Source organism: Scyliorhinus canicula, chromosome 2 (assembly GCF_902713615.1).
Source record: "Scyliorhinus canicula chromosome 2, sScyCan1.1, whole genome shotgun sequence".
In the NCBI taxonomy this organism is placed as follows: Eukaryota; Metazoa; Chordata; class Chondrichthyes; order Carcharhiniformes; family Scyliorhinidae; genus Scyliorhinus; species Scyliorhinus canicula.
The window spans coordinates 102,259,366-102,331,454 of record NC_052147.1 but is presented as its reverse complement, the minus strand read 5'-3'; the positions used below and the strand labels follow the sequence as shown (position 1 = coordinate 102,331,454).

At 48.8% G+C, this 72,089-nt stretch overlaps 1 long non-coding RNA gene across 2 annotated transcripts; it reads right to left on the bottom strand.

Moving 5' to 3' along the window:
- Window positions 1-18,421: 18,421 nt before the first annotated feature.
- Window positions 18,422-49,508, bottom strand: LOC119962396. 2 transcript variants are annotated; one of them, XR_005459857.1, is made up of 3 exons: window positions 49,395-49,508; window positions 19,157-19,225; window positions 18,422-18,572 (listed from the first exon to the last, which is right to left on the bottom strand). It is a non-coding gene; the product is annotated as an uncharacterized LOC119962396 (long non-coding RNA). The 2 variants fall into 2 exon arrangements; XR_005459858.1 differs by lacking the exon at window positions 49,395-49,508 and adding an exon at window positions 23,400-23,542.
- Between the last annotated feature and the right edge of the window lie 22,581 nt (window positions 49,509-72,089).

Below are 72,089 nucleotides of genomic sequence, written 5' to 3'. Positions count from 1 at the left end.
AATGCAAGCAGAAGGGGGGGGGGAGGGGGGGCATGGGCATCCCTGCATCGTTCCACGGTGCAACAAAAAATACCCTGAATTCATATCATTCGTGAGCAAGCTTGCCATCGGCTCCTGAGACAGCAACTTCACCCATGTCACAAACTTAGGCCCAATCCCAAACTTTTCCAACACTTCAATCAGATAATTCCACTCCACTCAATCAAATGCCTTCTCAGCATCGAATGCCACCACCACCTTCAACTCCCTTCCCTCTGCTGGAGAAAGCACCACATTCAGCAGCCGCCTCACATTCGATGACAACTGTCCGCCCTTAACGAACCCCGTCTGAACCTCCCCAGTCACCTTCGGAAGGCACACCTCCAATCTTAACAGCAGCACCTTTGCCAATATCTTAGCGTCTACATTCAGCAGAGGTATGGGCAGTACGACCCACATTCCACCGGGTCCTTATCCTTCTTTTAGCAGCAATGAGATGGACTCCTGTTCCATCGTTTCCGGCAAAACCCTTCCTCAACGCATCCTCAAACCTTTCCACCAACAACGGCGTCAGCTTATCCTTACATTTCTTGTAAAATTCCACCAGGAACCCATTCGGCCACACCGCCTTCCCCTTCTGCATCTCTACCCCACCGCCTCCTCCAGGCATGCCCTCTCCATTTCACCCACCTTCGGGCACCCTAACGTCCCCCAAATCTCCTTCATCTCCTGCTCATCGTCTGGTGGTTCCGATATACACAGGTCCCTATAAAACTCCTCAAACACCTTATTAATCTGCTCCAGGGCCACCACCAGCTCGCCTGCCATATCCCTAACTCGAACTATCTCCCTTGCTTCCGCTTGCCTGCCGAGCTTAACTACCAACATATGACCCGCCTTCTCCCCATACTCACATACAGCCCCCTTCGCCCTCCTCAGCTGATGCACCACTTTCCCTGTGGACAGCAGATCAAACCTCGCCTGCAATTCCTTCCTCTTCACCAGGAGTCCCGGGTCTGGATCCTCCCATCCACTTCCAAGATGTCTTCTATCTACCCTTGGCGTTTCTCCCTAGGCCCCCTCTACACCTTATCCAGCTTAGCCTCAAACAAAATCACCACTGCTTTCGGAGCTTCCCAAACCACCGACGCCGAGGTCTCCCCAGTACAGTTAAACCCCACATACCACTCAATCACCTTCCCCATCCTATCACAGAAACTAGGTCCACCAACAACCCCACATTCAGCCTCCACCCCAGCTTCTGAGATCACCCCTTCTCCAGGACCATGCCCATCCAATCTGGAGCATGATCCAAAATCACAACTGCCGAATACTCAGCCCTCTTAATTCCAGCTAACAGTGCCCTCCCCCACCACAAAAAAATCAATCCTCGAGAACACCTTGTGCACTGGGGAAAACAATGAATCCTTCGATCTCTCGGGTGTAAAACCTCCATGGGTCAACCTTTGCCCATCTCCCTCATGAGCCCAGCCAACGCCTATGCCCCCCCCGACAGGGTCAGTGAATGCGGCTGGGACCTTACACCCTTGGCTCCAGCACTGTGTTCCAATGCCACACCCCTCTCCCAAAATCAACTGATGGGACTCCAGGTTCGGAATGGCAGGCAGCGTTTTCTTCATGAACCCTGCGTCATCCCAATTGGGGGAATATACGCTAACAATACCACCAACCTTCCCTCCAGGTCACCTGTTACAATCATGTACCTACCCCCCTTAATCCGCCACTACCTTCTTCATCTGAAACCTCATCCGCTTACACACCAAAATCGCCACCCCTCGGGCTCTACTATCAAACTCCAAATGAAACACTTGGCTCACCCAGCCCTTCCTAAGCCTCATTCGGTCATTCACCCTCACATGGGTCTCTTGCAGCATCACCACATCAACTTTCTAACTCTTCAAGTGCAAGAAATCTCTCGCCCACTTCACCAGTCCCCCCAATCCTCTCATGCTCGATGTCACCATTCTGACCGGGGATCGCTCCCCGCCACATCCCCGCCCCTTCTATCCACCATCACCGCTACCCCAGGCCCGCCCATCCGGCAAAACCCACCCCATCCTTTAGTCACTGTCAACCCGCCCTTCCCAGAATCCCCAAATCATTTCCTCACCTCACCCAGTATCAATCCCCTCCCCCCACCAGTCCCACCTCCCAGATCCATCGAAACCTGCCCAGCCAGGCTCCAACAATCATGGCCCCTCCCCCCACCACACTCCCGTTCACTTGCCAACCTTCATTTGCTAGCGTGGTGACCCCTGCTAGAGTCCCCTCCTCCTCCCAAACACACCCTCAGCAACGTGGCCCCCCATGCCCAGGAGCCTACAACTCCCCTCCCCCACCCTACACTCCCACCAAAAGCAAGCTTCAACCTCCCAGCCACGCAGTCAGAGTGAGGAGAATACATCCACAGACCAAAACACGGGCAGCACTGTAGCATTGAGGATAGCACAATTGCTTCATAGCGCAAGGGTCCCAGGTTCGATTCCGGCTTGGGTCACTGTCTGTGCGGAGTCTGCACATTCTCCCCGTGTGTGTGCGTGGGTTTCCTCCGGGTGCTCCAGTTTCCTCCCACAGTCCAAAGATGTGCAGGTTAGGTGGATTGGCCATGCTAAATTGCGCTTAGTGTCCAAAATTGGCCTTAGTGTTGGGTGGGGTTACTAGGTTATAGGGATAGGGTGGAGGTGTTAACCTTGGGTAAGGTGCTCTTTCCAAGAGACGGTGCAGACTCGATGGGCCGAATGGCCTCCTTCTATGAAAAAAGAAAAAACACATTAAAAAAACAAGTGGAAAAAAATCAAAGCAAAAGATCCCGAGTCTACATCATCCAAGTCCAAGTCCCAAACTCATCTCAGGCCGAGTCCTTCAGCCTCATCAACACCTCCGCCTCCTCCGCCGTCTCAAAATAGAAGTCCTTCGAGTTGTTAGTCACTCTCAGCTTCTTTGGGTAGACCATGCCAAACCTCACACCGCTGCTGTATGGTGCCGCCTCCACACGACCAAAGGCAGCCCACCTTCTCGCCAACTCCACCATAAGATCTTGGCATATACGTATACCCACTCCTTCCCACTTTGCCTCCTGCTTCTGCTTCGCCCAACTCAAAACCTTCTCCACAACATGGGAGCTGTGGAAGCAGAATAGAACCGCACTCGGTGGCTCATTCGTTTTAGGCTTTGGCCAGAGGGAGCATTGGGCTCTCTCCAACTCATAAAAGGAGAGCGCTTCCCCCTCCCCCATCAACTTGGCAAATATGTCCACACAGTACTCAGTTGGCCTCCAGCCCTCCACCCCCTCGGGCAAGTCCACGATCCTCAAATTCTGCCTCCTTGTCCAGTTCTCCAGGTCCTCCAATTTGGCTCTAAGCCCTTTATTGACCTATGCAGCTCCTCACCCATCAAGGTGAACTGGTCGCTATGCTGTGACAGAGCGTCCTCCACCCTCTTCATCTTCTCTCCTTGCTCCCGCACCCCCATTGACGCCTTCGTCAACGTAACCTTTATCGGGGTAAGGGTCTCCTCCACCAACTCTTTGAGCAAGGTCATCATCTCTCTCCGATGCATCTCTAAATGTTTGGCGAACAGCCTTTCAAACTCCCCTGACACCACCTCGGTCAAAGCCTCAATCATAATGGGAGCGGCCCCACCCAGCAGACCAGCACCCGCCATCTTCCCTCCTGTTGGATTCACAACAGCACTCACCAGCAGACTTTCGCTAGACCCCCTTCTCTCACCTTTCTTCTGGAACTTTGGCATTCCACTGATTTCTTAGAACTTCCCACACCAGCTCATCATAAAAATGCCCTTGAGCCTGGGCATAAAGATTTAAAAATCAAAGACTCCAGCAGGAGACACCTAACGTGCGACCTCCACCTAAAGGCATTTTAATTTGAGTTTTTAAGTTTCCTTTAATTTTTTTTATTACAATCGATTACGGGGTGTGGACGTCGCTGGTTAAGTCAGCATTTATTGCCCATCCCTAGTTACCCTGGTGAGTTGCCTTCTTGAACCGCTGCAGTCCTTCAGGTGTAGGTACATCCACTGTGCTGTTAGGGATTTTGTCCCAGGGACAGCTGAGGAACGGCGATATTTTTCCAAGTCAGGATGGTGAGTGACTTGGTGGTGGGGTTCTCAGATATCTGCTGTTCTTGTCCGTCTAGATGGTAGTGGTCGTGGGTTTATTTTTCGTAGCATTTACAGTGCAGAAGGAGGCCATTCGGTCCATTGAGTCTGCACGGGCTCTTTGAAAGAGCACCTAATCCAAGCCCACACCTCCACCCTATACCCATTATCCAGTAACCCCACCCAACACAAAGGGCAATTTTGGACACTAAGGGCAATTTAGCATGGCCAATCCACCTAACCTGCACATCTTTGGACTGTGGGAGGGAGCACCTGGAGGAAACCCACGCAGACATGGGGAGAATGTGCAGACTCCGCACAGACAGTGACCCAAGCCGAGAATCGAACCTGGGACCCTGGGGCTGTGAAGCAATTGTGCTAACCACCATGCTACCGTGCTGTCTAAGGAACTTTGATGGGTTACTGCAGTGCATCTTGTAGATGGTACACACGGCTGCCACTGTTCGTCGGTGGTGCAGGGTTTGAATGTTTGTGGAAAGAGGAGCAATCAAGTGGGCTGCTTTGTCCTGGATGATGCCGAGCTCCTTGAGTGTTGTTGGAGATGCACTCATCCAGGCAAGTGGGCAGTATTCCATTACACATTTGACTTGTGCCTTGTAGATGGTGGACAGGCTTTAGGGAGTCAGGAAGTGAGTTACTTGCTGTAGGATTCCTCACCTTTGATCTGCCCTGGCCACAGTATTAATGTGGCTGGTTCAGTTTCTGATCAATGGTAATCCCCAGAATGTTGATTGTGGGGGATTCAGCGATGGTAATGCCATTAAATATCAATGGGCAACAGTTAGATCCTCTCTTGTATGAGATGGTCATTGCCTGACAATTGTGTGGCGCAAATGTTACTAATAATGGGGGCACTTCATATTTACAGGTTCTTCAAAAGAGGTATAAACAGGGACAGCCAATAATTGTGGGTTTTGGGTTAGGAGGTGTGTGCTTCTTATGCATATCAGTGTAAATAGATGCTGATTAAAAAGTGTGTAAAGAGCAGTTCCATTACTGTCCTCACCACCTGGCCTTCTGGAGGTAAGACCTATGAGCTTAGGACAGGTGGCCACTAATGGAGCATCCGCACTGAAGATTCAATGAGACTTTAGGTCTATTTTTAGCTTGTTGTCTGTTCTCATTTGACCAACCAAGGCCCCTCCCTAACCACACTCTCCACAATCCCCTGCTATGAGACACGAACACCACTGCCACGTTTTGGGGTACTACCAAGGCCACAGGCACAGTAAATCACAATGGGGCCAGCTGAGAACATTCACTTTTCACCTCATTAACATTGAAAAAATGACCTGCTCCACCCTTTGGGGAAGCCAAATGCTGCCTCAATGCGCAAGAGTTGAAGACTGAGCAATACTGTTCTCTTTCACCCTCCTCCCCACTTTTAAAATAAAAAAAACACCTTTAATTTTTACAGTGCCCCTCACAATGGCGGGATGTTCCAAAGTGCTTTACAACTCGGGGAGACATTTTTGAAGTGTAGTCACTGTTCTATTGTAGGAAAAGAGGATGTATAGCAAGATCCCACAAACAGAAATGTGATAACGATCAGAGAATCTATTTAAGTATTGTTGGCTGAGGGATAAATATTGGTCAGAACATCGGGGAGAACTCCTCCACACTTCTTTAGACCTGAGAGGACAGGATAAATGTTGCACCATAAGATGGCACCTCCAGCATTGCAGCTTTCCCTCAGTATGGCACAGAAAATGTCAGCCTAAGTATTGGTTCAGATCTTTCAGTCAAAAGCGAATGAACGACAGTTACTCTCCCTTACACTTCCAGCTTAGCCATAGCCTTTATGTGGATTTTTGAGTGGCAATTTAAGGTGACTTGGAGTCTGATGCAGAGTGGCATCCCCTACAGGGGTTCTGGGGCCTGTGTGAACAGATCTATTATATTACTATTTCTGCTAGTAATGTGCTGCCTTGTGCAATATCAGTTACTCACTTGTTTCTTCCAGAATGATCCTTAACTCGAAGTTGAATAAGACTCGTAGTCTTCCAATTGGAGCAAATGATTTATTGAGTAACGTTGATGAATTAACTGTGAGTTTGTTCTCTCTCCAATTCTTAAACTAGATGTTACATGAACAAGATTAACTAAGAAGTACTTATGATTATTTACACCTGTGGTGAGCTGTCTACCTGTGTCTGGTCATGACAGGTCATGTGCAGAGTTGTACCATGTTGTACAGGTCATTGTTTCATTGTTGTTGTTTTTGTTGTTTCTGTCATTGTCTTTGTTGTTCTTGTTGTTATTTTTGTTGTGCTTGGTGTTTCTGTTGTTTTTGTTGTTCTTGTTGTGCTTCTTGCTGTTTTTGTTGTTCTTGTTGTTGTTTTTGTTGTGCTTCTTGTTCCTTTGAAGAGAGTGATCCTGGCTTCCGTCTACTTATTTATACTTCTCTAGTGCTGCCCTCTAGTAATTGCTTAGTTGTAGTGTCTTTGCATTAACTCCTTGTGTGCATACAGATATGCAGATCACTACATCCCCTTTTTTCTTTTTACATATTTTCTGTACTGCGTTAAATAAAATTGTACAAAACAGGTAGATAAAAGATGATATGTATATCTGTACATGTTGTGATGATATTAATACTCATACAAAGCCAATTAATATTTATGAGTCCGTTCTTTATAAAAAATATTTTTTGAGTCCAAATTTGATAAATTATTTGGTTGAGTTTCTTTCTTCTTCTGTTGTTGAAGTGGTGATGTTGATATTTTAAATGTCAGTGTTCTTGTGTTTGAGTAACCAACAAGTCATCATGAGGTGTTCGTATGGTCGAATCACTTTTGTTGCCTGACCTGGACTTTTTTCTGTGCTTGTGGTAACGATTCTGTATGTCATCTTTGTTGTCTGACCTGGACTTTTTCCTGTTCTTGTGGTATCAATTCTGCATGTCATCTGTCTTGAAAACTGGTTTGCTTGTTTGTTTTGGAGCTAATATGAATTTGTGAGATTTGTTGTCATGCCATGTTATGTTTGTACTCTTGCCATTGTTTTGCACTGTGCTGTTATATTGCCCTTCATGTGCAGAGTTGTACCATGTTGTACAGGTCATTGTTTCATTGTTGTTGCTTTTGTTGTTTCTGTCATTGTCTTTGTTGTTTTTGTTGTGCTTGGTGTTTCTGGTGTTGTCTTTGTTGTTGTTTTTGTTGTTCTTGTTGTGCTTCTTGTTGTTTTGTTGTGCTTCTTGTTGTTTTTGTTGTTGTTCTTGTTGTGCACAATGACTGTTCCTTGTGGATAATTTGAGTCATTCTCAAAGTTATTGGTATCGGTGTCCTTTGTGGTATCTGATGATTCATTGAGCGTTTCAACTTGAGGTTTGTGTGAATGATATTGCATTGATCTTGGTGACATCAGTCATTTGAGGTTGATTTGATTCCTCTTTGCTTCCTTGGTGCTCCTCTTCGAGACATTTCTGGTTTATTTTCTTCATCTTTGATCTCTTGGTGCTCCTCTTCTGGAGTCAACGTCGTCAAGATTTCAGTTCCTTGTAGGTTGCCAAGAGTGGATGAGATTTTAATTGATGCGGTCTCACTGGACTCAAGAGTAGTTTTACTTTGATTGTTGAGTGCTTCTGTACAGACGAGCTGCAATCTGTCAGTCTCGCTGTGACCTTGCACATCGTTTATGCTGATTGTGATCACTGTGCCACTATTCGTACATACAGTGTTTAGACATTCATTGTCTTCTTGTTGTTCATCAAATAAGGTAAATAGACTTTCATAGTTGTCTTTTTGTTGTTCAAGTGAGCTGGGTCGACTTTCATAGTCTGCTTCTGGTTGCTCAGATAAGGTGGATAGACCTTCATTGTCTTCCTGTTGTTGCTTTAATGAGCTGGGTAGATTTTCTTCTCGCTGTTGAAATAAGATGGATAGACCTTCATAGTCTTCTTCTTGCGTGGTTGTCACTCTGTAGTCCTTAATTACTTCAATTCTGGAGTCTGTCAACAATCTCTCTGTGGAGTCTTTCATTGCTCTCTGGGTGGAATTGTACAGTGTTCTCTCTGTGGAGTTGATCAGAGCTCTTTCAACCGAGTTGGTCAGTACTCTCTGTGTGGCGTTGTTTTCTTCTTGGCTATTTGACAGGTTGCTGTCATCCAATGTATCAACGATCTGCCATTGCATCACGGTGTTGGATTCATCTACCATGAGTAGAGTCGTATTGAGCTTTGCAACCGTGTTGCTGATGCTATGATCGTCATATCCAAATAACTCAGCCATGTCTGAGTAGTATCATTTGATAAACAAATCATCTTCTGTGGATTTGGATTTGATTTTGTGCTCTTCACTTTTAATTAACAAATCATCTTCTTCAGTTTTGGATTTGTTAATGTGCTCTTCACTTTGGATGCTGCAAACTGCTTGTTCCAGGGTGCTGCAAAAGTTATTTTCAACTGCTGGTTCAAGTTCAGGCAATTTTGAGGTAATAAATGTGGTTGTTGGACCTTAAAGAGTCTTGTTTGTGATTTGCGGGCATTTTCCCTTTAAGTGGGCAGGGTCTTCGTCTTCTGACGTCATGACACTTGTGACATCATTTTTTTTTTATAAATGTTTTTTTATTGAGTTTTCATATTTTATATATGACAAATTACAAGTTATTAGAGAGAGAGAAAAAAAAAAAGGAAAACACAAAAATTTAACATGAATATTTACAGGTAAGCATCTTCATAACAATATTGTGTCCGCCCCCTTTAGCCAGCATACATATTTTACATTCCCCAATATGGCCGAGGCACATGTTTATAGGCATTTATTTATAGTTTGGTTTTGGGCCTTGGCTTGCCATCAAACCCCCATACCGAGCCCGTAGCCCCCCCCCCCCCCCCCTCCCCCCGGCTACCTTCCCCCGATTCCCGTCCATTTTCCCCTGGTTCTTGGCCACCCGACTATTCTTCCTCATGTACGTTGGCCACAAACAGGTCCCGGAACAGTTGCATGAATGGCTCCCACGTTCTGTGGAAGCCGTCGTCCGACCCTCGGATGGCGAATTTGATTTTCTCCATTTGGAGAGATTCCGAGAGGTCGGACAGCCAGTCTGCAGCTCTGGGTGGTGCTGCTGACCGCCAGCCAAACAGGATTCTACGGCGGGCAATCAGGGAGGCAAAGGCAAGGGCGTCCGCCCTCCTCCCCAGGAATAGATCTGGCTGGTCTGAAACCCCGAAGACCGCCACTATCGGGCATGGCTCCACCCTCACCCCCACCACTTTGGACATAGCCTCGAAGAAGGCTGTCCAGTACTCCACAAGTCTGGGGCAAGACCAGAACATGTGGGCGTGGTTGGCCGGGCCTCTCTGGCACCGCTCACATTTGTCCTCCACCTCCGGGAAGAACCTACTCATACGGTTTCTCGTCAAGTGGGCTCTATGTACCACTTTTAGTTGCGTCAGGCTGAGCCTTGCGCACGTGGAGGTGGAGTTGACCCTATGCAGTGCTTCGCTCCAGAGTCCCCACCCTATCTCCATCCCCAGGTCGTCCTCCCATTTCCTTCTTGTTGCGTCCAATACGGTGTCGTCCCTATCTACCAGTCGGTCATACATGTCACTACAGTTCCCTTTCTTTAGGATACTTGCGTCCAGTAGGTCTTCCAATAGTGTCTGTCGTGGCGGTTGTGGGTACGTCCTTGTCTCCTTTCGTAGGAAGTTTTTGAGCTGCAGGTACCGTAGCTCGTTCCCCCCAGCTAGCTGAAATTTCTCTGTCAGTTCGTCCAGTGTTGCGATCCTGTCGTCCGTGTCTAGGTCCCTGACTGTCAGTGTCCCCCCGTCCTGCCTCCACCTTTTGAAGGTGGCGTCGGTCAGTGCTGGTTTGAACCTATGGTTGTTGCAGATGGGAGCCTTGTCCGACATTTTGTACAGGCCAAATTGCTGCCGCAGTTGGTTCCAGGATTGGAGGGTGGCTGTCACCACTGGGCTGGTGGAGTGTTTTTTGGGTGGGGATGGGAGTGCTGCCGTGGCGAGGGCCCGGAGGGAGGTTCCCATGCAGGAGGCCTCCTCCGCACGCACCCACTCGGCTTCTGGCTCCTGGATCCATCCCCTTACTCGCTCGGCTGTTGCCGCCCAGTGGTAGAATTGTAGATTCGGGAGGGCTAGCCCCCCCCTGGATTTTGTTTTTTGTATGACCTTCTTTGGGATCCTAGCATTTTTACCCCCCCATACGAACGCCATGATATGTTTGTCCAGCGCTTTGAAAAAGGCCTTGGGGATGTAGATCGGAATGGATCTAAACAGGAAAAGGAACCTGGGCAGTACGTTCATTTTGATCGTCTGGACTCTCCCCGCGAGGGAGAGCGGGAGTGTGTTCCATCTTTGCAGGTCCTTTTTAACTTCCTCCGTCAGGCTGGTGAGGTTCCATTTGTGGATCCCTTTCCAGTCATGGGCTATTTGGATCCCCAGGTAGCGGAATTTATTTCGGGCTTGTTTGAACGGCAGCTCCTTTAGTGCTGCCCCCCCCCCCCCCCCCCCCCCCCTTGCGGGTGTACTGGGAAGATCTCACTTTTGCTCATGTTGAGTTTGTAGCCCGAGAAGGCTCCAAACTCTTTCAGGAGCGCTATGATTCCGTCCATGCTGCTTTGTGGGTCCGAGATATAGAGGAGCAGATCATCCGCATAGAGTGAGACTCTGTGCTCTCTACCTCCCCTTCGGATCCCCCTCCAATTTTTTGCTGCCCTGAGCGCGATTGCTAGCGGTTCGATTGCTAGTGCGAACAGCAGCGGGGACAGTGGGCATCCTTGTCTGGTGCCCCTGTGCAGCTGGAAGTATTGGGAGTTGGTATTGTTGGTCCGTACACTCGCCATGGGAGCGTTGTATAGGAGCTTTACCCAAGCGGTGAACCCTGTTCCAAGCCCGAACCGCTCCAGTACCTCTATGAGGTATTTCCATTCGACTCTGTCGAAGGCCTTTCACTTGTGACATCATGTGTAATAGTCGTTTGCGCATGCGTAATTCGATCATCGGACATTGTGCGATTTTTTTCTAACTGCGCTTGCGCGTAATCGTGCCCATGTGCAAATCCATTTTCTATTCGAGTGCGATTTTTAAACTGCACATGCGTAGCTTCTTGCGCATCGGTCTTTGGACTGGTTGCGGTCTTTTCTCAAACAGGCATGCGCAGCTTCTTGCGCATGCGCAAAGCGATCTTCGACCAGCGTTTTTTTCTCAACTGTGCGTGCACGGCTTCGGCTTCCTGCGCATGTGCAGAACGGAATTTTGCTGGTTTGCGTCTTTTGTGGGTGTGCACACTGCCCCCGGTTAAGATGAATGCCGTTTAAAATGTGCTGCGGCACGATTTTGACTTTCTCAGCCCCTTGGAGAACCTTTTCAGCGTTCTTTCTTTGTGAAAACTCTAGGCACTGATTTTTTTTTCTTGCGATATGCACTTTTCAATCGCGATTTCCGGGGTTACATCTTTCCGTTTTAATAATGAATTTCTGAGTCCCTCATCATTTATTCCTTTTGCAATTTGGTCTCTGAGCATTGAGTCCCTTAAAGCAGCAAAGTTTCAGGCTTGTGCCAGCGATTTTAAATCTGTGACAAAGCTGTTGAATGATTCTCCATGTTTTTGTAAGCGCCTGGTGAACCTGAATCTCTCAGAGATTTCATTTTTCTGCGTTTTGCAATGGGTTTCAAATTTTCTAATTATCACATCAAGTTTGCTCCTGTCCGCCCTTTCAGGGTAAGTGAAAGAGTTGTATATTTCTACAACCTGCGTCCCGCAAAGGATAAAAGCAAAGCTATTTTCTAGCTCCAGAAGTGGTGTTCAAATCATGTGTTTCCAGAAAGATATGGAATTGCTGTTTAAAAAGTTTCCAATTAGATTTAAGATTACCGTTAGTTTGGAGTAGACATGGATCTTGAAATTGGTCCATTGAGCCGATTGTTGTTCGAGGGATCCAAATGCTGAGAAGTCTTCCAAAGTCAAATATCCGGAACAAATTTCCTTTTGTTTTTAGTTCTATCTAATAAGTTTTCTTGAACTCACCTGGTACCATGTTGTATTATTATTTCTGATAGTAATGTATTGCCTTGTGCAATATCAGTTATTCACTTGTTTCTTCCAGAATGATTCTTAACTCAATGTTGAATAACACTCATCATCTTCCATTTGGAGCAAATGCTTTATTGAGTAACATTGATGAATTAACTGTGAGTTTGTTCTTTCTTCAATGCTTAAACTAGATGTTACATGAACAAGATTAACTAAGAAGCACTTATGATTATTTACATCTGCGCTGAGCTGTCTGTCCGTGTCTGGTCACTAGCTACTGTTCCTGTGAAGAGAGAGAGATTCTAGCTTCTGTCGGCTTATTTATACATCTCTAGTGCTGCCCTCTAGTGATTGCTTAGCTGTAGTGTCTTTACATTAACCCTTTGTGTGCATACAGATATGCAGATCACTACAGGGTCAAGCAAAACTATGGCAGCCAGATTGAAGAATCTTCAGTGAGCCATGCACCGTAAACCCAGAAGTTTAAGTTAGAATATTTAAATCAATGTAAAATCATATAAAGAAAGCAAAATAAAGATAGTGAAAGAAAGATGGGATTAAGAAAGAAAATAAAAGAAACAAAAAGAAAAAAGTTTAAAAATGTAAAAGTTTAATTATGTTTTTTGGCAAAGGTTGCAGGTGGGTTTCCTGCCCTGAGACCAATTGCAGCCTTAAGTGACCAATCAATGTTCTCTTGAGGGCTTCCTGCTGTCACTGGTATTTTACCAGTGGTGCTTGGGCACTTTGTCATGTGGAGAGATCGCCAGGTATACCCGGGTAACCTTCGTGCAGGCTTGGGTTGGTGGGGTGAGGAGGATACTTCCTGATCGAAGACCCCGTGTTCCACTACAAGGGTCACTGCCACTGAAAAGACCTACTCTAGCCTCACAAATGCACTCCCGCCTTCCTTTACAAGCCCTGCCTGATTGGCCCTGGAGAACCTGACTTGTCTTAACTCCATTCCTGGGCCTCCTGAATGGTAGCAGGTCCTGGCTGGCTGCAGTCCCAACTGTGGCCTCTGTACCCAGTGGTGCTGCTATCTGATACTAGCTATTTGACTGGCTGGCAGCTCTTGGGGCAGCTGCCATATTGGGATTTGAACCCATTGGTCTGGGCTTCTGGGCTTCTCGTCCAGTGACATCACCACTATAGGAGATGAAGTGAGAGATCTTGGCGTACAAGTACACAGGTCTCTAAAGGCAGCAGTTCAAGTAGACAATGTTGTTAAGAAAGCATATAGAATTCTCTCCTTCATTGGCAGAGGTATAGAATATATAAGTAAGGACACAATGTTATTGTATAAAACACTGGTGAGGCCACAAGTGGAATATTGTGTGCAGTTTCAGTCACCACATTACAGGAAGGATGTTATTGCTCTGGAGAGAGTGCAGAGGAGGATTACAAGAATGTTGCCAGGGCCAGAATAGTGTAGCTATGAGGAGAGATTAGATATGTTGGGGTTATTATCCTTGCAACAAAGAAGGCTGAGGGGTGACTTAATTGAGGTATATAAAACTATGAGGGTAAGAGATAGGATGGGCAGGATAAAATTGTTTCCCTTGGTGGAGAATTCTGGAATTCCAGGGGACATAGATTCAAGATAAGTGGCAGAAGGTGTAGAGGGGACATGAGGAAGAATGCTTTTACACAGAGGGTAGTGAGAGTCTAGAATCTGCTGCCCTAGTGGTTTAGCAGAGTGGGCTAAACAGCTGGCTGGTAATGCAGAACAAGGCCAGCAGCGCGGGTTCAATTCCCATACTGGGCTCTCCGAACAGGTGCCGGAATGTGGTGACTAGGGGCTTTTCACAGTAACTTTTTTTTAAAATTTAGATTACCCAATTATTTATTTATTTTTTTTTCCAATTAAGGGGCAATTTAGCGTGGCCAATCCACCTACTCTGTACATTTTTGGGTTGTGGGGGCGAAACCCACGCAGACACGGGGAGAATGTGCAAACTCCACACGGACAGTGACCCAGAGCCGGGATCGAACCTGGGACCTCAGCGCCGTGAGGCAGTTGTGCTAACCACTAGGCCACCATGCTGCCCTTTTTCACAGTAACTTCATTGAAGCCTACTTGTGACAATAAGCAATTTCTTAATTTAAAAAAAAAATGTTTTACTTGGTGGTGGAGACAGACCCTGAACTAAAAGTACCTGGATATGCACCGTAAATGCTCTAAACTACAGGACTATGCACCAGATGTAGGAAGATGGGATTAGAAAGGGCACCTGGCTGTCTTTGGGCTGGCATGGACAAGATGGGCAGAATGGCCTCCTTCTGTGCTGTACCTTTTCTATGGTTCTATTCCACCAGCATCCCTTAACATCTCAGCCATGGAACAAGATTATGAACCCACCACCTTCTGACTCCAAGGCAAGAACGCGACCAATGAGCCACTCCTAATAGAAGGAGAACTGTGATGCTCCTGCCATTGAGATTAGCTAATGGAACAGGAACCTGCCTTCTTGCACCTGTATGACTCAACCACCCAGTAGGTAAACTCCCAGAGGCATCACACGAGGCCTGAGTGGAGCCAAAAACAATTTGACCACAGAAGAGATTGGTGCAAGGTTTAACTACAGGATGCACTGCAGTGACTTGCCAAGGGTCCCATGGCAGCAGCTCCCACACCTACATCCTCCACTGCCAGTGACACTCTCAGTCTGAGAACTAAATTTACAAAAAACACCCCATCGGATCAGAATTCTTTCCATGTCCTGCATTCCTGATGCAGATGTAACTGTTACCTATTTTGCATAATCTGTCATTTTATAATTTGTTCTTCACGTCTCCACAATGCAGTTTCAAGATGAATTTCAATAATGCAACATTGCTATTGCTTGTCTCCTGTTCTGGTTGCTTTAGGAGAGGTTGGAAGCTGCTAAGTATATAATTTTGGGTTGTAAACAACGGAAGGAGTTGAGGTAGCAGAGGGAGAAACACTGCAGCAATTCAAAATGATTACCACTTTTCCACTTGCAGTGATGAGGGTTTTCTGCCACTGATTATTAAGTTGCATTGTGCACTTCCACTTCAAGTAGGAAAGTGACTCTCATGATCAGGCCAAATGTCTCTGTTATGCCTCCCAGTTTGCGCGTTTCTTAATGTATTCATTCTAATTAAGTCTTATTAACCCTGATTGAACAGAATGAGAGTGTGAGGAGAGCCTATCAAATGTCTTCCCTGGCTTCGATCCAGAATCTCAAATTATGCTTAGACTTATTTTTTTTTCCTCTCTACGAATTCATTATTAAATTATAGCATGATAAATCTTGTCACATCCCAGAATGGGAATTAATTAAATATTCAATTACTCCAGAGAATATAGAATTTACTTTTGTAATGTCCACAGTCATTTCTTACGTGGCTTATGGTTATGCAGTGTGGTTCGTAGTTTGTGCGGTAACGCAGCTCAATGTGATGGTACCCCATGCGTTTGCGACCATGTAAATCAGCCCCTGTGGCATAGAACCATAAACAAGAACTTGCACTCAAATTGCATGTTTAATATAGTTAAATGTGCGGCAAGGTACTTCACGGGAGCGCTATCAAATGAAATTTGACACAACTACAAAACGAGATATTAGGGCAGGTCATCAAAAGCTCGGACAAAGTGGTCCGTTTTATGGAGCGCCTTAAAAGGAGGACAAGGAGGTAGAGAAGTGGAGAGGTTTGAAGAGGGAATTCCAGAGCTTGCCTGAGGGCCTAAGCAGCTAAAGGCATGGCCGCCAGTGGTAGAAGAATTGGAATTGGACGGGGGGCGGGGGGGTGGGTGGGATGCCAGAGGCCAGAATTGGAGGAATGCATGCAAATATCTAAGCAGGTGGTAGATCTGGAGGAGATTCATGGGGGGGGGGGGGGGGGGGGGGGGGGGGGGTGGGGGGGGGGGGGTGGGGGGGGGGGGGGGGGTGGGGGGGGGGGGGGGTGGATGGGATGGGGGGGGAGGGGGGGAGGTGGGCGCGGGATCTGAAAACAAGGATGCAGATTTTAAAATTCAAGATGAATTTCCCTAATGCAACATTGCTTGTCTCCTGCTCTGGTTGCTTTTGGATAGGTTAGAAGCTGCTCTGTGTATAATTCGGGTTGTAAACAGCCAAAGGAGTTGAGGTAGCAGAGGGAGAAACACTGCAGCAATTCAAAATGATCACGACTTTTCCATTTGCAGTGATGAGGGTTTTCTGCCACTGATTATTAAGTTGCATTGTGCACTTCCACTTCAAGTAGGAAAGTCACTCTCATGATCAGGCCAAATTTCTCTGCTAAGCATTCCAGTCAGCGCGTTTCTTAATTTATTCATTCTAATTAACTGGGAACCAATGCAAGCCAGGGATGATGGGCGAATGGGACATGGTGTGAGTTGGGATTCGGCACATGTGTAGGCCATTCACCTCAGTGCACCCGTGCTGGCTCTGAAAGAATGATCCAATTAGTCCTAGCCACCTCCATGTTCCCCCATAGCCATCAAAATGTGCCCTTTTCAAGTACATATCTAATTCCCTTTTGGAAGTTAGGAATCCTGCTTCGCCCCACCAACCTTTCAGTCATAGAATCCCTACAGTGGGCCCATCGAGTCTGCATCGGTCTTCCGAAAGAGCACCCCACCCAGGCCCACTCCCCCACACCTTTCTTGCAACCCCACCCACACTTTGGGCACTAGGGGGCAATTTAGCACGGCCAATGCACCTAACATGCACATCTTTGGACTGTGGGGGGAAACCCACGCAGGCACGGGGAGAATGTACCAACTCCACACAGCCAGTCACCTAAGGTTGGAGTCGAACCTGGGTCCCTGGTGATGTGAGGCAGCAGTGCTAACCACTTTGCCGCCCTTGGTGCATCAAGATCATAACAACTTGTTCCATAAAAATATTCTCATCTTCTCACTGTCAGTTGCTTCATATCTTTCTGCCAGTGAACTAGCTTCTCCCTACCTACTCTATAAAATCCCTCATAATTTTCAACATCTTCATTACCTCTCCCTTAAACAGTCATTTGGTTGTATAGAACTTGAGCATTGCTGAAAAAAGATGTTTTGTCAAAGTTGTTCATCTTGCACTCAGGGAAAACAACAACTCATGCAGTATAAAGTTGTTCTTTCCCCTGACATTAAACCTTCTGAATTCCAAGAACAATCCCAGTTTCTCTAATCTCTCCACATAACTGAAGCATTCTACAAAGAAAGTGATTTCTGACTGACTAATTTGCAGATGATTATGACCTGCTTTCCAAGGCACAGATACTGCTGAAGTAAATGATAATTAAAAAGGCACATAGTCAGTAGTTGACAAAAGCTGCAAACTGGGAATAGTTACGGACTGTGCCATATTGGTGCCTCAGCACCTGGTTTTCCTGATGATCCACAGACAACACACGAATCTCCATCGAACTGTTACTTAAATGATAGATTGGATAGGGGGACTGCAGTTATGTAGAGGTATTCCAGAAGCTGGGGCTACTCAACTTAGGGCAGAGAGGGCTGGGGGAGATATTTAATAAAGATGTTCAAAATCATGAGGGGTTGCGATCGAGTGACAAGGCGAAACTGATAGAGCTACTCAACAGAAACTAAGGAGACATTTTGCAGGTTAAAGTGGGATTGAACCGTGCATTCCTCATACTTTTATTACAGGTGGGTGCACTTTTGCAAGTGGAAGTCCTGCGAAATGGGGAAACATTGGGAATGACTCCACAGACTGGATAACCAGGGATTGAAAGGTGTATAATATTCAGAGTTTGGCCCTCTTTGGGCAAAGGGATTTAATTTTTGAGAATAGCTGACATTATGCAGCCATCAGCAACAATTGGGATCCACAGCACTGACCACCAATTTCTCGAGGGAAACATGGGATAGGCAATAAATGTCTGTTCTTCCAGTGATGCCCATATCCCAAGAATTGATTAAAAGTAAAGATCACATCCTGAACATTGAAATATCCCTTGCATGATGAGGAAAATTCAAAACTTTAATCATTGCAACATCCAACAATTCCTCATCATGTGCCACAAGAATTCTAAGAAAACAGGCATTTTAAATATCTGATCCATCCTTTGGATATTAGATGAGATAAAAAGATCAAAGGATGAACTGCCTCCTATAGCCTGAGCATGGTACATTCTGCGAAAACTGACAGCTCATTTAAAATACGACGCAGTTAGTCATCCAAGCCCATCATACCATCCCGTGCTTTCCCCTAATTGGGGTCAGGAGACATCAAGGGAAATTTCACACAGCAGCAGAGTTACAGGCAGCATTTCATTACAATGTTTCAATAAATCTTTATTAAAATTTCACACATTTTTCATCTTGGACAAATAAGATGACGCTTCTTGATCTTCTCTGGCCCCCATTATCAACGAACAAATGGAAGCTTTGGGATCCCGATGATTAATTCCATTTAATTTAATCTCTGTCTTTATGGGTTCACAATCCAGTCCGGATTCAAGCTGAATATAGAAAGTTCGGAGATCAAAAACAGGGAATAGGATCAGCGGAGAGAGAGGGAGAGGATGAGAATAGATTAATGGCAAACATAAAAGGGAATCCATGGCTTTTATAAACACATTGCTGACACAATTGAAACCGATTGATGTAAAGAAGCAGTAACATGAACACAAAACGAGCAAAGGGACAGGGAATAGAGAATAGTGGCGAACAGTTCTAATCCAGACTGAATGGATGTGCCCAATGGTGTTCCCCAAGGATTGGCAGTCCGACTGTTTTTCTTTCTGATATATCAGAATGACCTGCACTTGAGTGAACAGTGTGCAGATGACATGAAATTTGGAAATGCAGTAAACGGAGGGTAGTAGAACAGTAATATTAACTCCACCATCTCACCAATCAAGACATTTGAGATAAAAACTAGAAGTTGCTATTTTTCTCTTCAAACATAAAGTAATATAAGTTGGCTGCTGGTTTATAAACTTCAGCAGTGGCTTATTTAATCTCGAACAGGTCAGAGCACTTCACAAAAGCTACATTTACTGCTTCTCAGCACACTTTACAAAAAAATGTTTTTAAATCCAACCTGTTATCCAGAGGTGCTCATAAACGTGTGATGAAGGAGCACCACATTTTCTTCTCAGACTGGAACAGACTGCAGACAGACAGAGAGATCACTGTTAAAAGAGGGATAAATAGTGGACACAAAACGCTGGGTAGAACCCCCTACCCCCCGTTCTTTCTCGAGCAGTGCAGTGAGATCTTTGAAGCCCACCTGAGAGGAAAGAGTGGGCCTCAGTTTAACATCTTACCTGAAAGCTGGCACCTCTGGGAGTGCAATACTGCCTCAGTAAGCACTGGAGTATTGGCCACGACTTTTGTGCTAAAGTTTCTGGAGTGCGATTTACACAATCGACCGATTAAAGAGTTGTGGGGATAGACAATGACCAAAGCTTTCTGGGCCGTCTACTGTCAATGGGCAGCACGGTAGCACAAGTGAATAGCACTGTGGCTTCACAGCGTCAGGGTCCCAGGTTCGATTCCCGGCTGGGTCACTGTCTGTGCGGAGTCTGCACTTTCTCCCCGTGTGTGCGTGGGTTTCCTCCGGGTACTCCGGTTTCCTCCCACAGCCCAAAGATGTGCAGGTTAGGTGGATTGGCCATGCTAAATTGCCCTTCGTGACTAAAAAGGTTAGGAGGGGTTATTGGGTTATGGGGATAGGGTGGAAGTGAGGGCTTAAATGGGTCGGTGCAGACTCGATGGGCCGAATGGCCTCCTTCTGCACTGTATTTTCTATGTTATATGTTCTAATGGTGAATCCCCACTGCAGGTTGACTGCCGACAGAGGGTGCGAACAATAGGAAACCCTCCTGACAAAGGTGGGATCAGAAGATTCCACCGCTGGCCAATGGTATGGTGGGTGGGGGGGGGGGGGGGGGGGGGGGGGGGGGGGGGGTGGGGGGGGTGGGGGGGGGGGGGACCCCACCTTTGTAAAATTTTATAAACATAAAGAAAAGGTAGGGCAGACGTTTATGACACTGTCGGAGTATTATGGAGCGGTGCTGGAAAATGAGGCGAGCCGTACAAATAACTGACGGAACAGGAAAGTCCCGTTGGTGGCAGCCGGAGAAAAATTCTTCACATACATATTCTGATTAAATGCTTCCAAAACAGCTTCATTGAAATATTATTTGAAGTGAACTTTCAGCCCAATGTAGACACCAGAGAGTCCATTGGGATACTCTTAATTGGATTGATTTGAATGAGCCTGATTGCAAATGCTCTCCATGACAATTAATTGCCACAATATAAAGTGCTACAGATGACATCTAGTTACCAATAACATTTAATTACACAGCCAGGAGTTTTGGCTGAATTTTCGAGGTCAGTGACCATGATTTTTGAACTGATGGCGGATCAGTGATATGGGGAAATAACAGTTCATTAGCAGCTGCTTAAGTGTGAAATGATAACCCGACCGAGAACAAATTTCATGGGTCTCCATTGAAGCTTTAACTCCTTCTTGACCCAGGCACAGGAAACTGTTATAAAGCAAGAGGTTGCATTTCTGTGGCACTTTTCAGGATACAAGAGCATAATTGGGCCGGATTTTCCAGACATTTCCACCGATGGGATCATCCGCGATGGGCCCCACTGCGGTGGAGGATCTGAGATTTGGCAAAGGCCGCTGACATCGGCGGTACTGGAAGATTCCACTGGCGGCCAACGAGTCGCAGGGGCAGGGTGGGGGAATGGAAAATCCCGGCCAATAAGTATTTCAGTATGAAAAGCTGAAAGGAATCAATGGTGAAACGAGGCTTATATTCAGAACAAGGCCTTCAAATTATAGTGAGTCCATTAAGGGATGATGTCAGGAAATATCAACCCTCAAATTGAAGTGCATGGGCTCCCTACATTTTATTACATAGTCGGGGGGGGGCTAAATTGTGTGGTGGCCTGTGCCGGAACCTTTGAAATGCTGCATGGCCAGGCAATCACGAGGCCTTGGGCACATTGATCAGGGGAGCACTTCTTCGAGTGGAAATTTGGGCTAGGATTTTCCGGCCTGCCCCTCCCCCTCCCCCCCCTCCCCCCTCGCTGGTAGGTCTTCCGGTCCCGCCGAAGTCAATGGACATTTGGTTGGATCGGCGTGGTGGGTCCTACGTGGCGTGTCCAGAAAATCCCATTCATGGAATTTTCTCTTCCAGAAAGCTGTTGAGGCTGCGGATAAATTGAATATCGCAAAACCCAGCTGGATAGAATTTCCATTCGGCAGGGGTACTAATGGTGATGGCTCCATGGCGGGTAGGTGGCATTGAGTGGCATCGTCTTATTGTTTCGTAATGCAGTCACAGTTGTTAAGTTGAGAAAGCAACAGCCAATGAGCAAGAAGCCAGATCTCACCAATAGCAACACGACAATGAAAGTTCATCTATTTCTTTTTGTGATGTCCTGAGGCTGTGAACACTGTTCTATGAATTCAAGTCTTTAAATGTAGAGGTCACTGAGGGCCTGTATTACCGCCCCCCCCCCCCCCCCCCCCCCCCTCCACCCCTCTCGACAGTGCTTTTTGCCAGTGTTATGAAATGAGAAGAACACAATATAACAACCTCCCTTCAGTGGTAGCCAGATCATCCGATGCACAAAGAGCGATATATGGCAGAATTGGAGAGAAATTGTCCGAATCACTTTGCATTTCACAGTGGGAGTACTCTGCAGAACAGGAGATATCAGAAGCAGAACAATGGCCCAGTTACGCAGATTTCCAATCCATCTAGACTGGCCTTGAGTCTCCTCTCCTGGAATTAAAGATTAATCTCACCACAACTCCAGTGGAAAAATCATTAACAGTCACTTTTCTCGCCATGTTCACCCTGGCCAGGTTTTCAAATAACAGGGCTGAAACCCACCCCAAACACAGGGCAACATGGCACATGCATACACTTACTAGTAAAGCCATACAAAACATAGGGCAGTTTCTGGGGTGCAGATGATTATAGGTATTCTAACAGTCATTTCCCACTATATTTATTTAAATTAGTTCCATAATTCAAACTACCGTGGGCAGCATGGCAGCACAGTGGTTAACACTGTGGCTTCACAGCGCCAGTGTCCCAGGTTCGATTCCCTGCTGGGTCACTGTCTGTGCGGAGTCTGCACGTTCTCCCTCTGTCTGCGTGGGTTTCCTCCGGGTGCTCCGGTTTCCTCCCACAGTCCAATGACGTGCAGGTTAGGTGGATTGGCCATGCTAAATTGCCCTTAGTTTCCAAAAAGGTTAGGAGGGGCTATTGGGTTACCCCAGTACAGTAAGATACTGATGGAAACTATTGCCATAACCTGAGATTATTCTAGGTGAGGGATGATGGTGTAACAGTGGATGATGTGAGTGTGCAATATGCTGTGTGTACTTAATATGGAATTAAAGATCACTGTAGTGAAGGGGAAAGGTTAAAATGGCTAATTATCAGACGCGATTCAGAAAGATAGACTAATCAGAATCTTCAACACTGTGCTTTAAGTAACAAAATGGAAGATTTGTATCAAAACTGTCAAACAGTTGCTAGCTTGCACGCATCTCCATAGCAATCATTGTATCGTAATTTGTTGCCTTATGATTTTGTCAAAGTTCTCCCCACAGTGACATTCAGGTGATTCACAACTGCAGAGCTGTCAGGTCCCAGAATTAGTAGCAAAACATTTAACAAAAGTGCCAGCCATGAATCAGAGGGCCACGCTTTTGCCTCTGAGTCAGACGTTTCTGAGTTGTGAGAGTGACACTCGGAGGGAATGCTGCCCTATCAGGGGCCCTGTCCCTTCGGGGGGGGGGGGATGTTGAACAGAGACCTTTTTGCCCTCGGCTGGCGACTTGAAAGTTCAGTGTTTGAAGAGCATGAGGAGTTTTTCCTGGTGTCCGGGTCAACGCCACCACAAAATGCAAGTTGTGCATTGTCACATTGTTCCTTGTGGGAGCTTGCTGTGCGCAAATTGGCAGCCAAGTTTTCTATATTTCAATGGTGACTATACCTCAAAAGCACTTCATTGACCGTGAAGCACTTTAAAACGTCCGGAGGTTGAGAAAGGTGCTATCTAAATGCAAGTTCTTTCTTCCTCACTGTTTTAGTAAGATTAGGAGATGAAAATAATTTTGTGTGCTGTTAGTAATCATCTCATCAGCCTGTAAATATGTGGCACTTAGCTGTTGTAATTAAACCATTAAGCTGTTTACTTTAACTAACTCACTGTCTGCTAAAATGGAGTACTGAGTGAGTTTGTACAACACTTTGGAGCATTTGCCGCTGGTATCACAAGCTCCTCCCTCCCCACCTCACCTCATCCCCTGTTGAATGTCCTTGGCGTGTGGTTTGGAGTGAATGCTTTCACAGTAAATTCCTATCAGCGCTGTTTTCGCACGTGTGAAGGGGTGAGGGTACAAATTCTTCTCCCACGATAAATTGTACACCCACTTTCCACTTTTCCGTTCATTAAAACAATGCTTTTGCTGTCGAGTATACAAAATCCAATTTTTAACCCTCTGTCACAACTCATTTAAACAACCTGGGCAACAAATCAGCAACACAGCTAATCACAGGACAAAATAAAACACCTCTCCTTTTATTCTGCTTTGAGCTAAAAAAATCTCATCACTAATTCTAATCTTTCAGAAAGATTAGCTCATGAGCCACAACATATGATGAGTAAATGCGACTCAGTCACGTTAAACGTGTTTCACTTAAGGGATTAACAAGTGCAGCTCCATTCTGAGCACCACCAAGCGCACAGTAATTAGGCAATTCTAATTAAGTTTCTTGCAAGGCTTGTCAGTGTTTTTACTTGCATATTGGCTGAACATATTGCAGTAGAATTGCTTAGTGTGAATAAGTTTTGGTTTCTGATTTAAAAAAACTCTATCTTTCCCACCCTTATTGAAGCATGTCAGACTTTGATGGGTGCTTGACAGGGTAGTTGCTGAGGGTTAGGGTCAGGGAGTGAAATCACGGGCCCTGATGCTTCTCCTGTTTCTCGGTCCCTTATTCCTCCCGGAATGGTAGGATCTTAGGAAATACAGAGGACCAGAGTGATCTTGAGATGCATGTCCAAAGATCCCCGAAGACAGCAGGAGAGGTAGATAAAGTGGTTAAGAAGGTATGTGGGATACTTGCCTTTATTAGGTGGAGGCATGGAATATAACAGCAGGGAGGTTATAATGGAACTGTAGTTAGGCCACAGCTGGAGTACTGTGTGCAATTCTGGTCGACACACTATCGGAAGGATGTGACTGCACTAGAGAGGGTGCAAAGGAGATTCATCTGGATGTTGCCTGGCGTGGAAAACTTTGGCCGCGATTTAACCACCGCATTGCGCCCGGCGCCGATTTGGTTGTGCCGGTTAAACAGCGGGGAAGGCCAAAATCGAGATTTGCACCGGGCGCAAATCAGTTTGCAATCTAACTGACCCGCTCCCGATAGCGATTTCCGAATCTCTCCAAAAATGGCGAGAATATCATTAAATCTCATTTGCATTCACTTCCATCTCATTAGCGAGATTGAAGTCGAATGCAACAGCCTCCTGTTGAATTAACCCACTCCCCAGAGAAAAATCACACCATTTTTTTTAGTACTCCTGTTTAAACACGTGAAGCTGATGCAGTGGGTGCTGAGGGGATTGAGGAAGTGAGTAGCCATTTCCATTTTGTGGCATGGAGCTCAAGAGCACTGGAGCTGCTGGCCCCCTGTTCCCCTTTGAGGGGGTTGGGCTGGTTTGAGGGGCTGAAGCATTGCAGGTCGGTGGTCACCCTGATCCGGGGGATGGGGGGGGGGGGGGCTGAGGGGCTTAGCATCTGTGAGACCTTCGAGCCATCTTTAAATATTGTGGCGAGCAATAACAGGGGCTACTACAGCTGCTGCCTCTCTGTCCTACCAGACAGTTCCAGGGCAGAGCCCTGCTCTTGGTTCTATGCTGAAAGTCACTTGAACTCCCTTTGACTGCGAGCAGTCTCTGAACTCATAGCCGAAGGCTATTGCAAATAAGGAATTGGCCTTATTAGTTGTGATAACACTTCACACTCCTCAACTCTCAAGTGGCGTCTCGTGGGCACACACAGTATGTCTCAGAGGATGATTAGTGAATTGCATTTCAATTAAACTCTGTTGCCTGATCACTATGCCAGAACTCTCTGATCCTCAGCATGATTGAGGCAGCAGCCAACAATCAAACTCTCAAGAGCAGGGCTTCAGCACTGGGGATATCCTCACAACCAAAGGATAAGTGTGTGGATCAGGGGAGGGCGTTTGAGCACGGTCCCCCTAATGTTCCCAGCAGAGGTCTGGGGTCTGGGGTTTGGGGGCTTCCGATGTGGCGGGGGGTGACTGTGCAGAGTGAGGTTCCCCAGCATAACTGGCTCGGTGGATGGCACTCTGAGAGAAGGCAAGACATGTACAAGTGGGGGAGGCTTGGGGGTCCCACTGTGGCAGCCTTAACTGATTGTTGGTCTCTCTCCTTCTCTAATTCCTTACAAATAAAACAATATGGTTGGTGTTGTCGGTACCGTAAAGACCCGCGGTGTTGGTGGGCAGCCCAGGTTGCCAGACGCCGGAGAAAGTAGCAGCGTCGACCCAGGCTGGGGGAGGCACCCCATGTGCAGGGGACCGCCGCACACCCTGAAGACCCAGCCGCCCATCAGGCCGAGGAGGAACCCAGATGGGGAGGCCAGCGACTGACCAAAGTGTACAGGCATCGTTGATCTTCCGAGAAGTTGACCGACAGCATGTGCTGCAGGAGTCTCCATTTCAACAAAGAGACAGTGTGGCACCAGTGCCATGTCCAGACATGGATTTTAAAAAAAAATACTTCTTTTCAAGGCATTTTCATATATTTCATATATAAACAGTATTAAAAGAACAACCAAACAACTCAATAAACAACCAACACCCACAAAATGCTCCGCCAACTCCTCCTCACATCCCGCCTTCCCCATTTTAACCCTTGCTGACCTCTCAAACTTCCTTAAAGAAATCAACAAACGGCTTCCACCTCCAGGCAAACCCATCCACCGACCCCCTCAAGGCGAACTTAACCTTCAGCAACCTCAGGAATTCCTTGGGTCCCGCCGCCCGAGCAAGATCCATTTCCCGGTTATCAGGGAGGCAAAGGTGAAAACATAGGCCTCGCTCACCCCCTGGACGCCCGGGTCTTCCGACACCCTGAATATTGCCACCTCCATCCCCAGAACCTTAGAACATAGAACGATACAGCGCAGTACAGGCCCTTCGGCCCTCGATGTTGCACCGACATGGAAAAAATCTAAAGGCCATCTAACCTACACTATGCCCTTATCATCCATATGCTTATCCAATAAATTTTTAAATGCCCTCAATGTTGGCGTGTTCACTACTGTTGCAGGTAGGGCATTCCACGGCCTCACCACTCTTTGCGTAAAAAACCCACCTCTGACCTCTGTCCTATATCTATTACCCCTCAATTTAAGGCTATGTCCCCTCGTGCTAGCCACCTCCATCCGCGGGAGAAGGCTCTCGCTGTCCACCCTATCTAACCCTCTGATCATTTTGTATGCCTCTATTAAGTCACCTCTTAACCTTCTTCTCTCTAACGAAAACAACCTCAAGTCCATCAGCCTTTCCTCATAAGATTTTCCCTCCATACCAGGCAACATCCTGGTAAATCTCCTCTGCACCCGTTCCAAAGCTTCCACGTCCTTCCTATAATGAGGCGACCAGAACTGTACGCAATACTCCAAATGCGGCCGTACTAGAGTTTTGTACAACTGCAACATGACCTCATGGCTCCGGAACTCAATCCCTCTACCAATAAAGGCCAACACACCATAGGCCTTCTTCACAACCCTATCAACCTGGGTGGCAACTTTCAGGGATCTATGTACATGGACACCGAGATCCCTCTGCTCATCCACACTACCAAGAATTTTACCATTAGCCAAATATTCCGCATTTCTGTTATTCTTTCCAAAGTGAATCACCTCACACTTCTCCACATTAAACTCCATTTGCCACCTCTCAGCCCAGCTCTGCAGCTTATCTATGTCCCTCTGTAACCTGCAACATCCTTCCGCACTGTCTACAACTCCACCGACTTTAGTGTCGTCTGCAAATTTACTCACCCATCCTTCTGCGCCCTCCTCTAGGTCATTTATAAAAATGACAAACAGCAACGGCCCCAGAACAGATCCTTGTGGTACGCCACTCGTAACTGAACTCCATTCTGAACATTTCCCATCAACTACCACTCTCTGTCTTCTTTCAACTAGCCAATTTCTGATCCACATCTCTAAATCACCCTCAATCCCCAGCCTCCGTATTTTCTGCAATAGCCGACCGTGGGGAACCTTATCAAACGCTTTACTGAAATCCATATACACCACATCAACTGCTCTACCCTCGTCTACCTGTTCAGTCACCTTCTCAAAGAACTCGATAAGGTTTGTGAGGCATGACCTACCCTTCACAAAACCATGCTGACTGTCCCTAATCATATTATTTCTATCTAGATGATTATAAATCGTATCTTTTATAATCCTCTCCAAGACTTTACCCACCACAGACGTTAGGCTCACCGGCCTATAGTTACCGGGGTTATCTCTACTCCCCTTCTTGAACAAAGGGACCACATTTGCTATCCTCCAGTCCTCTGGCACTATTCCTGTAGCCAATGATGACCTAAAAATCAAAGCCAAAGGCTCAGCAATCTCTTCCCTGGCTTCCCAGAGAATCCTAGGATAAATCCCATCCGGCCCCGGGGACTTATCTATTTTCACCTTGTCCAGAATTGCCAACACTTCTTCCCTACGCACCTCAATGCCATCTATTCAAATAGCCTGGGTCTCAGCATTCTCCTCCACAATATTATCTTTTTCTTGAGTGAATACTGACGAAAAGTATTCATTTAGTATCTCGCTTATCTCCTCAGCCTCCACACACAACTTCCCACCACTGTCCTTGACTGGCCCTACTCTTACCCTAGTCATTCTTTTATTCCTGACATACCTATAGAAAGCTTTTGGGTTTTCCTTGATCCTACCTGCCAAAGACTTCTCATGTCCCCTCCTTGCTCGTCTCAGCTCTCTCTTTAGATCCTTCCTCGCTTCCTTGTAACTATCAAGCGCCCCAACTGAAACTTCACGCCTCATCTTCACATAGGCCTCCTTCTTCCTCTTAACAAGAGATTCCACTTCTTTGGTAAACCACGGTTCCCTCGCTCGACCCCTTCCTCCCTGCCTGACTGGTACGTACTTATCAAGAACATGCAATAGCTGTTCCTTGAACAAGCTCCACATATCCAGTGTGCCCAACCCTTGCAGCCTACTTCTCCAACCAACACATCCTAAGTCATGTCTAATGGCATCATAATTGCCCTTCCCCCAGCTATAACTCTTGCCCTGCGGGGTATACTTATCCCTTTCCATCACTAACGTCAAGGTCACCGAATTGTGGTCACTGTTTCCAAAGTGCTCACCTACCTCCAGATCTAACACCTGGCCTGGTTCATTACCCAAAACCAAATCCAATGTGGCCTCGCCTCTTGTTGGCCTGTCAACATATTGTGTCAGGAAACCCTCCTGCACACATTGTACAAAGAATGACCCATCTAATGTACTCGAACTATATCTTTTCCAGTCAATATTTGGAAAGTTAAAGTCTCCCATAACAACTACCCTGTTACTTTCGCTCTTTTCCAGAATCATCTTCGCCATCCTTTCCTCTACATCCCTAGAACTATTAGGTGGCCTATAGAAAACTCCCAACAGGGTGACCTCTCCTTTCCTGTTTCTAACCTCAGCCCATACTACCTCAGAAGAAGAGTCCCCATCTAGCATCCTTTCCGCCACCGTAATACTGTCCTTGACTAGCAGCGCCACACCTCCCCCTCTTTTGCCCCCTTCTCTGAGCTTACTAAAACACCTAAACCCCGGAACCTGCAACAACCATTCCTGTCCCTGCTCTATCCATGTCTCTGAAATGGCCACAACATCGAAGTCCCAGGTACCAACCCATGCTGCCAGTTCCCCTACCTTATTTCGTATACTCCTGGCATTGAAGTAGACACACTTCAAACCACCTACCTGAACACTGGCACCCTCCTGCGAAGTCAAATCTGTGCTCCTGACCTCTATACTCTCAATCTCCCGTACCCCAAAACTACAATCCAGGTTCCCATGCCCCTGCTGAATTAGTTTAAACGCCCCCAAAGAGCACTAACAAATCTCCCCCCCAGGATATTGGTGCCCCTCAGGTTCAGATGTAGACCATCCTGTCTATAGAGGTCCCACCTTCCCCAGAAAGAGCCCCAGTTATCCAGAAATCTGAATCCCTCCCGCCTGCACCATCCCTGTAGCCACGTGTTTAATTGCTCTCTCTCCCTATTCCTCATCTCACTATCACGTGGCACGGGCAACAACCCAGAGATAACAACTCTCTTTGTTCTCGCTCTGAGCTTCCATCCTAGCTCCCTAAAGGCCTGCCTGACATCCTTGTCCCCTTTCCTACCTATGTCGTTAGTGCCAATGTGGACTACGACTTGGGGCTGCTCCCCCTCCCCCTTAAGGACCCGGAAAACACGATCCGAGACATCACGTACCCTTGCACCTGGGAGGCAACATACCAAACGTGAGTCTCTCTCGCTCCCACAAAATCTCCTATCTGTGCCCCTGACTATTGAGTCCCCAATTACTAATGTTCTACTCCTTTCCCCCCTTCCCTTCTGAGCAACAGGGACAGACTCCGTGCCAGAGGCCCGTACCCCATGGCTTACCCCTGGTAAGTCGTCCCCCCCACAAGTATCCAAAACGGTATACTTGTTACTCAGGGGAACGACCGCAGGGGGTCCCTGCACTGACTGCTTCTTCCCAGTCCCTCTTACAGTTACCCATCTATCTCCAGTCTTTGGTGTAACTACTTCCCTGAAGCTCCTATCTATGACCCCCTCTGCCTCCCGAATGATCCGAAGTTCATCCAGCTCAAGCTCCAGGTCCCTAACACGGTTTTTGAGGAGCTGGAGTTGGGTGCACTTCCCACAGATGAAATCAGCAGGGACACTGACGGCGTCCCTCACCTCAAACCTTGGACATCACATCTTAGATCCCCAGTCAGAGCCCCCCCTAATCTGGGACACACCCAGAACATGTGAACATGATTTGCGGGCCCCTCCCTGCACCGCCTACACCGATCCTCTAGCCCTGCAAAGAACCTACTCATCCTTGCCTCGTCATATGAGCCCTATGTATCACTTTGAACTGGATGAGGCTTAGCCTCACACAGCGAGGAGGTGTTCATCCTCCACAAGGTCTGCGCACATGTCTCAGCCCTCACCTCCCCTCCCAGCTCCTCCTCCCACTTACGCTTAATGTCCCCCACCAGGGCTCCCTCCCACTCCATCAACTCCTGATTGATATCTGACATGGGCCCTTCTCTATTTCGTTCTTTGACAGCACCTTGTCCAGCAATCCCAGGAGCAGCTGCACAGGAGAGGGTGGCACCTCTCTCCTTATAAAGTCCCGAACCTGCAGATATCTAACGCCATTCCACCTGGGCAACTCATACTCTTCCTCCAGGCCCTCCAACTTTGCAAATTTGACCCCTATAAACAAGTCACCAAATCGCTCAATGCCTGCCTGCCGTCATCCCCTAAACCTCGTGTCCAACCCACTGGTGCAAACCTATGGTTATTACAGATCAGTGCCCACACCGAGGCACCCTCCAGCCCCAGATGCTGCCTCTAATGCCCCCACACCCTTAAGACCGATACCACCACTGGGCTCACGGAATACCTGGCCGGCAAGAACGGAAGAGGCGCCAACAACAAAGCCCTTAAACACATACCCCTGCATGATGCCACTTCCACACGCCCCCACACCGACCCCTGCTCCATGACCCATTTCCTAACAATAGCAATATTCGCCGCCCAGTAGTAATTTATCATATTTGACTCCACCACCCCCTCCACAATGCTTGCTCCAAGAAAGCCCTCCTAACCCGCGGGGTCTTCCTTGTCCACACAAATCCAGAAATCAGCCCTTTGACCTTCTTAAAAAATGAGCTGGGGACAAAGATTGGGAGGTTCTGAAACACAAACAGGAACCTTGGCAGCACCGTCATTTTCACTGTCTGCACCCACTCTGCCAGCGACAGCGGCAGCACATCCCACCTCTTAAAGTCCGCCCTCATCTGCTCCACCAACTGAGCCAGGTTCAGTTTGTGCAACTGCGCCCAGCTCTGCGCCAGCTGTGTACTCAAATATCTAAAGCTCGCCCCCAACACCCTAAATGGCAACTCTCCTTTCCTGCCCTCCGGTCTCAATCGGGAACACCTCGTTTTCCCATATTCAACTTGTACCCCGAGAACCGGCCAAACTCCCCCAGGATCCCCATGATGCCTCCGTTCCGCCCAGCGAGTGCCATTGCCAGACCCTACCTCCAAGGTGAAGAGCAATGGGGAGAGCGGGCCTCGTCCCACGATGCAGCCTGAAGGACCCCAAACTCACTCGGTCTGTCCAAACTCTCATGACTGCTGCCTTATATACAGCCAAACCCAATCCACAAACCCCTGCCTGATCCGAACAGCCCCAGCACCTCCAACAATTACGTCCACTTCACCCAATCAAATGCCTTCTCTGCATCCATCGCCAACACTACCTCTACCTCCTACCCTCCGAAGGCATCATGATTACATTGAGTAGCCTCCTCACATTTGCCCCTCCGGCCCTCTTCCCCTTCACAAACCATATTTGATCTTCGCCTATCACCCCCCGGGACACAGTCCTCAATTCGAGAAGCCAACACCTTCGGCAATAACTTGCCGCCACGTTCAATAATGAAATCGGGTGGTACGACCAACACTGCTCCGGATCCTTATCCTTGTTTAATATTAGGGAGATGGAAGCTTGTGACAATGTAGGGGGGAGATCCCCTCTCTCCGTTGCATCATTATAGGCCTTCACCAGCAGTGGGCCCAGGTCCGCCCCAAATCTTTTATAGAACTCAACCGAAAACTCTTCCAGCACTGGGGCCTTCACTGCCTGCATCATCCCCATACAATCCATCACCTCCCTCAGTCCATTTGGGGCCCCCAGTCCCTGAACAAGCCCCTCCTTTACTTTGGGAAACTCCAACCCATCCAGGAACCTCCGCATCTCCCCTGGCTAGGGGCTCAGATTCATATGGCCTTCAATAAAATGCCTCAAACACTCCAGTCACCCCCTCCGGGACCATCACCACCTTGCTCTTAACATCCCTCAATTTGCCAATCTCCCTCGCCGCCTCTTGCTTTTTCAGCTGATGGGCCAATATCCTACTCGCCTTCTCCCCGTAATCATGTACTGCCCCTCTGGCCCTCCGTAACTGCCCCACCGCCTTCCCCATAGAGACCAGCCCAAGCTCCATTTGGAGTCTCTGCCTGCCCTCCACTACCTCCCCCTCCCAACAACGGGCCTTGCGCAAATCCACCCAGTGCGGTGCATGGTCAGAAACCACAATCGCCAAATACTTCAAGTTGGCCATCCATGCCACCAGCATCTTGCGTAGCATGAAAAGAATCAATCCGGGAGTACATCGGGTGCACATGGGAGAAGGATGAAAACCCCTTCAGGAACACGGCCAGCAATGTGCAGAATTGTTTATAACTTTTGTAAATGGCAACAAAAAGATTTTTTTTAAAAGTATGAAAACCCCTTCGACCGCAGCCTCCTGAACTTCCACAAGTCCACCCCCCCATGCGCTACATAAACCCCCTCAGCTCCTTTGCCACTGCCGACACCCTCGACTTGGGACTCAACCGGTCCAGGCTCGGATCAGTGTTAAAATATGACAGTATTAAAATTCCTCCCGATAATCAGCCGATGAGAGTCCAAGTCAGAAATCCTCCCGAAAACCTGCCTCATAAAATCTACATCATCCCAATTTGGGGCATCGACGTTTACCAGATCCACCGGCATCCCCTCCAACTTTCCACTAACCATCACATATATCCCCCCCTCCACACCCCTGCCCGCGCCGCCCCCCCCCCCCCCCCCCCCCCCACGGATCGGCCACAATACTCCCCATTTATTATCGAACACCGCCCTCCCCTCGTCTTCTTATTCAGCTCCGAATGAAACACCTACCCCACCCTTTCCTTTCTCAGCCTTGTTTATTCACTATGTTGATGTGTGTCTCCAGCAAAATGTCATGTTCAAACTCTTCACTTGCGTGATCACGCATGACCGTTTAACCGGCCCATTCAACCCTCTCACATTCCACGTGATCAGCCTGGTCGAGGGTTCCCGCCCCCTTCCCCTTCCGATCAGCCATACGGAAAGCACGGTAGCACAGTGGTTAGCACAGTTGCTTCACAGCTCCAGGGACCCAGTTCAATTCCCAGCTTGGGTCACTGTCTGTGTGGAGCCTGAACGTTCTCCCCGTGTCTGCGTGGGTTTCCTCTGGGTGGTCCGGTTTCCTCCCACAGTCCAAAGATGTGCAAGTTAGGTGGATTGGCCATGATCAATTGCCCTTAGTGTCCAAAACGATTAAGTGGGGTTACAGGGATAGGGTGGAGGGTACTCTTTCCAAGGGTTGGTGCAGACCCGATGGGTTGAATGACCTCCTTCTGTGCTGTAAATTCTATGAACCTTTTTTTGAACCAGCCCCGGCCTGCACCACGTGCCCCTCGAGACCCACCCTCGAGTGTCCACCATCATCGATCTCTTCCAAACTGTGCCAGACCAACCACACCTATTTCAGCAACCCCTCCCCTACCCTCAAACAAAAACCAACTCCCACCCCCACAGCTTCCTCCTGGCATCTGCCCCCCACTTCATCCCTGTTAACTAGCTGACCCAATTAGCTTGGTGGACCCCGCATAAGGCTTCCAACTTTCCTTCCTCCATCCAGTTCCCCTCCCCCACCAACCAACCCAACCATCTATCCCTCAAGAATAACAAATGGCACACTCACCATCGCTGATCCCTCTCAAAACCTGCCCCCGAAAACCCACCACCAAACACTTTAAAGAACACACAAAAGTCCTCCAAAGTTCAATGTGCTCACACTCCTCTCAGTTCATTGACCCTCATGAATTCCATCGTCTCCTCCAACGTGTCGAAATAATACTCTCGCTTCTGGAAAGTCCCCCAGAGGCAGGCTGGGTATAGTATTCCTAACTTCGCCCCCTTTTCAAAGAGGGCAGCCGTAACCCGGCTAAACCCAGCCCTCCTCTTTGCCAGCTCTGCTCCCGAGTCCTGGTAACCCCACAACACATTCTCTTCCCAGGTACATTTCCTGGTCTGTCTCGCCCATCGAAGGATCTTCTACTTGTCCAGAAAGCGATGCAACTGCACCACCATCGTCCTCAATGGCCCGCCCATTTATGGCCCGCCCTTCTATGTGATAGCCAGTTACTTATCCAATTGGCCAAATTTCCCTCTACCCCACACCTCCTTACTTTCTTCATAAGCCGACCATGGGGAACCTTATCAAATGCCTTACTAATGACATCAACTGCTCTACCTTCATCTACACACTTAGTTACCTCCTCAAAGAATTCAATCAAATTTGTGACGCAAGACTTACCCTTCATGAATCCGTGTTGACCATCCCGGATTAAGCTGCATCTTTCCAAATGGTCATAAATCCTATCCTTCAGGACCTTTTCCATTAACTTACCGACCACTGAAGTAAGACTAACCGGCCTATAATTACCAGAGTCATTCCTATTCCATTTCTTGAACAGAGGAACAACATTTGCCACTCTCCAGTCCTCTGGCACTATCCCTGTGGACAGTGAGGACCCAAAGATCAAAGCCAAAGGCTCTGCAATCTCATCCTTTGCCTCCCAAAGAATCCTTGGATATATCCCACCTGGCCCAGGGGACTTGTCGACCCTCAGGTTTTTCAAAATTGCTAATACATCCTTCCTCAGAACATCTACCTCTTCCAGCCTACCCGCCTGTATCACACTCTCATCCTCAAAATGGGCACTGGGCAGGCGGGGCAGTCCCCTTTGCCCTCCGCCATCTTCCCCTGTGGCGCACCATGAAATCTCTCCTGCTTCAACAGCACTTTTTTTCTCGTGGCATCCCTCGTCCGCTGCTCCATGCGCCAGCCACCCAGAGGAGTATTAACTTCCCCAGGCACTCCTGTACCGTTTGCCCTCAAATATTTTGCCATTCGGGCAGGGAAAAGACCTAAAAGACCTGCCTTGAGCGGGAGCCATCAAATGTGCAATCACTCACTCCAAGGCCGCACCGGGAAGTCATCCTCACGTGGACTTAGCACCCCGTGGAGGAGGGGGATACCCACTCCCGGTGGCCGTGAAAGTCACCTGAACCTTGATGCAACCGGATCATTCCAGGGCTTCAAGCGAGGACTTGTGTGGCATTTCACAAGCTACAGCCCACAAGTGCATTGGTGAGATCATGGATATCTTCTATGCTCGTGCATCAGACTTTATCAACTTTAGCTGGTCTAGGCTCACCAAGATTCCCGGGCTGCAGGATTCTCCGCCATCGCTCGGATGCCCCATGTCCAGGGTATAATCGATAGCACGTGTGTCGACTTGCATGTACCGGAACATCAGGGAGTGCGCTTCATTAACTGGTTTTCTTCCCTGAATGTTCAACTCGTGTGCAACCATCACCTCCGGGTCATCCACGTGTGTACTCGCTTCCCAGGGAGCGGCATAACTACATCCTGGGGCGTTCGGAGATCCGCTGCGTCTTCGAGGACCACCCCAGGATGACGGGTTGGCTCTTGGGGGATAAGGGGTCCCTGCTGAGGGCGATACGGAGGCTGGAGGCCGAGGTGGAGACCCAATATAAGGAGGTCCATGTTGCCACACGTGCTGCCATTAAGCGGTGCATCAGACTGCTCAAAATGCGGTTGTGATGCCTGTACTCTCTGGCACTGCAGAGCCACACACCCCTGAGGGTCTCCCGCTTGGTGGTGGTCTGCTGTGCCCTCCAACCTGGCACAGCAGTGGGGTGACATGCTGGAGGAGGAGGGACATGCGGCCTTGTCTGAGAAGGAGGAGGAGGCGGACCAGGAGAGGATAGAGGACAAGCCACGGAGGACCCGCAGGAGGAGTTGCCTACCCCAACCCCCCATTTCCTTCAGCCCCCTTCTCCCACCCCCAGCCCCTCCCACCTACCTTCTCAACTACCCTGTTGTAGGATCCAAGACTCCTGTAGGCTTCACCCGATGCCTATGTCTATGTATTTACATTGGGTATTTTATGTTTCCCCTATGTATTTTCTTTTCATGCGTGGAACGACCTGTCTTAGCTGCACACAGAACAATACTTTTCACTGTACATCGGTACATGTGACAATAAACAAATCAAAATCAAAATCTAGTGCAATCACATCCTTCGTATAATGTGGCTACCAGAATTGCACACAGTACTCCAGCTGTGGCCTCACCAAAGGTCTATACAGCTCCAATGTGACCTCCCTTCTTTTGTAATCTATGCCTCAATTGATAAAGCTAAGTGTCCCGTATGCCTTTTTCATCACCCTATCAACTTGCCCTTCTGCCTTCACAGATTTATGGACAAACACACCAAGATCACTTTGTTCCTTAGAACTTCCCAGTGTCAAGCCTTTCCTTGTCATATTACCCCTTTCAAAGAGCATCACTGCGCAATTTTCAGGGTTAAATTCCAACTGCCACTTTTCTGCCCATTTGACCATCCCTTCTATATCTTCCTGTAACCCAAGATACTCAATCTCACTGTTAACCACTCTGCCAAAATTTGTGTCGTCCACAAACTTACTGATCGTATTCCCCACATAGTCATCTATGTTGTTTATATAAATGACAAACAATAGTGGGCCCAGCACGGATCCCTGTGGTACACCACTGGTCACTGGCTTCCAGGCACTAAAGCAGCCAGCTGTCAAAACTCTCTCCCTCACATCCCACAGTATCCTGGGACACAGTTCATTTGGACCTGGAGATTGTCCCACTTTTAAGCCTGCCAATACCTCCAATACCTTGTCACTCCCTGTGATAATTTGCTCAAGAACCTCACAGTCTCTCTCCCCGAGTTCCATATCTATCTCCTCACTCTTGTGGGTGAAGACAGATAAAGAGCGGGATTATCTGTCGGCTGACACCGGAATCGGAAAATGCGGTTGGGCAGAGAATCGTTTTGATGCCAAAATCGTGGCAAGTGCCGGTTTAATTCCAAATTGCAGTCCTCCAGTGCCTCGACAGTGATGTCAACGCGTTCCACTCGGCACGTACAGTGACCACCATTGGCATATCATTAGCAGGACTGACCCCGTATTCTCCAGGGCCTCCACAATTCTCCGCCTCCACAGGCAACATGGATGATGAGGGTGAGAGAGGAGGCAGGACATGGAGAGGCATGACCATGGGCTGCCAGTCCTGACACTGGCTGGGCTGCCTGTGGTGGGGATGGGGCTGGGGGGGGGGGGGGGGCATGACGGGGGGGGGGGGGGGAAGGGTCATGGTGTTGGGGCTAACCACCCCCCCAAGGACTGGGGTGTCCAGGCGTAGACCACCATTGTCACAGCCTTCAAGGCAGCCATCTTGCTGCGCATCCCACTGGTCATCCACATTGGCCCCTGTTTCTGCAGAATGGCGCCGGCCATGCATTCACCCCACCACACCTCCACCCCACCCTCCTCCATACCATACTATCTGGCCGGCACCCACCTGCAGGGCATCACGTGGTCCATCCAGGGAAATGCCCAAAGTAGCCCCTACAGGGGGAGTTCCAAATGGGGCACTGAAGTGTATCGCTGGCAAGAACAGCGGCAGCCGATGGTACCCCTAGCAGCAGGGACGGGCGGCAGGGCCAGAGCCCCCATCTCGCTGGCACCTCCGGGGCTAGGGATGTGATGAGGAGGGGGAGTCATGCAGGGGCAGAGTCCACTGGCCAACCGGGGCCATCATGTACCCCTTTGGACCTGGTTGGGCACAGGGGGCATGCACCATGCTAACATTTCATCCCCTGTAGACAATGGATATTGGAATTCATCAGCAATAGACTCGCAGCCCTGGGGGATGCACTGCGACTGTATGAACTGGAACTGCTTGAGGAAGAAGAAGCAGCAGTGGAGCGTGCAGCAGAGGAACAGGAGGCACCCGGTGAAGATGGAGAGCCAGGCTGAGGGGAGGAGGAGGTGCAAAGGAAACGTCACATGAGGCCTCGCATCTATCAGCAGCACCTGTCGTTTGAAGGATTGGGCATGCCAACAAAAACTCAGGCTGAAGCAGGGGGACAGTGCAACATAGCTGCTGGATCATGGCGCACCTGTCATCCCGGGTGTTGGGGCAGGACACCCACTCCCAGAACTCGGGGAGAGAGACTGTTAGGTTCTTGAGCAAATTATCACGGAGTGACAAGGTATTGGAGGTGTTGGCAGGCTTAAAAGTGGGACAATCTCCAGGTCCAAATGAACTGTGTCCCAGGATACTGTGGGAAGTGAGGGAGAGATTGCGGGGGAAATTACCCAAATTTTTAATTTGTATCTGGCCTCGGGGGAGTTGCCAGAGGGCTGGAGAATAGATATAAGAAAGGTTGTAGAGTTAAGCCAGGGAACTACAGACCAGTGAGTCTCACGTCCGGTGGCAGTCAAGGTGACGGTCACCCTGGATGTCTACGCCCCGGGTCCTTCCATGTGCCAAGTGAGGACCTGTCTGCAATTTCACAGAGCTCGATGCACAGGTGCATCCGTGCAGTCACGTTGGCCCTATATGCCCAGTCAGCACAATACGTCCATTTTAATGTTGACCGAGCCCACCAGGATGCCCGGGCAGCGGGTTCGCCGCCATTGCCGACATGCCCCAGGTCCAGGGGGTGCTTGATGGGATATATGTCGCCCCACGAGCGCCTGCAGATGACAGGCCGCTCTACATAAACCGAAAGAGGTTTCATTCGATGAACATGCAGCTGATATGTGACCATCAGATGCACATCATGCACGTCTGTGCCCGATACCCGGGCAGTGTGCACAATGCCTTCATTCTGGCACACTTGACGGCTCCTGGCCTCTTTGAGGCACACCACTTACTGGGGGGTTGGCTCCTGGAAGACAGGGGTTATCTGCTGCGGGCGTGGCTGATGACACCTATCTGAAGGCCACAGACCAAAGCGGAGACCCGCTACAACAACACCCGTGCAGCAACCGAGGGTGTGATCGCGCTTCGCCATCCTGAAGATGCAGTTCAGGTGCCTGGACCGCTCTGGAAGGGCCCTGCAGGATAGTGCTGGGAGTGTTGCTCGCATCATGGGGCCTGCTGTGTCCTCCACAACATCGCACAGCAGAGGGGCGACATGCTGGAGGAGGAGGAGAATGAACAGCAGTCCTCATTTGATGAGGAGGATGCGGGGGAGGGGGGTGGGCAGGACATGGGGCCCAGGCAGGCACAAGAGGCCGCATGAGGCCTCCGTGATACATAACTGCTTCACTACAGGGTACAGGTCCTGGGTTGGCAGTAACAGCTGATCTGCCCCATGGGAAGGAGCATGATGACAACCCGCTCTACGATGAGCTCCGATCCCCAAATCGTTCAACATCATCTGATTCCTGCCCACAGTAGCACTTTCCACTGTCTCCTGGGTGATCTCTGAACACAAGCTGGTCATTCCATCACACGGTCCCATCGATCCATGGGGTGGCAGAGGTGGGGACGGTGGGGGAGGTCAGGGTTGGAAGACAGGAGCAGTGAGCGCTGGCTGAACTGCGGTCCTTGGGCCAAGCCCACCCCAACGCCCCCAATTCCCCCACTCGCGCCCCTCTGCGGCCAGCCCAGACCAGCCAACCCTCACACCCTTCTGACAGAGCACTGAGGTAGGTTGTAACAGAGTTAACAGGTGTATAATGTGACAACATAGATAATGAGACCTGCCCTAGCCCCTATCGCTAAACTGTGCCCTGCACCCGTGCCAACATAATTGGTATCTAATTTTCTGCCCTTATGGGCTCCAACTCTACACCTAGGTGGATACCTAGGTGGTGCATTAGGAGTGGAGGTGCGCTGCGACCTGGATCCCCATTGGCAGCCATCTTCTGGGGCGACTGGGCCTGGATGGAACGTGCTGCTGCTCGGGTGTCCCAAGGGGCATGGTGCCAGCCTGTTCTTCCCACTACCCACCAGACGCACCAGGGACAGGAGGGGGAAGGGGCAGGGGAGTCTCAGGTGCTGTGGTGTTCTGGCACCTCCCCTGCATGAATGCCCACCGTGCGGTTTTAGCCTGGGTGGCACGAATCATGGACAGCACCACCTCCTGTTCCTGCATGTAGGGGCATTTGATCTTGGACCACTGTGCCTGGGGACGGGGGTTGGGGATGCGAAAGGCAACAGGAGGTAGTGGTGCAGGCATGCCCACTCTGAAGATTAATGTGACACATGTATCAGGTGTAATATGTTTTAATAGTGAACATTTGACATTTCCATTCCCCCTAGTGACAGATAGTGATGTCCCCGTCCCCCGTGCCCACTCAGTGCTCCTCTCTCTTCTTGATCTTCTGTGGCCTGCTGCTACATCTGGATGTGTCCCCAGAATGAATGTCAAAGGTGGGGGCAGCCTATTGATTTCTGCACCCTGTGGCCTTTGATGGCCTTGCCGGATGTCCTCTGGGGGGTCTGGAGCTGGAGGTCCCGGCCAACTTACCGGTGTCACAGGTGTCTCCGAGCCGCCCTGTTCTACCCATTGACCTTGAGATATGTCAGGAGTGGGGCATTCGGAAGAAATGAAGGATACTGCTGTGTCCTTGGTGACAGGCCCCAGGTTGGCCTCCAGCACTTCGTCCTCCCTGTCAGTGCCTGTAGGGTCCTTGGGGATCTCCATGGGATGTAGGGGCAACTGGAGTGAGCTCCAGAGGCCTCTCAGTCATCTGGCTATGCAAGTCCTGGTGGCTCCCCATTATCTGCACCATGGTGTCAATGCCCTCAGCGATGCTCCTCAGTGACTGGGCCATACTCTGGAGTTCCTCGGCAATGTTCACCTGCGACAGGGACATTTCCTTCAACGACTGGGACACGATATTGCTGTCCTCAGCCATGGACGTTACAGACTGAGCCCTGCCTTGGGCACCACTACTCAAGATGCGGACGTCATGCTCCAGGATTTCTATTGTGATTGCCAACCTAGCAGTGTTGGCCAAGGTGCCGCACATTGCTGGCACCATCTCCAGCTGACATCCTTTCTGAATCTCACGGCTTAGTCCTCTCATTTGCATCAGCTCTGGGATAACCTTGTCCAGAGGCTCAGCATCTGACTGGGTTACAGTTGAGTCCTAGGATCCAGCCGACCTACAACTGCTGACTCCCTTGGATGTTCCTGCCTCCACCTGATGTGCAGCAGCAACTGTGTGATGGCCACCAGATTGTCCCCCAGAAGCCTGTGCACTAATGTTGCCCACTGAGGTGGGTGTCTCTGCGCCGGTGGATGGTGAGGATGACAGCTGTGATGCATTGATGGTGGTCTCCTTGGAGCTCTCCTCCGAGGTGGCCTCTTAGGTGACGGATATGTGGTCTGAGAGAGGATCATTTTGTCTAACATGAACTACACACGAGACAGATCATCTCGGTGAAGGGGCAGTGGATCCTCACCTCTCTGGCGCAGGCCAACCTTGCCGCCAGTCACTGCTCTCTCCTCCAACAACCCCACAATCTCCATAGGGAGTAAGGACACGAAACACTGACATTCCACCCCCCCCCCCCCCCCCTCCCCCAGTCTTGGCTCTTTCCTATTTATTATGAGCTATCTTCTCCTGCAGGGACAAAGAGAGGGCATTGTGAGCCACACGCTTGATGGGTCAGGGGGTCTACAGCAGATGGCATGTATGGGCACCGCACCTGGATATTATGGGATTGTCCTGTGGGTGCCAGGGGGTTCTGAGGGACAAGCTTGAAGATCAAATTTGGGGAGGGCCTGAGATGTCAGCCAGTGATTTGTGGGTGTGGGGGTTGGGGATTTAAGGGGTGGCTGGCAGAGCTGATGCCAGGAGAGAGGTGGTAACTTACCCTTGCAGCTCGGTGGAGGCCATTGGACTTTGTCTGATATCGGACGGCGGTCCTCCTGGTCAAGCTGCCCGGATTGACAGCCACTGCCACTGCCTCCCAGGTGGCATTGGTGGTCCTGCTGCTGGACCTCCGACCACTCGGTGGAACAGCGTATCCCGTCTCACATCAACGGCGTCAAGAAGCCTGGCCTGGTCAGCAGCCAAAGCGAGGAGCAGGTCTGCATGCTGCCAAGCCTGTTTGTTGAGTGGGAGTGAGTGGTGAGGGAGTGTTTAAAAGCAGCTCCCTCTTGTTAGCGGTGAGACGCTGAGGCACGAGTCCAGCGAATCAAATGGCGAGACAGCCAGTAATGGCAAGAAGCTCATGGGGGCTCATTCCTGAGTGCCATTAAATACAGGCCGCGATCTCGCCAACGCGACAGCCGAGACACACCCCGCCAATCCCACTCAAAATGACACTTAGAAATTCATCCATTAAACTAGGCCCTTCAGAGAGGCTGGCTAGGCTGGGGTTAATTTCTTTAGAGAACAGAAGGCAGAGGGGGGGACCTGATTGAGGTGTACAAAATTCTAAGGGATATAGATAGAGTAGATAGGAGAAACGTTTCCTCTTAGCAGAGGAGTCAATAACATGGGGGGATAGATTTAAGATAAGGGGCAGGAGATTTAGGGGGGATATGAGGAAAAGCCTTTTCGCCCAGAGGGTGGTGGGAATCAGGAACTCACTGCCTGAAAGGATGGGAGAGGCGGGAACCCTCATAACATTTAGGTGAGCTTTTGAAATGCCAATTGGAATTAGAATACATAGGCCGCGGAGAAACGGTGGGTGGAAAGGCCTTTTTCTGTGTTCTACAACTCTGTAACTAACCTTCCACCTCACATTTTTATCCTTTCAAGATTCACCAATCAATTCACCAAAGTATCACCGAAAGATCCTCGTGAAATGATAACGCACATTATTGACATCAGGCTGCACACATCATTCAATTATATATGCAGCATGGGTGATTCGTATTAAGAGCAGTAATGACACAATGCAGTGTTCGTTTGTGTGGGGCCTATAGGTGATTCCACGGTGTCTTTTAAAAAAAGCGCAGAATACAAATTTTACTTTAACATTGTGTAATATTTCTAATTGAACAGGAAAATATCCCATCAGTTATTTCTAGCACTGTGCTGACGATAACGCTGATTTTGATGACTGCCTCCGCCCTCATTAACATGTTCTGCACATTGTACCATATGGACACAGTGGCAGTAAATTCATATTTGGGTGAAAGATTCAATACTTTCAAACCAGATAAACTGCACAAGATATTTTCCACTCTGTTGAATAATTAGAAGACATTTTCCTGCTTGGGTGCTTGATGTTATTCCATATCATTATTTCATACAAGGGATTGTAATTAGATTCTGTTTAACCAGGAATCTCACAGGGCAGGAAGATGACAGAATCACAGAATTGTTGAAGCTCCGAAGGAGGCCATTTGGCCCATCATGTCTGCCCTGTCTCTCCAAACGAGCATTATGACTTAGGGCAGGATGCTTTGGCCACACCCACCTGGCAACTAGAAATTTCCGCCCGAGGTCAATGGACCTTTACATGGCCCGTGTCCCACCTGTGTCGATCTTGTGATGGATGGGGTGGAAGAATCTAGCCCTTACTGTCATTCCCCTGTCTTTTCCCCTTATCCCTGCACATCGTTTCTATTCAAGTAATCATCTAATACCCTCTTGAATGCCTCAATTGAACCTACCTCCATCAAACTTCCTGACAGTGCATTCCACACTCGAACCACTCGCTGTGAGAAAACGTTTTTTCACATCACATTTGCATCTTTTGCAAATCAGTTTAAATCTGTGCCCTCTCTTTCTTGGTCCTTTTACGAGGGGGAACCATTCTTGTAAACCTCTTCCGCACTCTCTACAATGCATTCACATTCTTCCAACAGTGTGGTTCCCAGAACTGTACACAATATTCCAGTTGAGGTTTAACTAGTGTCTTGTACAGGTTCAGCATTACCTCCTTGCTCTTGTACTCTATGTCCCTATTCATAAAGCCCAGAATACCACATGTTTTATTAATTGCTTTCTCCACCTGTTCTGCCACCTTCAATGTACTAAGCACATATACACCCAGGTTCCTCTGCCCCTTCACCCCTTTTAGAATATCACCCCTTATTTCATATTGTCCCTCCATGTTCATAGAATCATAGAATTTACAATACAGAAGGAGTCTGCACTTGGAAAAAACACCCTACACCAATAACCCCACCTAACTTATTCGACACTAAGGGGCAAATTTAGCATGGCCAATTCCCCTGACCTGCACTTCTTTGGACTGTGGGAGGAAACAGGAGCACCCAGAGGAAACCCATGCAGACACGGGGAGAAAGTTCAAATTCCACACAGACAGTCACCCGAGGCCGGAATTGAACCTGGGTCCCTGGAACTGACCACTGTGCCACCGTGCTTCCCCCAATCATCCTACCAAAATTCATCACCTCACACATCTCTGCGTTGACCTTCATCTGTCACCTGTCTGCCCACTCCACCATCTTGTCTATGTCCTTTTGAAATTCTACACTGTCCTCTTCACAGTTTACAATGCTTCCAAGGAGTCAAATGACTCCTGAGCAATAAAGTGGAATGATTGAACAACATCGTCTGTCTGCAAGAAGAGTTAGCACCCGAAAGTGTCTCTGTGCGACACAACTTTTAAGAGGTCGGAGGAAAAAGACTGAACGATTCACAATTATACCTCTGTTTTCTTGATCGGTAAGTCGAAAGATTCTGCTGATTGCTGATTCTCACTGAAATATATTTTCAATTTCTACTCTGCAACATAACTTTATCATGGTATTTCACTGCCTCAAAACAGTCATGAAAGCACCAAGATAGAGTGGGATAATAGGTAAGTAGATAAAAGGACAAGATTGAAATCAATGGGAAAGAAGGTTGAGAATCATGTATGTGTGAAAGAAGTTACTGATTCACTATGAGCCCATTACACACTTCCCCTGACAATTTCATCCCACAAAGCATGCTCAGTAAACTTCCATCAGCAACAATATAAACAGAACTGCAGCCATGATTCTGCCCTCTGTTCGTAATTATGGATGACAAAGGCCATCAAGCCCATATTTTCATTCATCCAGAAAGACATACATATGGACATATGTATTAAGAGGTGGAGGCCATTCACCCCCTTGAGCCATTTGAAAATATTGCTTACATTATACCAGTGGTTACACTCAGAACTACTTAATTGGCTCGAAAGTGATTTGGGACATCATGAAAGGTGCTGTACAAATGTAGCTTTTGTCTTTCTATCATTGCACCTGCATGCAGTGGGCACAGTAACTGTAATATCAGTGAAATTAGAGACCCAATCCTGACTCTGTCAGGGTAATTAACCAAAGAGCAACTGTAAGACTATAAGATGTCGGAGCAGAAGTAGGCCATTCTACCCATCGAGTCGGCTACACTATTCAATGAGATTGTGACTGATCTGATACGATAATCCTCAATTCCACTTTCCCGCCTTATCCCCATAACCCTTGATTCCCTTACTGATTAAAAATCTACCTGGGGCAGCACAGTGGCGCCTTGGTTAACACTGCGGCCTCACGGTGCCGAGGTCCCAGGTTCGATCCCGACTCTGGCTCACTGTCCGTGTGGAGTTTACACATTCTCCCCGTGTTTGCATGGGTTTCGCCCTCACAACCCAAAGATGTGCAAGCTAGGTGGATTGGCCACGCTAAATTGTCCCTTAATTGGAAAAAATTAATTGGGTATGCTAAATTTTTTTTTAAAATCTATCTATCTCAGCCTTGCGACTTAATGACTCAGCTTTTACAGCTCTCTGTGGTAAAGAATTCCACAGATTCTCTCTCCTCTGAGAGAAGAAATTTCTCCTCATCTCTGCCTAAAATGGGTGACCCTTTACTCTGAGATTATGCCCTCTGTCCTAGTCCTCCCAACTGGGGAAACCTTCTCTCAGCATCTACCCTGTCAAGCCCCCTGAGAATTCGATATGTGTCAATAAGGTCACATCTCATTCTTCTAAACTCCCACGAGTACAAGCACAACCTACTCAACCTCCCCTCTTAAGAAAATTCCTTCATAGAATTATCATAGAATTTACAGTGCAGAAGGAGGCCATTCGGCCCATCGAGTCTGCACCGGCTCTTGGAAAGAGCACCCTACCCAAGGTCAACACCTCCACCTTATCCCCATAACCCAGTAACCCCACCCAACACTAAGGGCAATTTTGGACACTAAGGGCAATTTATCATGGCCAATCCACCTAACCTGCACATCTTTGGACTGTGGGAGGAAACCGGAGCACCCGGAGGAAACCCACGCACACACGGGGAGGATGTGCAGACTCATATCCAGGATCAACCCAGTGAAGCTTCTCTGGGCAGCCTCCAATGCCAGTCTTTCCTTAAATAAGGAGACCAAGACTGTTCAAAGTAGTCCAGATGTCGTCTAACTAATGCCCTGTATAGTTTTAGCAGGCCTTCCCTATTTTTATATCCATATCCTTTGAAATGAAGACCAACATTGCATTTGCCTTCCCAATTACCCGCTGAACTTGCACACTAGCTTTTTGTGATTTATGTAAGGGGACCCCCAAATCCTTCTGCGCTGCAGCTTTCTGCAGTCTTTCTCCATTTAAATACTATTCAGCTCCTTTATTCTTCCTACCAAAGTGGATAACTTCATATTTTCCTACATTATATTCCATCTGCCAAGTTTTTGCCCACTCAGTTAACTTGCCTACATCCCCCTGTAAACTCTTTGTGTTCTTATAAAGGGTTATGGTGTTCGGGTGGGAAAGTGGAGCTCAGTCCACAAAAGATCTTATTGAATGGCGGAGCAGGCTTGAAGGGCCAGATGGCCTATTCCTGCTCCTAGTTCTTATCCTCACCACTTGCCTTCCCAACTATTTTTGTGTCATCCGCAAACTTGGCACTTGTACATTCGCTTCCCTCGTCCAAGTCATTAATATATATTGTGAATAATTGTAGCTCCAGCACTGATCCCTGTGGCGCACCACTAGTTACAGGTTGCCATCATCCCAACTCTCTTCTATTAGTTAGCCAATCCTCTATCCATGCTAATATATGGCCACCATGGGTTCTTATATTATCAAAAGAATTTTTGTGTGGTACCTCATGCTTTTTTCCCTAGTGATACTTATTGGGCTGGGTTCTCCGATTTTGCAGCTAAGTGCCAAAGCCAGCGTGGGAACTGTGGTGTTTTATGACACCAAAATTGGCGCCGAACCCTCACCGATCCTGGGACTGGTGAGGGTCTACCAGCTGCTCTGGGTAAAACCTCCGGCTCTCGTGCTAGAAACGGCTGGAGAGTGGCCAGATCCGTGGCCTGCAGCGGTCGCGCCATACAACATGGTGCCGGCCATGCACAGACCCGACCTGCCAAATACTGCCCCCCCTGGCCAGCCCCCCACCAGTCCCTCCAGCCCTCGCAAGAGCCCCCCGGCCAGGAGCACGGCACCCGGCCAATCGTGGCGGCGCTGGACATAGTCCGCGGCTGCCACGCCAGGTTCCCGACCACTGAGACCACATGTCCCCTGCATGGTCGCGAACTCGGCCCATTGGGGGCGGAGAATCGGGGGAGGGCCTTCCGATGACGGCATTTCGGAGGAGACGGAGAATTGAAAACTGGCGTCAAACCTCCGCTGCCCGATTTGGGCATCGGAAGGGATTCTCGCCCGATCGCCGATTACGGAGTGCAATGGAGAATCCCGCCCATTGTCTTTATTTCCTTTATTTCCTTCCCCCCCTCCCGCCACATTTTTTCCCCTTAATTATTTAGCATTTTTGGAATGCGTTTAGTGTCTTCCACTGTGAGGACTGATGCAAAGTGTTTGTTGTTAGGAAAGCGATTACAAAGAAATTATTGCATTTACAAAATAATTCAACTCTGTCGCTAATACAACTTTAACAACTCGCAATAATAATAATAATAATAACCTTTATTAGTTTCTCAAGTAGGCTGATATTAACACTACAATGAAGTTACTGTGAAAAGCCCCTACTCCGGCGCCTATTCGGGTACACAGAGGGAGAATTCATAATGCACCCAACAGCACGTCTTTCGGAACTTGTAGGAGGAAACCGGTGCACCCGGAGGAACTCACACGGACATGGGGAGAACATGCAGACTCCGCACAAACAGTGACCCAAGCTGGGAATCGAACCTGGGACCCTGGAACGGTGAATCAACAGTGCTACCCACTGTGCTACCATGCTGCCCCAAGAAATATAACCAGGAAATTTCTCTTCATACAATAAGATCAAGATACATTTCCAGGCAGAGTCAGAGAGGAGAAACCCCCTCTAATCATTGATGAAACTTTTGGTTGCTTATAATGGAGGGACATTAAGATCTCTCTGGGTGAATGGATTACAACAGGCCCAATTGCTTTCATTTCTAATTATCTCTTGGCTGTGGCATATTTAATGGAGGTAACAAGTTTCAAAATAATATTTACCATCCAAGCCAGATGAGTGAAACTAAGATCGGCTTTGTAGCTATAGGCTTAAGCAATGCTTATTTCAAGGATCCATAATCACCCCATCACAGAATAGGAACAGTCAGAGTCTCCGAAACCTGTTGCTATTTCACTGGAAATTGAGCAAGGGGCACCATCCGTATACATCCTCATCCTGTTATCAATTGTGAAATACTGCCAAAACACAAACAAACTACTTAAATATGCAGCATTACAGGCTATCTGTTCAGGATCCTGCTCTGCTCAAGACTGCAGGGAACTACAAAAGGTCGTGAATGTAGCCCAATCCATCACGCAAACCAGCCTCCCATCCATCCCGCTGCCTCGGAAACGCAGCCAGCATAATTAAGAACCCCATGCACACCGGACCTTCTTCCGTCAGGAAAAAGATACAAAAATTTGAGGTCACGTACCAAGCAACTCAAGAACAGTTTCTTCCCTGCTGCCATCAGACTTTTGAATGGACCTACCTCGTATTAAGTTGATCTTTTCTCTACACCTTGCTATGACTGTAACATTATATTCTGCAGTCTCTGCTTCCGTACCTATGTACGGTATGCGTTGTCTGTATGGCATGCACGAAACAATACTTTTCACTGTAGACTAATACATGTGACAATAATAAATCAAATCAAATATCTGCTCCTATCCTTCTATCCATATTGTTACCTCACAAGATAGACGGCTCAGCCACTCTTTCAAACTCAAAGCACTGAATGGATCAAAGGAGGAAAATCCAAATAAGAATCTGAAATGATTTAAGAGAACTTGATACTAATACCTGCAGTCAAAGCACAACTCTAATAGTCCAAGAGTTTCATATTCATTAAAAATGAATCTTGTGTGGCTTAGACCATTCTTGTTTTTCTTGCTTCTTCACTGGAGGAATTTCATCTGCTAATCCTCTTGGAAATACATAATGTAGCGAAGATTTGTTCCAGAATTTGGCAGTAATCTGTTGCACTCAGCTTTTTCCAATCTCATTTTCGAGTCTCCCGTGCCAATCTATCACGTTCCAGCATTGGTGGCTCAGTGTGGGTCACCTGACAGCTTTGCATCATCTCCAGTTTGGAGGCTGACCATACATCTTTGTTGGGAAACTGCGCTGTTGGAACTTGCTGCTGTGATTCCTCTCGTTCCATGGCACACACAAATGCCTGATTCCAATTGTCGTCAATCATTTAGCTTATTAAACACTCTCGAGTCACTTTAGTTTACTTACTGCAGTCCCTGGTTGTCGGGTTAATGATCCCTCTAAATACTCCATCGCAGATTGCGTTACAGTGTGCAGTTGTGATAATGCACATTTTTAGGAAAACTGTTTTGAACGTCAACTTTTAAAAAACCTATGACTGAGTTTAAAGACTGTTCTCAATATAGCTCCATGCTACCAGACCAAATTGTGAACTTCGATAATCTTTCTCTTACCTGCCTGGGCGACAAGTATGCATTTCTCAGACATATTGATTTAAAATTAGTGTTTCAAAAGAGTAAACAGGAACTCACTGAGCAGATGGCTTTTCCTCCAAATACAAAGACACTAATTGACAAGCTAATGTAAAGTGTGAACAACCTTGACCCCATTATCACCATGGTGATAAAGCAGACACGCATGCACACACACGCTCACACACACATTCACACATGCATGCACATGCACTCACATGCACACATACCACACACATGCACGTACACACATGCATGCATACACACACACATGCACATAAACAGACATACATGGATGACTTTGAGGAAACATCTTTGACAAGAATAAAGATGAGAGGCAGAGGAAAGCTGCATCTGCAAAACCTTCTTTTGCATTCTCATTTCCCCAATTATCCTCCGGATCAATTATTATTGGCTACCTGCTGCCGGCAGGTGGGTAGCCACTTTGATTTCTCACCACCCCTGGCCAGATTAATTGGAGGCAAAAACATGTCATCCTGCCGACCTGACATTAACAGTTTCTATTCCCCTGGACCTGACTCCAAACCTGTCTCCATAGATTCCATAAAATTCTGCAGTATCCATCCAGCTCCTAAAGTGTGTAGCTATCATTCTAACTGAGAGGTTCTGAGGTTAGAAAAGGATATGAATGTGTTAGGCTTATTTTCTTCGGGGGAAGTGACATCACTGACGTTGAAATTCTAGCTCCATCTAACATTGCCCTTGATTAGTCTGCAAATAATCTCTGACCTTGAGGTGCTCAACTTTGCATTATGGCGGAATTTGATTTTGCATCCGATCTTGACTCTTCAACCCTGAGAATGCAGATAAAAGAGTGGAGAGGGAGATTTATTCTCCGTCTGAATTGTTGATGGCTGCTGCTTGTGTTTTGTTACCTGTGTGGTAGCTAACGTGTTACTCAAACCTTGGTTCGTGATAAGGTCTTCTGAATCTCGATGAATAAGACTCGAACTCCTCCAGTAGTAACAAAAGGTTTATTGAGTAACTATAACAATAATTGCATGGGTTCTTTACTTTAACTTTGATACTAGTGATAAGGTTAACAGGATCTAACTACAGTAACTATACGTAACTCCAGTAGCCATCTGACCTAGTCTGCTATTGCCCTGGTCACAGTGCACCCAAGAGAGAGAGAGACCCAATGTGGTTTCTTTTATACCACTGTTGGTCCGGCCCTCTAGTGACCATGTGGTGCTACTGATTACACATTAACCCCTTGTGTACATGCACATATAGAGATCACTACAGCCTGCAAACATGTTCTTTTTAGAAAATAGTTTATTGAAGCATTTGTAATGTTCACAGTTTAACACATTAACATTTCTGAAACAACCACGTGGGCCGACACATGTACAAAAACCTAAAAAAAAACAATGTCCCCAACTGCCCGCGCCCTATTTCCTAACTATCCGTAGACTGAGTGACTACAATTAGATTAGCAGAGAGTCGAACTCATTTGAGAACTGTGTTAATAGTTCAATAAACACGTTGAACTCATTTCAGAGTCTGGAGCATCCTTTAGTTAAGACTGCATCAAGTAGCAGCCTGTGTTATCCGAAGCAGCAGAACACAACATGATACCAGGAGTGACTGTTCAATCTATTTAGTTCAACTCAGCAAGATCCATGACAACCAACTACTGAATGCAGGCACAAGGGACAAGATTCAGGCTCCTCATCAGCTCAGGACCACCGGCAATCTTAGTGCCAACAGGCGATCATTCAAACAGAAATTTAAATTATATATGGAAGCATCAATGGCGTGACTGATGCGCGGAAAATAGCTCTTCTACTCACCACTACGGGTGACCATACGATAAGAGATCTTCAATTTCTTTCACTTTTCCGAAGGGCAGGACAAAACGAAGTGCCAAACCATCCTGGACAAATTCGACAGCCACTGCGAGGTGGACACCAACAAAATCTTCGAGCGCTACATCTTCAAACAGAGGATGCAAGGTAAAGACAAATCCTTCACCTCCTATCTAACTAACCTTAGACTTCTACTTCGGTGATATCACTGACTCCATGATCAGAGGCCAAATCATTTTTGGAGTTCACTCTGGTCCTCAGAGAGAGAAATTGTTGAAAATCAAGCACGTGACCCTGCCAGTCGCGATTGAAACGTGTGCTGTGCATGGGTAGTCTAAAAATCGCTATTCACAGTCCAAAACGGCAGAAAGTGAAAAACAAACCTACCACGAGGTCGAGAGTGTTCAGGCCATCTCCCGGATGCAGCACCTCCACATTGACAATAGCGGCCATTTTTCGTGCTCTTCCCGGGACCTGACGCATGTGCAATGTGATTGGGAATACAAAACGGCCGGAAACCGCACTGCGCAGATGCAGACCTTCGAGAACAGCACCGCGCATGCGCAACAACGCACTGAGCGTCGACATCATGATATTTGCGAACTGCGGCACCGCCCATTTTTTAAAAAACTGCCCTGCAAGAGGCAAACGCTGTTTAAACTGTGGGAAATTGAATTGCAGGTACAACTGTGTGCAAGCACTCTCCCGGCAACAGATGAGAAGATCGTTCTCATCCGAGAAGAGACGGCCAAAGACCCCTGTTGCAGCGATTCATCCACAACCTCAGCAATGGCTGGCAGAAAGGGCAATGCCCTCAATTCTACAACATCAAGGACAACCTGACGCTGGTCAACGGCATCCTGCTCAAGCTGGACAGGATAGTCACCCTGCTACGTCTCCAGAACATGGTGCTGCGGCAGCTTCATGAGGGACGCCTAGGCATAGAAAAGTGCAGACGCAGGACCGGCAAGCTGCCTACTGGCCCGCCCAGGACATCACGGACATGGTCTTCACCTTCATAGAATTTACAGTGCAGAAGGAGGCCATTCGGCCCATCGGGTCTGCACCGGTTCTTGGAAAGAGCACCCTACCCAAGGTCAACACCTCCACCCTATCCCCATAACCCAGTAACCCCACCCAACACCAAGGGCAATTTTGGACACTAAGGACAATTTATCATGGCCAATCCACCTAACCTGCACATCTTTGGACTGTGGGAGGAAACCGGAGCACCCGGAGGAAACCCACGCACACACGGGGAGGATGTGCAGACTCCGCACAGACAGTGACCCAAGCCAGAATCGAACCTGGGACCCTGGAGCTGTGAAGCAATTGTGCTATCCACAATGCTACCGTACTGAACTGTGAAACCTGTCAGAGGTTCCAACCAGCGCAGAGCATGGAGACGCTCCAACCACATGACCTACAGACCTTTCCGTGGACCAAGGTTGGCATTGAACTATTCCACGCGAATGGTCGCGACTATATCTTAATCATCGATTATTTTTCGAACTATCCTGAGGTGCTGAAGCTGCCAGACCTCACCTCACGGACCGTCATCAAAGCGTGCAAAGAGACATTCTCAGGGCATGGCATCCCGGACACCGTCATGAGCAACAATGGCCCGTGCTTCCACAGTCGAGAATGGTCCACGTTTGCCAAGAGCTACAATTTCAGGCATGTCACCTCCAGTCCGCACTATCCGCAGTCCAATGGCAAAGTCGAAAAAGGGGTGCACATCGTTAAGCAGCTCATCCGCTAGGCTTCGGACTCTGCTTCCGACATACACCTTGCACTACTTGTGCACCAGGTGACTCCCTTGTCCACTGGCATGTCGCCAGCTCAATGACTGATGAACAGGGACCTGCGGATGATGCTTCCAACCATACACCTGTCCAACCTTGGTCGCCTCCCAGTGCTGCAGAAGATGCAGCAGCTTCGCCACAGCCAGAAGCAGGGCTATGATGCACATGCCACCGATCTGGACGTGCTATCCCCAGCTGACACGGTCAGGATCAAGATACTGGATGGTGGGTGGTCTGCTCCGGCTGTCGTTCGACAGGCCGTGCCCACATCCTCTGTCCTACGTATGGCTGATGGCTCCATTGTGCGAAGGAATCGAAGGGCACTGCGAAAAGTTGCTTGCCCACAACCACTTTCCCCTCCATTTCCACATGTCGAATTGCCACCTCCAAACACCTCAAACCATGAGGCCCCCATTCGTGCCTCCCACTCACCTGTCGCGATACCGTCATCCCCTCCACCACCTCTCCGGCGGTTGATGAGGACCAGGCGCAAGTCTCAGAGACTGGACTTATGAGCATTTGTTTTGCTTGTTCTGTTCTGTATTCCTCAGTCAATCACACAGCCAGACATATTCACATGTATATACCTCTACAAAAAAATAGGGGCGATGTCATGATATGCAAACATGCAACCAATGAACACTCAGAATAGTGCCCAAATTCTCCCAGGACCTCCATGATTTCGGTCATTCTCCCAAGCGGGTCTATAACATAAAGCAGCAAGTCATCTGCATAGAGAGAAACCCTGTGCTCCACCACTGCCACTATTCCCCGCCACGCACTTGATGCTCCGAGGGCCATTGCTAAGGGCTCTATGGCCAGGGAAAACAGTAATGGGGAGAGTGGACATCCCTGCCTTGACCCTCTCCCGAGATTAAAATATTCTGACCGGGTTCGGTTGGTTCTCATATTTACCACCGGGGCCTGATATAACAGCAGGATCCAGTCCACAAATCCCTACCCGAACCCAAACCTGCCTAAAATATCCCATAGGTACTTCCACTCCACCCAGTCGAAAGCATTCTCTGCATCTATGGCTACTACCACCTCAGCCTGCCCCTCAGCTGGCATCATTATAACATTGAGAAGCCTTCTAATATTGGACGTCAGGTGCCTGCCCTTCACAAATCACATCTGATCCTCACCTAATACCTCCAGGACACAATCCTCTATTCTGGTGGCCAAGATCTTTGCCAGTAATTTAGAATCTACATTTAAAAGGGAAATTGGTCTGTACGATCCACAGCTCTCCAGGTTCTTGTCTCGCTTCAGGATGAGAGAGATTGATGCCTGTGATAGCATTGGGGGAAGCACTCCCAACTCCTTGGATTCATTGAAAGCCTTGACTAACAGTGGTCCCACTAGCCCTGAAAACCTTTTATAAAATTCCACTGGGAATCCTTCAGGTCCCGGGGCCTTAACTGATTGCATTGCCACCAAACCGTCTATCACTTCACCGAGCCCAATTGGGCCCCCCAGGACTTCCACCAGCTCTTCTACCTTCGGGAGCTCAAGCCTCTCTAAGAATTGGTTCATTCCCTCCTCCCCCGCAGAGGGTTCCGACTCGTACAAATGGCTATAGAATTCACGGAACACGTCATTAACCGCCCCCCCGGATCCCTCACTACTTTCCCCCTCACATCCTTAATTTTCCCTATCTCTCTCGCTGCCTCCTGCTTCCTCAGCTGATGTGCCAACATCCTGCTAACTTTCTCCCCATATTCGTACAATGCCCCGTTTACCTTCCTCAGCTGTCCCTCCACCTTGCCTATGGAAAGGAATCCAAAATCCATTTGAAGTCTCTGACGCTCCTTCAGGAGCTCCTCATTCGGAGACTCTGCATATCTCCCATCCGCACGCAAGATTTCTCCTACTAGTCTGTCGAGCTTCGTCCGTTCAGCCCGCTCCCTATGGGCCCGAATCTAAATATATTCCCCTCTGATGACCGCTTTCAATGCCTCCCACAGCACCCCAGCCGCAGTCTCTCCCGTGTCGTTGGTGTTTATATACCCCTAAATGGCCTCCCTCACTCGCTCACATATCTTATCGTCTGCTAACAGCCCTGCATCTAGCCTCCACTGTGGGCGCTGAAAATTTCCCGTGTTCACCTGTAGGCCTAGCCAATGTGGCTCATGGTCCGATACTACGATTGCTGAACACTCTGTGTCCACCACCCCCGCTAACAATGTTTTGTCCAACATAAAAAAATCAATCGTGGAGTACACCTTGTGCACAAGAGAGTAGAATGAATATTCCTTGCTCCTTGGCTTCTCAAATCTCCACGGATCAATACCTGCCATGCGCTCTATGAACCCCCGCAGCTCTTTCGCCATTGTTGATACTTTCCCCAACCTAGAACTCGACCGGTCCATCTTAGAATCTAAAACCGTGTTAAAATCACCTCCCATAATCAACCGGTGCGAGTCGAGGTCCAAGGGTTTTCCCAGCATCTTCCTAACGAACGCGACGTTGTCCCAGTTTGGGGCATATGTATTTACCAGCACCGCTGCCATTCTTTCCAGTTTCCCGCTCACCATAATAAATCTGCTTCCCGGGTCTGTCTCCAATTTCCCCACCTCAAACGCCACCCTTTTGTTAATCAGGATGGCCACCCCCTCTTGTTTAAAGTCCAATCCTGAATGGAACACCTGTGCAACCCAACCCCTTGTCACTCTAAATTAATCCCCCAGCTTCAAGTGTGTCTCCTGTAACGTGGCCACGTCCGCCTTTAACTGTCTCAAGGGTGCGAACACACGGGCCCTCTTGACCGGCCCATTCTGGCCACGAACATTACACGTAACCAGTCTGGTCGGGGGGCGGGCTCTTGCCCCCTCCCCTGTTGATCAGCCATGACCTTTCCTAGGCCAGCCCTTAGCCCTTGGCCCGCACCTCTCCAGATCCGCCCCTCGGCAGCAACCGCCATCTAGTCTCCATCTCCAGCCTCCTCATCCTAGACGTCCCCTAATCGTCAGCAGTATATCCCCTGCCCACCCCCCCCCCCCCCCCCCCACACCACCTCGTCACTTTTCAGCTCACCCCCCACTTCGCCTCCGAGAGCCAGCCGTATAAACTAGCCTAGCAGCTCTACCCCTGAATTCTAAAAGTCTACCGGCTGCTGGATCTTTACCCACCAACTCTTAACATAAGTTTTCAAAATAATAGCACCAAGCACAAAAAGCAAACACACCATCCACTTAAGGTCTAAACTCAACGGCCCACCCCTCCCCCTTTACAACATCTTATCAATCCCATCACCTTCAAACAGAGCCCCAAACAATAAAAGTGTAAACAAACAGGATAAATGGAGAGACAGAAAAACTTATGCATGCAAAAACTCAAACAGATGTCTCTCCCTCCGAGACCATCTCAATTTGAGAACTTTTCTTCAACCCCCTCCATTTTTCTTTTTTTCCTCTTTTTTTCTTTTTTGTAAACACGCAAAAAAGGAAGAAACTGTACCTTAGTACTGATGCGCGATCAATAACCACTGAAACGAGGATATAGTCCGAATTGAAGGCTTTAATCAACAAGATGTTTCCCCAACAGCTCGAGTACAGAAGGAAGTCCGGCTGCTGGCAAACACGTGTTCTTATACCCCGCCTCACTGGGCGGAGCTACCTTACGTTCCGACCAATTAAATGCAAACACTTGGGCCAATGAGCAGCGGGCCTTCTCCACCAATGGTAGCTCACACTCCCAGGAACTGTAGTACCTCTAGCCATACTACCACATTCACCCCTTGTTGAGAAAGGAACCGGGGGGGTGGGTGGGGGGAGGAAGACTGCCCGGGCGTCCAGCCATGACTGGTAGTCTGGTGCGGATGGGATAATTTACTGGTAGTATGACCAGTGATATGGGACTATACCTCTCTCGAACGGTGGCTGCCCACTGGCCCGTAACTATGTACAGAGTCAGGAATTGTGTTATCAACCTGGCGCACTGGCCCGTAACTATTTACAGAGACAAAAAAAAAACCCATTAAGAGTTCACATTGACTCGATCAGACGATTGGCGGCCTTGGACATCCTCTGTGACCGACAGAGCTTCGGCGGAGATGTTGATGGAGATGCGGGCGTCCATGACTCCGGGAGCGATGATCCGGTCCTTGTGGAGGTTTCAACACCCTTAGACGGCGCTGGTGAGGGCCGGGCCGGGGGGGGGGGGGGGGGGGGGGGGGGGGGGGTGCGTCTAGTCCTCTAGGCGGCGCAGGTGAGGGGGTTGGCGGGCCGGTGGGGGGGGAGTGCCTGCAGAATTGCAGTTGGGGGGGGTCCCGCCGTAGCCTGTGAGGGGGGGTGGGTGGGGCTGGTGACGATGGTGATGGCGGGGATCCGGAGGGCGCCAGGTCCTGTAGAGAGACCGTGTCCTGTCGGCTGCCGCGGTACTCCACATACGCATATTGCAGGTTAGCGTGGAGCAGCTGGATCCTCTCGACCAGCGGATCCGATTTGTGCGCCCGCACGTGTTTCCGGACCAGGATGGGCCCGGGGACTGCCAGCCAGGTCGGGAGCGGGGTCCCTGAGGAAGACTTCCTGGGGAAGACAAGAAGGCGCTCGTGAGGAGTTTGATTAGTAGAAGTGCAGAGTAGAGATCGGATGGAGTGGAGGGCGTCTGGGAGGGCCTCCTGCCAGCGGAAGACTATGAGATTTCTGGACTGTAGGGCCAGCAGGACGGTTTTCCAGACCGTACCGTTCTCCCTCTCGACCTGTCCGTTACTCCGGGAGTTATAACTGGTCATCCTGCTTGAGGCAATGCCCTTGCTGAGCAGGAATTGACGCAGTTCGTCGCTCATAAAGGGGGACCCCCGCTCGCTGTGTATTTAGGCGGGGAATCCGAACAGGGAGAAAATGGTGTGGAGGGCTTTAATGATGGTGGGTGTGGTCATGTCGGGGCAGGGGTTGGTGAACGGGAAGTGGGAGTACTCGGCAATCATGTTGAGGAAGTATGTGTTGCGGTTGGTAGAGGGGAGGGGACCTTTGAAGTCCATGCTGAGGCGTTCAAAGGGACAGGAAGCCTTTATCAGATGTGCTGTTTCGGGGCGGTAGAAGTGTGGCTTGCACTCCGCGCAGATGTGGCAGTTCCTCGTGACTGTCCTGAGCTCCTTGATGGAGTAGGGCAGGTTGCGGGTCTTCAAGAAATGGAAGAAGCGGGTGACCCCCGGGTGGCAGAGGTCCTCGTGGAGGGCTCGGAGGCGGTCTACTTGTGCGTTGGCACAGGTGCCGTGGGACAGGGCATCGGGAGGCTCATTTAGCTTCCCAGAACGATACAAGATGTCGTAGTTGTAGTTGGATAACTTGATCCTCCACCACAAGATCTTGTCGTTTTTTATCTTGCCCCGCTGTGCATTGTCGAACACGAAGTCCACCGACCGTTGGTCTGTGAGGAGGGTAATCCTCCTGCTGGTCAGGTAATGCCTCCAATGTCGCACAACTTCTACTATGGCCTGTGCTTCCTTCTTGACCGAGGAGTGGCGGATTTCGGAAGCATGGAGGGTGCGCGAGAAGAAGGCCACTGGCCTGCCCACTTGGTTGAGGGTGGCTGCCAGAGCTACGTCAGACGCGTCGCTCTCGACCTGGAAGTGGAGGGACTCGTCGATGGCGTGCATCGTGGCCTTTGCGATATCCGCTTTGATGCGGCTGAAGGCCTGGCGGGCCTCCGTCGACAGGGGAAAAGTGGTAGTTTGTATGAGGGCACGGGCCTGTCGGCGTAGTTGGGGACCCACTGAGCGTAATAAGAGAAAAACCCGAGGCAGCGCTTCAGGGCCTTGGAGCAGTGAGGGAGGGGGAGCTCCATCAGGGGGCGCATGCGTTCCGGGTCGGGCCCTATCACTCCGTCACGCACTACGTAGCCGAGGATGGCGAGGCGGTCGGTGCTGAACATGCATTTTCCTTTGTTATAGGTCAAATTCAGGTGTTTTGCGGTTTGGAGGAATTTGCGGAGGTTGGTGTCGTGGTCCTGCTGATCGTGGCCGCAGATGGTGACATTATCGAGATACGGGAAAGTTGCCCGTAAACCGTATCGGTCGACCATTCGGTCCATCTCTCGTTGGAAGACCGAGACCCCGTTTGTGACACCGAAGGGAACACTTAAAAAGTGGTAGAGCCGCCCGTCCGCCTCGAACGCAGTGTACTTGCGATCGCTCGCGCGGGTGGGGAGCTGGTGGTAGGCCGACTTCAGGTCGACCGTGGAGAAGACCTTGTACTGTGCGATCCTGTTGACCAGGTCGGATATACGGGGGAGAGGGTACGCGTCCAGCTGCGTAAACCTGTTGATGGTCTGACTGTAGTCTATGACCATCCTATCCTTCTCCCCGGTCTTTACCACCAGAACTTGTGCTCGCCAAGGGCTGTTACTAGCCTCGATGACCCCTTCCTTTAGAAGCCGTTGGACCTCGGACCTGATGAAGACCCGGTCCTGGGCACTGTACCGTCTGCTCCTGGTGGCGACAGGTTTGCAACCCGGGGTGAGGTTTGCAAACAAGGACGGGGGATCGACTTTGAGGGTCGTGAGGCTGCAGACAGTGAGGGGAGGTATAGGGCCACGAAATTTAAATGTTAGGCTCTGGAGGTTACACTGGAAGTCTAACCCCAGGAGTGTGGCCGTGCAGAGGTGAGGGAGGACGTAGAGCCTGTAATCTTTAAACTCCCTCCCCTGGACCGTGAGGACCGCTATACAATACCCTTTGATCTTGACCAAATGGGAGCCAGAGGCCAGGGAGATTTTTGCCTTACGAGATGGACAGGAAGAGAGCAGCATCTCACCATGGCAGGGTCTATGAAACTCTCCGTGCTCCCGGAGTCCAGCAGGCAGGACGTTTTGTGCCCGTTGAGCAGGACCTTCGTCGTCGCCACAGAGAGGGTGCAGGGTCGAGACCAAGGTGACTGATGCGAGTCGTGGCAGAAGATCGGAGTCGTCATCGGGCGGTGTGTAGTCACCCGCATCGGGTCCAAGATGGCGGCGCCCACTGGTCGCACATGGCGTGGGATGGACAAAATGGTGGCACCCGTCCCCAGCACGTGGCATCGGAAAAACAAGATGGTGGTGCCCGGAGGCCGCACGTGGCGTTGGGGACGGAGAAGTTCGCGGGCCGCACGGGGGCCCTTGGAGAGAGACGGGGCAGCGTCCTGCAGTCGCTGCCCGGGACCGCAGCGACCGCCTTGGCCTGGCAAACCGACAGAAAATGGCCCTTCTTACCGCAGCCCTTGCACGTTGCCGATCGGGCTGGGCAACGCTGTCGGGGGTGCTTTGCCTGTCTACAAAAATAGCAACGGGGCCCAGCGGGGTTTCCAGGGCATATACCTCTCTCGAACGGTGGCTGCCCACTGGCCCGTAACTATTTACAGTGACAGAAAAAAATCCATTAAGAGTTCACATTGACTCGATCAGGCGATTGGCGGACTTGGACATCCTCTGTGACCGACGGAGCTTCGGCGGAGATGTTGATGGAGATGCGGGCGTCCATGACTCCGGGAGCGGTGATCCGGTCCTTGTCGAGGTTTCAACACCCCTAGACGGCGCTGGTGAGGGCCGGGCCGGGGGGGGGGGGGGGGGGGGGGGGGGGGGGTGTGGTGTCTAGTCCTCTAGGCGGCGCAGGTGAGAGGGTTGGCGGGGGGTGGGTGGGGGGAGTGCCTGCAGGGTGCAGTTGTGGTTGGGGGGGTCCCACCATAACCTGTGGGGGTGGGGGGGGGGGGGTGGGTGCTGGTGACGGTGGTGATGGCGGGGATCCGGAGGGCGCCAGGTCCCGTAGAGAGACCATGTCTTGTCAGCCGTCGGGGTACTCCACATACGCATATTGCGGGTTAGTGTGGAGCAGCTGGACCCTCTCGACCAACGGATCCGATTTGTGCGCCCGCACGTACTTCCGGACCAGGATGGGCCCGGGGACTGCCAGCCAGGTCAGGAACGGGGTCCCTGAGGAAAACTTCCTGGGGAAGACAAGAAGGCGTTCGTGAGGAGTTTGATTAGTAGAAGTGCAGAGTAGAGACCGGATGGAGTGGAGGGCGTCTGGGAGGACCTCCTTCCAGCGGGAGACTGGGAGATTTCTGGACCGTAGGGCCAGTAGAATGGTTTTCCAGACTGTACCGTTCTCCCTCTCGGCCTGTCCGTTACCCAGTTGGGCCTTCCCCAGAAGCTATAACTCCAGGGACTGAAGTCCTGTTGTCGAGAACTTCCGCCAATCAGAGACCAGTAGCTCCATTGAAGGGTGGCTTCTTCTGGAAAAAACTCTCACCTGAGGCCTAGGATCATCGCTGAATCCCAGGCCATTGTTGACTGGTGGCAGGGTCAGGGTCAGGGCCACAGGAACCAGGCGGGGTGAAGGGGGTGCATTGTTGACAACCAGGGCTCAATGGTGGCTCTCAGTGGGCTACCCCTCTTCCTGGTGTCACTGCCTCAATCAGCCTTTGAACGAGGAACCCCCATGGGAAGACGGCAAGTAGTTCCGCCCAGTGATTTGGACTTTGATTTATTGTTACATGTACCGAGGTACAGTGAAAAGTAACGTTCTGCGTACAGTCCGGACAGATCGTTCCATACATGAAAAAACATAGGACGTTTTGTAAATAGATAGGAAAGGTTAGAGATAGTGTTAGTGCTAGAATTAAATTTTAAAAGTTTAGTACGGTTATAAGAGATGTAGGAAGAGGATCTGTGTGAGAGAGCTTGCAGAGTCACAACACTTTGGCGCCATCTTGCCAGATTCAATTCCTTTGCCTTATCCAATTGCCTTATTCCTTTGCTTTATTCCTTGCCATATCCAATTCCTTTGCCTTATCCAATTGCCTTATTCCTTTGCTTTATTCCTTGCCATATCCAATTCCTTTGCCTTATCCAATTGCCTTATTCCTTTGCTTTATTCCTTGCCATATCCAATTCCTCCAGCATGAAAAGCCACCTGTCTGCCACTGGGCTAATACCAGCAGCAGTGAGAAGAGGCCCTTGTGAGCATTAAATTCCCACTTCAGGGCCTCAATTGGAGGATAGGCAGGAAGACCATCCTTGGCCCTTCCTGTTTGGACTTAATCAGGGTGGAGGCAGGAAGGATGTGGAGTACTCCCCCCGAACGCCAACCTACCCCCAACACACAATGGGGAGGGCACAAAATTCCGCCCATTGGTTCCGAAGATTCATATTGAATTTACCCCACTTCAAGCTCAGGTTGGTTCCACTGTTCTGGACAAGGTGAAAAAGTTTGCCATGGTTTACATTAATATTCTACCCACTTACATTGAGGATTCAGAGAGGGGTGACAGGGGCCTCCGTTTTGCTTCTCAATCAGGAGGACTCACTCCCTCAGACCTATCGTTTCAGGCCTTTCATCTGAGGTCAACAAGTCACAGGCCAGAAACGTTGGCTGGGATTTTCCAACCCCGCCATGGCGAGTTTCTTTGTGGTGGATGCCACGAGCCATTCAAACCTCCGTTGACTTCAGCAGAATTGTAAAATACCACCTGTTAACTCTTGATAGGATTCCAGGCCACCCGCCCCCATGGCGTGTTTAGGGAGGCGGTCTGCCATTGGCTAGTGGCGGAATCTTTTGGACCTCCCGCCGATGTCAACAGCCTTTTCCACAGCTTGCACTCTCCGCCGCTGGGGAACCTGCTGTACGGCGGCACCAGAGACCCTGCTGGTGGGAAGGGTCGGAAAATCATGTCCTCTGTTTCTCTCTCATACTTGCTGGTATTCCCAGTGTTTTCCAGTTTTATTTCAGATTTTCCGTATCCACGGTATTTGTTTTTTGTATTGTGGTAGCACTCCCTCGGCACTGAAATGGGAATGTCAGGCTGCAATAACCATGACGTGTGAGACCACAAAATTGAAACTGGAAATAATTTTTAACGTAGTAAAGGAATTGGATATACAATTGAAATTGGATCTAGTTTGATAACTCACTCAAACAGAAAAGATGAGGGAATGGCCACTTGCTATGCTCTCTCTGTTATAGCAATTCCCAAAGGCATAACTCCCAAACAATACTTATTTTTGTGGTGTAGCCCGGAGAAAATTAAATGTCACAGTTAATATTTACATTGGCACTTGTGCTGTATTTTATCACAAAGGCTTTGAACATCGGTGCTACATTAAAGGGAATGGACAGTGGAAGTGATGTAAAACAAGGGGCTTTACTGGCCAACATTCAAAAGAATCGATTGCATTTTGCTACGATATTGGTATGATCAAGTGTCACTGACATTAGAAATGAGGATTCATCTTCTTATTTGATTCTCAAGGTTATTTCATAACACATAAAGTCGCCACAGTCCCAGATGACCATAGACTGCTTTCCCCTTTGAGGGGGAGGGCTGACTGGTGGTGATTTAACCTGAGGGTCACCACTTCTCAGGAGAGGTGCAAGGTTGAGAAGGCCGGGCCTTCACGAATAACTTCCGCCAGTACAGGAATTGAACCCATGCTGTTGGCGTTGCTCTGCATCAGAAACCAGCCGTCCAGCCAACTGAGCGAAACCGGAAGAGACAGACAATCAGAAAAGAAAGGCCAACGTGGAGACCCAAAGGAGGCCACGAAATAGGTAACCAGAGGCAAGTGACCATGTTGAATTTTTACCTTGATATTTGACTGGGTACTGCACTGTTTAGCTACAGATTTAACAATCAGACAGTTTTACATGCTCTGTTCTAAACTGAAATAAATCTCGCTTGACAACGCTATTAGTGCTGGCAGTTAATCTGCAGCCTTGGTTTATTTCAGACTCTCGCAAAAGACATGAGGGACGTCAATCCTTCCTGGAGATTTATTTCTGTGGCAGATTATGACTTCTTGCTGCATTACCTTATTTTAGTTTTACAAGGGACAGTGGTTATGGTCTGAAACCATAGTTGATAGTCTTCAGTTCTAAATCAAGGAGTACTTGGTGAGCGCAACTACAATTGACGCAGACCATGTCAATTTAAATACAAGCGTTTTGGGAGACTGAATATGCATTTTGGATATCCTGCTTGCCAAATGTCTTACAACGATAAGGAATGGTGTATGGCAAAGCTAAATTCAAGCCAGAAACTTACTTCAAGGTAAAGCAGGCTGGTATGGCATAAATATAAGTTAGTAGAAAATAAGATAGATCTTTAGCAAGTCATTTTGATATCATGGATAAATGTTAAATATATCAGGCAAGTGGTGGAATTATAGGCCTTGGGGATGAAAAGATGACCGGTCCAGTATATTGAAAAGGAACAGGGTCATCTCGATACACGGTATAGCCTCTCCTGACCATTTTCTTTCGTGTTTCTATGATTTGTCCTGTGATGAATGAAGTTCAGATATATTGCATTATATGTATTTGGTGTAGTAAGGGTTAAAATGCTGAGATAGTCAGTGTAGGGTTTTTCAAAATCCTGGTTTGCAACACAGGGTTTTTTGAGCCAGAGGTGCAATTAAAGCATTGTAAAAGTTTGGGCTAATGGATTTTTATTTATATTAAGAGGGATCCCTGCAGAATCATAGCATCCATACAGTGCAGAAGGAGGCCATTCGTCTCTGCACTGACACCCTGAAAGAACACTCACTAGGCCCACTCCCTCGCCCTATCCCCATAACCCCACCAAATTGTTGGACACTAAGGGCAATTTATCATGGCCAATCTACCTAGCCTGCATATCTTTGGACTGTGGGAGGAAACGGAGCACCCTCAGGAAACCCACACAGACTCAGGGAGAATGTGCAAACTCCATACAGACAGTCACCCAAGGCCAGAATTGAACCCAGCTTTCTGGTGCTGCGAGACAGCAGTGCTAACCACTGTGCCACCAAGTTGCTGAATAATTAGTTGGAAACACTGTGTTTGGTTTAGTGAGATGGCATAATTAATGGGAGGAGTAGGAGTTGAAGCAGTCAGGTGCTGGTGTTTTCAGGGTTGTTTTTTGGCTGGAAGGTGAGATGAGAAGGTTTCTGAAAAAGTACAGCGAGGTATTCTGCATTATTCTCACAGGGGTGACAGGTCACTTTCTTTCAAGCAGTCGCAAAAGGCCTCTCTCTCAAAGTGGGGCATCCAAGACATTTCTTTCCAGTAAGTATTCCTGAGTGTTAACTGTATTTAAAAATGTTTTGGGACCTGAGATGGTTTTGTTATTTGAGTGGAAGTAAAGATAGCAGTTAAAGGTTACCATATCACTGTATTCATCATCATTGTTTAAAGGGTAATTGTAAGTTTTTTTTGGAGTTAAAGGTATTTTAACACTGTGTTAGTAATAAAGTTTGTTTCAATATACCGTATCCTTATTTTGCGTGAAATCACTCCTGGAGCGAGGAATCCGTCACTGACAGTCTTACAAAATTAAAATAAAATATTGAGGTTTCCGTCCAGTATCCTAGCAACTGTTGGTGTTTGGTCTGGGATTGTAATAGTCCGCAGGACATCGAAAGTACTTTTGTTGTGCTCCTGACATGGAGCTTTAACAAATGGCAGTACACGTTGGGAATTTGCAACTGGATTTGGTTGGACTGGATTTAGATTTATTGTCACGTGTACTGAGGTACAGTGAAAAGTATTCTTCTGTGTACAGTCCAGACAGATCATTCCATACATGAAAATACATAGGACATAAGATAAATACAAACTGTAAATACAGAGACATAGACATCAGGTGAAGCTTACAGAATGTAGTACTACTCAGTAGAGAAGATACGTGGAGTGATCAGTTCAGTCCATAAGAGGATCATTCAGGAGTTTGGTAACGGCGGGGAAGAAGCTGTTTTTGAATTTGTTAGTGCATGTTCTCAGACTTATGTATCTCCTGCCTGATGGTAGATGTTGGGAGAGAGAATAACCCAGGTCGGAGGGGTCTTTGATTATGCTGCCCGCTTTCCCAAGGCAATGGGAGGTGCAGACAGAGTGATGGACTGGGCATGTGTTCACGATTTACTGTAGTTTCTTATGGTCTTGGGCCCAGCAGTTGCCATACCAGGCTGTGATGCAGCCAGATATGATGCTTTCTGTGGTGCATCTGTAAAAAATGGTAAGAGTCAATGTGGACATGCCGAATTTCCTTAGTTCCCTGAGGAAGTATAGGCGCTGTTGTGCTTTTTTGGTCGTAGTGCTGTCTGGGTGGACCAGGACAGATTATTGGTGATGTGCACACCTCGGAATTTGAAGCTGTTAACCATCTCTACCTAGGCACCATTGAAGCAGACAGGGATGTGTACGATACTTCACTTCCTGAAGTCAGTGACCAGTTCCTTAGTTTTGCTGACTTTGAGGGAGAGATTGTTGGCATTACACCACTCCACTAAATTCTCTATCTCCCTCCTGTACTCTGACACATAGGGCGCAATTCTCCCAACAGGAGTCTAAGTGCCGACGCTGGAAGGAAAACCGGAGTGTTTCACTCCGGCGTCGGAGCCTGCTCCCAGCCCCCTATTCTCCCGCCCTCGAGGGGCTAGGAGCGGCATCGCGTCATTTATGCGCGCAAGGCCTTGGAGCCGTGTAAAAAGTAGTGCCGCGTAAATGACGCGTCCAGCGCCGCATAAATGACGACACCCGCGCATGCGCGGCCGCCATCCTCCCCGAGTCCACCCCACAAGGAGTTGGCGGATGGATCTTGCGGGGCGGCGGAGAAAAGAGGTCCTCCCTTAGAGAGGCCGGCCCGCCAATCGGTGGGCACCTTTTGCAAACGGCGAGCGGTGATTCTCCAAGCGGCCAGCCGTGATTCTCGCCGCGCTGATTTTGGGGGGGGGGGGGGGGGGGAGAATCGCGTGTGGGTGCTGGGGCGGCATGGCGGGACTCGCGCGGCGCCCCGGCGATTCTCCCACCCGGTGTCCCGGCGATTCTCCAACCCGGCATGGGGGGAGAATTCCGTCCATAATTTTTTGAAATCTGACCCACTGCTGTCATGTCATCAACAAACCTGTAGATGGAGTTGGAGCTATATTTTGCGACACAGTAGTGTGTGTATAGGGAGTATAGTAGGGGGCTATGCATGCAGCCTTTACGGGGCCCAGTATTGAGGACTATTGTGGAGGAGGTGCTGTTGCTGTTTATCTTTGCTGATTATGGTCTATGGGTCAGGAAGTCAAGGATCCAGTTGCAGAGGGAGGAGCCAAGTCCAAGGTTTTGGAGTTTTGATATGAGCTTGACTGGGATTATGGCGTTGAAGGCAGAGCTGTAGTCAATGAATAGGAGTCTGACGTAGGAGTCTTTACATAGATTTACATAGAATTAACAGTGCAGAAGGAGGCCATTCAGCCCATCGAGTCTGCACCGGCTCTTGGAAAGCGCACCCTACCCAAGGTCAACACCTCCACCCTACCCCATAACCCAGTAACCCCACCCAACACTAAAGACAATTTTGGACACTAAGGGCAATTTATCATGGCCAATCCACCTAACCTGCACATCTTTGGACTGTGGGAGGAAACCGGAGCACCCGGAGGAAACCCACGCACACACGGGGAGGATGTGCAGACTCCGCACAGACAGTGACTCAAGCCGGAATGGAACCTGGGACCCTGGAGCTGTGAAGCGATTGTGCTATCCACAATGCTACCATGCTGCTCTTTGTTGTCAAGAAGCTCCATGGATGAGTGTAGGGCCAGGGAGACAGCGTCTGCTGTGGACCAGTTGTGGTGGTATGCGAATTGCAGTGGATCAAGGCATTCTGGGAGTATGGAGTTGATGTGTCTCATGACCAACCTCTCGAAGCACTTCATAATGATCAATGTTAACTGAAATTCATCCGATGATTTCTTTTGTTGAGTTTCAGCATTTACAGGATTTAGGGAATTCAAGATTTCTACAATTTGTCATGTGGAAAAATGACCTCAGACATGGGGCTGGATTCTCCAAAAATGGGGCTATGTCCCCATGCTGGCGTAAAAACACTGACGTTTCACGCCAGACATTCCTTTAAAAAATGAAGACCTATTCACCTACCTGCACGGGGCTGGCAGGGCTCTGGAGTGCTTCTCGCAGCTTTCCCTGCGCGAACAGGCCCCGCACTTCCGGTTCTGAGTCCGTGCATGCGCACGGCGGCGGCTTCCAGCGGCCGCGCCGAACGCGATGGCGGACTCAGCCGGCAGACCTGGGCAAACAAAGAAGGTCCCAACGATCTGCCCCGCGCTGCTCCATCAAACCCGTGCGACCGCCGCCCCGGCAGCCCATAGGCCCCCCACCCCGGTACTTGATCCCCCCCGCTCCCCACAATGGGCGGTCGTGGACTGAATCTGCAGTTGCCGCGCGAGGGTCTGCGCCGTCGGGAATCCGGCTGGTTGGGACTGGAGCATCGCTAGGAGGGCCTCTGGCAATGGCTCCCCAGCCACGCCGCGTAAATCAGGGACCGGAGAATCGCGGGAGCGGCGCTGGGCCTGATTCGGTTGTAAAAGTGGATTCTCTGCCCCCATGCCAAACGCGATTTCAGCGGTGTGCTGCGGAGAATCCAGCCCATGATTCCTGACTGGCCTCGGCTAAACTGCAATAACAGAATTGGTGACTAATGATCAAAATCAATCTCTCATTATTAATCATGCCACCCATTCCCATGTACCAGAGCGGTTTGGGGTTAAAAAATTAAAAACAGAGAATACTTCCCCAATCTGCCATACTTATCTGGGGGTGTGGGGTGGGGGGGGGGGGGGGGGGGGGGGGGGGGGGGGGGGGGGGGGGGGGGATTTAATTGCATAGACCTTTCAAGGAGATGTGATACGCATGAGGGGCTGAACGGCCTCCTTCTCTGCTGGATAGTTGGATTGATTCCAACTCTCAAAAGCAAAACTTAAAGCAATAACCTTCTGACTCCGAGGTGAGTGTTCAGCCAAGGATGACAGAAAATAGTAACAGATAGAAGAAGAAAATAGAGGCATAAGCATATATGTCTCATAAAGCTTCTCTGAAACGGTGCTCCTCTAGGCAGGATTTACAATCCTTGGCTGGTTTGTGAGCAGTGGGACAGAATGTTCTGTTATGCTTTGTCTATTTTTAGTTTCCTTTTTTTTTACATTAAGCTCTGCTCTCATCTGCAGTAAATAATTTAAACCATATTTTCATGTTTCCCACACAGTTTGTTGTTTCCAGTCCTCCGTTACCTTGATGAGCCTTCAAGGTAACAACCACTTGCATTTATGTAGCTCCTTCAACTCAACATAGTATAGCATTCCAAGGCGTTTCACAGGAACGCTATGGAACAAAATGTTACACCTACCCATCAAATTAAAGATGTGGGTCACCAGAAGCTTGGTCAAAGAGATACTCTTGAATTAGTTTCTTAACGGAGGAAAAAGGGTCAGGTAGGAATTCAAAAGTTTGGCATCCAAGCAGCTGAAGGCACATCCATCAGTAGTGGAGCGGTTAAAATCAAGGATGCATGAGTTGTTAGAGTTGGAGGAACACTGACATTTCCGAGGTTTGTAGAGCTGAAGGAGATTTCAGGGATTGGGAAGAGCAAGACCATGGAGGGATTGAAAACAATTTTTAAACCTAGGTGTTGCCAGACTGGGAACCAATGTTGGTCAACGAGCACAGGACGTGGTGGGAGTTATTATGGGCTGGATTCTCCGGTTCCCCCAGCCGTGTGTTTCTTGGCAGTGGGGCATTTGCTGGCGATGGGGTTCTCTCTTCCCGCCGCTTGTCAATGGGATTTCCCAATGAAGCCATTCCATGCAGCTGGGAAACGCAGGCGGATGTGCGCTGCCGGCGGGACAAGTGATCCCAATGGTTGGAGAATTAAGGCCCACACATGCGGCTGAGTTTTGGATGAACCCATGTTTTTGAAGGGTGGAGGCAAACCAGCAAAGCACTGGAATAACAGTTGTTCCATGCCGATAGGATTCTGCTCTTTTCACTGATACAGAAAGAGAAAAATATCTAATTAAATTACAATTACAGCCAAAGTACAGTGAGCTCCACAGCAAAGTTTCTTTCAGAAAGAGTGAAGTGATTGACTTCACTTCCTTTAAGTTGATTAGGTCGAATATTATGGCCCCTTTGCATGGGGGGGGGGGGCTGGAAAATGCAGAGAGCCGTTCAAAAGTCCATTGCCTTTGGCCGGACTGGGAAATCCCGCCCATTGATTCAAGTGAGAATTTCCAATTTAAACCCACTCCTAAGCATCAGTGGCAGCTGAGTTAGTAACACTCTTGCCATCTAGTCAGAAAGTTACGGGTTCAAACCCCACTTGAACACAAAAAGTCAGACTGACCCACTCAGTGCAGTATTGAAGAAGTACCCCATCTTGGGACGAAGCCTAAGGAGGTTCACACCAGCAGTCATTACGTAATAAGGCAGAGCAACAAGGTACTCAATTAATCGATGTTGCTTATATCAATGCCACTTATTAGTCGGCTATGACTGTCAATCAAGCGTAGCACTCGGGCAGCAACATATTCCAACATGAATTGTCATTTATCAACAGTTCCAATTATCCACCAGGGTTGTCACATATAATCATTGCGAGCTGTAATGACATCATTAGGGGTTAGCTGAACTACAATAAAACCAATCAGAGATGACATCTTCTGTATGAGATGTTAAACCGAGGTCTCATCTGTCTGCTCAAATGGATGTTAAAGATCCCACAGCACAATTTGAAGAAGAGCAGGGAGGGTCTCACCCCCCCCCCCCCCCCCCCCCCCCCCCCCCCCGAGTCCTGGCCAATATGTATACCTCAAACAATATCACTGAGAAAAAACATCATCAACCCTATTATTCATCTCTCTATGGGATCTTGTTGTCTTTCTCAACATCTCAGCTGTGGCTTCACTTCACATGCAATTCAATCAAGATAAAGATGATTCAGATACACTGGAGTTTATATTTGAGCTGTTAATCTACCACTAGAGAAGAGGAAACCTGAATAATGAGGGCTCTTCAGAAGATGATGGAGATATCTTTGCTTTCAGCAGATGTATTAAGCAGACATTGTAATCAATCTACAGGTACCATGGCTCATAGGACGAAGGTGAATTTTATGCCAGTATTCACTTGGGTTCGAGAGGGAGGGAGATGAGGGGTGAAATTGGTCTGAGGGGGGTGGAAAGTGGATGATCACAAATTGGGAGGTGGTTTTACAAACTCTCCCCTCTTTCTTTCCCAATGGCTTCAATGAAAAATGCATTCGAGAAATTAAAGCCCAAGGAGTTCCGTAAAGAGTGGGAAAATCGCTTCAACTCATCACCTCCAATGCAGAGGAAGATGAACATTTACACCCACATTTTCATAACTACATAACATTTAATCTTTGAAACATGAACATTTAATCTTAGAAACATGAACAATGTGTTGTTCTGCTTCAAATTGGAATTTGGGGTTGATGTTGAATGTTTAATGTGAAAAGTCAACCTTAAGTGTTGGGTAGAATATTGCTGAGGCATCTGGGGGTCTCACCTGCCAGTCGGAGAGCGAGTGAGAGACCAGTGCTGCCTCTTTTTTGGGAAGATTCGCCAAACTTTAAG